The sequence below is a fragment of the Cavia porcellus genome, unplaced genomic scaffold, assembly GCF_034190915.1.
Source record: "Cavia porcellus strain 051 isolate PalLab524CR breed Dunkin Hartley unplaced genomic scaffold, mCavPor4.1 scaffold_6, whole genome shotgun sequence".
Taxonomy (NCBI): Eukaryota; Metazoa; Chordata; class Mammalia; order Rodentia; family Caviidae; genus Cavia; species Cavia porcellus.
Genome location: NW_026947489.1, coordinates 52575321 through 52647409, shown reverse-complemented (window position 1 = coordinate 52647409; position 72089 = coordinate 52575321). Strand labels below are relative to the sequence as shown.

The 72089-nt window shown below is 35.8% G+C and overlaps 2 long non-coding RNA genes across 2 annotated transcripts; both read right to left on the bottom strand.

Moving 5' to 3' along the window:
* Window positions 1–19968: 19968 nt before the first annotated feature.
* Window positions 19969–29095, bottom strand: LOC134476261 (uncharacterized). The gene is made up of 3 exons (XR_010047843.1): window positions 29007–29095; window positions 28495–28574; window positions 19969–20445 (listed from the first exon to the last, which is right to left on the bottom strand). It is a non-coding gene; the product is annotated as an uncharacterized LOC134476261 (long non-coding RNA).
* A 20970-nt stretch (window positions 29096–50065) lies between these two features.
* On the bottom strand, window positions 50066–63027 carry LOC134476260 (uncharacterized). The gene is made up of 4 exons (XR_010047842.1): window positions 62910–63027; window positions 56096–56189; window positions 50388–50478; window positions 50066–50137 (listed from the first exon to the last, which is right to left on the bottom strand). It is a non-coding gene; the product is annotated as an uncharacterized LOC134476260 (long non-coding RNA).
* Between the last annotated feature and the right edge of the window lie 9062 nt (window positions 63028–72089).

Sequence of the window (72089 nt, the reverse complement as noted above, 5' to 3'; positions counted from 1 at the left end):
TTTTAAGTTCTTCTATGAAGTCACAAAAGTATTTCTTTATGTCCACTGATACTGTGGTTGATATTGCATGATTGCTGCCCTGGATATCTTCTGTATATATCTCTCCTGGACTTGTTTCCCCAGGGTCAGTGGCTGGAGGCTTTTTCTTTCTCTTATCATGTTTCTGATTTCTTTTGGACAGGTATATGGAGGTCTCAGGCCCTCTCCATATTGCTTATGGTTTTTCTAAAGTGTGTTGGCCGGGGCTTGCTGCCTTCTCCAGTTTACTGTTAACTGAGGTGCATGCAGGGAGGATGCAAGCTGGCCCCTCTCCTCTGAGCCAGTCAAAAGGCGAGTGCCTTTAGCATGTTAGTCTCTGCTGTGCGAATGTCACAGGTTTGGGACAGTTTTGTCCCTAGCTATCCTTGCTTGGTGCTTTGAGCTTTAGTAGGGCCTTGTGTAACACATACACGCACACACACACACACACTCCCTAGAGAGCACATAAATATCTCTGTTTCTTAGAATCTAGTGGAAAGGACTGGAAGAAGGTAGCCCATAATCAAATATTTTATTGTGTGCTCTGGTCCTAGAGATATTATAATGCACCTCTCTTCCTATAGAGTCTGTGACTATACATGAATAGCACAAAGAATTTGAATATAGAAGTCCTACTGTTTCATAAGAACATTCTTGTAGAGCACACAATCATTTGAGCACAAGATTTGCTTCAGTAAAAGACAAAGATAAATTAACACATCAGCCCTCACTGTCCTTTTGCATGCTTGCAATGGAGCCTTGAAGAGAAAATTATCACTTCCCAGGACTGCGCCATGTCTTTTTTCTTGCTTCAATTATTAACCTAATTGTAGTTTTGGATGTATTCATAATTTAGCATGACATTTGCAACAATTACCAACCATGACCAGAAGCTTTTTGAAATGTTAAAAACTTCATAATATTCTTAAATGTATTTATGTGCAACAATTATATTTTACTAGATATAGCAGGCCTGCAGTGAGACATACATTGTTTATGTACATGACTACATGAACATTGTACACTGAAATATAAAATATTTGCCTTTTAAAAAATTTAAAATTTACTGATTTTTACTGAATTGTATACTGAAATTTAAAACATTTGCCATTTAAAATAAATTTTAACCTTAAGTTTGATCAAACTTGTCTACATTTATTAATGATAACATGCAGGATTCATAGCTATATATTTATAACAATATGCATTCTTGGATATTTTCAAATAAAATAACTTTAATAACAATTTAGGGTTTAATAAAACATTTTAAAATTCACTCTGTAGTACAACTATAATTTTTGATATTTTAAATGGCTGTAATAAAACAAAGTATGTGAAGATCTTAATTATGAATGCATAATTAGTGGTTTCGCTGAAATGAAATAAAAACAAATCTACTGGAATATCCATAATAGATTTTTAATTATGGGTATATTTGTTTTATTGTATTCTAAACATTAACCACACTATCAAAAGAATATCAGGCATATTTTGTAATAACTAAAATTTATCACTGATAGTCTTTCAACTTTCGTGTATATGGAAACCAATGATAACACAAATGTCTTTATTCTATAATTATAAAACACTCTGTCAATGAAAGAGTAAAATATATTTTATTCATTTTTGATAGCTTTTTATATAATTTTAAAACATTAACATCTTACACCTTCATTTATACAATTTGAATTACTGAACCTGGCCATAAAAATATTAAATTCACCTAAAATCTAAAATAATTATCTTTCCCATTGTTGTCATCCTGTGGGTAACTCTGCTGTCTCCCCACTGAACTGATACCTACCAAATAGAAACCATGCCATGTCTCACGGTACCCGTCATTATTGTGAGCAATCTGTTGTCCCCTAACTTTTATGAATTGGTTAGAAAAGAGATGAAAGAAACTGATTTTGAAATTGAATATGAAAGAAGTGCCTCTAAGAAGAACATTTGGCTTAGCCTTGTCATACTGACAAGGATATTCTGTTTAGTTTTGAAGACAACAGCATCCCATGAAGACATACAAACAACTCTAGGAGTTAAAGATGGCCGCTCAAGAGTGGCTATGTGTAGTTCCTGCCTGACAGGAAACTGGTAAGCAAGGTCCTCTATCACAGAGGCCTGGACCTTTCCAGCTGCACAGTGCTGCCCCATGGTGGTGGTTGATTTGAAAATGAGGAGAATGAGAAGTGGATTCCTAGAAAGTAAATCGGCAGTTTAATCTTTTTTGTTATTCTGCATTACAACTTGTTCAAACACTTCCATTTCCAGGCTCTCAGGAGTTTGCTGGGAATTAATTTTGGTGGGAGCAGAAGTAAAGAGCTTCCCCTCATCTCTACTCATTGAAAAGAAAAATCAGCGTACTTAAAATTAAGCTGGCATTAATGACTGCCATTTTGCTTTGAAGTAATACAATTCTTTTAAAAATTTAACAAACATCAATGTTACAAAGGTATTTAGATTGTACTGACTTTTAAAGCCATTGTTGAACAGCTGAAAAGTTAGAGATTTCTCATGTATAAAGATTCTACTGCTACAAAATATATATTGTAAAATATCTAAGTAAAAACTGGCTAATTGCTCCGGTGTTTTAGGAAAGAATTGAAAGCTAATGCTTAATATAATTTTTATTTGGAAAATAAAATTCACATTACTAGTCAATGATGATTCATGGGATTTTTCTAGAATTTATGGTGTCTCATTTTCCTTCTCAAAATATGTATTATGATAGGCAGACAGACCGATTTAGACAGTTATATAAGGATCATAACTTATACAGAAAATAAATCCTCATAGATTAATTATTGATAATATCTTTTATAGCACCTAATAACAGGAAAATATGATTAAACACTGAGTTGCCCTTCTTCGTCCACTTTCTCTTCACCACTTCTGTATCTAATACAGAAGCCATCTGATGGGACCAAGCAAGGTGGATGTTTGTTCAGAAGTATGCAGGGCAATGGTCATGAGTCATGGTAATCAGGGGCCAAAGAGGGTGTGGAAAGTGTGCACAGGGAGTGTATCCCAGGATAATAAGTTGGAGCACAGTTAGGATGAATGAGGGGCTAGCCAATGGTAGCCTGTCAAAACCCACGCCAGATAAGAAACATACCCATACTTGTGGGTCAGCCTAAGCACGACCAACATGTGTGTACAGGGTAGAGTGTGACCTTGCATGGGATGTCAGAGTCATTTAGTGTGATGAGAGCAATCCCCCTGGAGGAAGACACAGTGCCAGTGACAAAAGGTTAACCACAGGATCAAGGCACTAGAGGAGGAAAGAATTTTACCAACATCACTTTTTATTTCATATATAGTAAGTATAATGGAAGTCAGCTTTCTTATTTTCAGAGAGAAGACTACACATATAGAAAGAGCAAAAAGAACCTCAAGTACTGTTGAAATTGAAGGCATTGCAGTTAGCATATGATTTTCAACACATCCACAGAAACTTACAGAAATGCATATGAATATGCACCTACATATGCATGCACAGGCTTACGCATGTATTCCCTATGAGGGGAGACCTGGGAGCAACACATTCAACAGCAAGGAGCACATGGTCCCCAGGTCTAGGTCTCTGAACCGCATTCTCCAGCACCCCACCAAAAGGAAACTGATTCCCTTTGAGAAATAACTGATCCCAAGCCTTCAGTGGGCTGCCAGCAAGCAAAGAAACACTCAGAAATAGAGGAAGATGTCAGAAAGGACACAGAAGGGTCTTTGAAGAGGCTTCCAATTTCTGAATCAAAAAAAGTGGTAACAGTAAATTATGACTGATTAAATAAAGTAGGAAGCTATCCTACTAAAATGTATAATGCAAGTTTTCTGAAGAATAAAATATTTACAATCATAAAGTAATTTCTTATAAAATATTTGCTCGTTACAAGGAAAAGAAGGTATTTTTTATAGAGAAACTTGGCAGATACTGCTTCGAGCAAGTGATCAAAAGTTATCATCAAATTTGGGCCAATTGAAACTATTTGTAAATACCAGAAGAGCACACTATCCCTTCTGCAACAAACTTGCCAAGGATGCATCAACTAAATTTAATCATACAGAAGCATCGAACCAACAAGGAAGGCTGCACTTTAGAATTTTACAAAATTTCATTTATTTTATATTTTTCTGGTAATCTTGAAAAGTGTCAGGTTGTGAAACCTAGGACCATTCTACAAATGCTTCCATTCTGAAGACCAAAGAACCACTTGAGCAGCGGTTTTATATTCTTTTGTTGCAGAGGACTATCCTGGGGCAACAGGCGAAGGTTAAATGTGGTCTGAGGACGACCCCGGTCATGAAGTCATGCATTCTGTTATCTTACTAACATTCATCTTTGCACTGTGGTAGGCAGAAGAAGTTTCTGCTTTTTAAGAAAAAGACGCTAAAATTTTCAAGAAGTAATAGGTCACCAATCTAGCAACTTATTTTCAGATGACTTTAAACAAGACCATTAATTGCCTGTAGTATTCTTGCAACTTTTCTGTCAGTATATGATTGCCAAAAAAATAAATTCTAAGCCTAAATAAGAATTCTTCTCTTAAAAAATAATACAAAATAACCTGGTAGGAATCTTAAAGTAATTTATCAGAATTCTATTGCCTCAGATGGTTTTCTAGTACCGTTTTTCACTTAGGTAGCATTATCAGAACCTCTTTAGTAGGTTATTACTATTATAATATGGAAATTCCAGGAAGATTCTCATATCCACTTCTAAGATACCGAAATTTCCATAAATGGAGAATCTTTCCAGGGGATTAAAAACACTCTTTTAATAGGACTTTTTAGCATACAATTTCCTGAATGCCAGATTATAAAGAAATACTAATACAAAAGAGTACATTCAAAAGCATAAATGCTGGACAGGTTCACCTAACACTTTTCTTCTACAAACTTACTTTGAGAATAATGTACAAAGGGGAAATCATCAGAAAATGTGACATCCTGGAGCCATGGCGTGACTGAAACCCAACTATCCTGAGCAAACAGGAATAACTGTCCCTAACAAGACAGCGTGGTCAGGGACATAGGTCTTCCAGGTGGGTAAATGATTTAAGTTAGAGTAAAAGGACCCTTGGCCATAAATTGATTACATTTAAAAATGAGATGCAGATTTAAAATGAGAATGAATGATGAAAGTGAAGATCAATTAGCCAAATTGTTATTGATAAGCCACAGAAACAAAAAAGAAGAAGGAGGAGGAGGAGGAGAAGGAAGAAAGAAGAAAGAAAGAAAGAAAGAAAGAAAGAAAGAAAGAAAGAAAGAAAGAAAGAAAGAAAGAAAGAAAGAAAGAAAGAAAGAAAGAAAGAAAGAGAAGAGAGAAAGAAAGAAAGAGAAAGAAAGAGAAAAAGAATAGCAAACACACAAGGGGAGCAAAAAATAAAGGAACTTCCCATGAGAAAGGGTGTCTTTGCCAGGAGAAGGCCGTAGGTTGCTGTTGCATGGCCTCAGTTATCCTTTTGTTCCAAACATTTTTACTTTTAGTGTTAAAATCACCATTCACAGATTCTGAAAAAACAAATTTGAATGAGAACAAATACACGTTAATACTGACTGCCAACGTGATCTTGGGTTCTCTTGTATAAAATAGAATACATTTCAATATGCTATGCAGGAAATTCTCACTTGGAACTCCCTATATGGAAGGATCTCTGCCTCCCCGTGATGAATGCAGTCAACAATTCCCAGGCCTCAGCTCCTTCCAGTCCATCTAGGAGGCAGAGAGCTGATTCATAAGGAACTATACTCTTTCCCGTGACACGTGCATGAGGAAACTGAGCAAGATGCCCCAACACTTGGACCTGACCAAACTCAGCTCAAAGGACCAGTGTTCATTCTGGCCTCCCCCTGGGTTTTCTGGAGGTAGAGGAGCCCCCATCATGGCTTCTTCCCACACTGCACAGCTGTGTTCTTTCTGCTGTTGATTCCTAATACAACCTTTTCTCCACATCCTATATCAGCATGTCATCCAGAACACCCAACTTACGGCAGTCGGCACCAGAAATAATCTGAGAAATCTCACTGGAGTTTGAGAGATGGATCCTTACTGCTAGGCAGGAGTTCAGATAAATGGAAGCAGGCAGCCTCAAGTAGAAGGCAGTGGTCATATTTTAGCACTTTGACAGGTGGTAACTATGATAATGTACTAATGGACCGGAAGCCATTAGCAGTGTGATGCATCAAGTATTCCAGACACGTGGAAGACGCTGCCTGGCTGTCGATGTGCTACAGAGAAAGAATGAGAGGCTGAGAATAAATAAAAGCTCATTGAAACTGAAGTGGGAAACCCAGAGTGTTATTATGATTGTGTATAGAGGGCTGGAGACTGTAGTAAGGAGTACAACATCCCATGTAAAACATAAATGATACCAAAAACCCTGTTAATTAAGAGCAGTTCTCTCAGGCATGCAAATAACTCATCTTAAGCTGACCTCTGCCTTATAATCTCCCTGTGGAGTTGAAATTGTGAGCAGATAGAAGAACAGACAATTTCATATACAATTTAGGGATACTTTGTCTTGTCTTGGTGACTTTAAATGTTATAAAATACTTTAACTAAATGGTGTGCTGTGTGTGCATTTTAGTTGTTGCTTTTATCTGTAGGATAAGGAACCTTCAACAGTGTCTGGAGACACTGTTGTCATGACTAGTGGGAGAGCACACTAGAGGCATCTAGTGAATACTGGCTGGAGGTGTTTCTAAATACCCTAGAGCGCACAGAAAACTTAGCCCTCGACATGCATTCAAAGACACATCACAGAATTATCCAGTCCAAAAGGTTGAGACATCTTGGCCTATACCTTACCACAGTCACCGTATGAATTACATAAATTATATGTAAAGGAGGCATATTAAGAGTCCAGGCCCCAAAGGTAACCTCTAGGACTTGAGCTATCATTATCTGAGCAGCACTTGTGGCTTCCATAGCTCGCATTTGAAATGAGTATTGTATGAAAAGCCCATCGGTTACAAACATGAGCAGACACTTATATTTTGCCAATTATCGAGGTGAAGAAATTGGGTGATCCCAGAAGCCTATTTGTGTCAGAGTCTGTCAGTTTAACACATGTCTTAAATAAGGATTTTATCACATGACCACTCAAGAGTCTGTGACTCTTGTTTTACCAGTCCCATTCTAAATACCTCTGATCATTCTAGAGCTTTGAATCCAATGGATTCTGAAGCTATGTACTGAAAACAAGAGTTCTTTCAACCCTTCTGAGGGGGAAAAAACCTGCAATCAGTGGCAGTCTTAGTTTCCAAAAAGTAAGAGTTCAGGAGAGAGGCAGTTAGGTGCTATGGTCCCCCTCTCCATGGTATCACTAGCAGATGTATCTTGTGATAAAGTCAAGGGCATTGACAATGTCACAAATGAATGCCACATGCTTCCAGCTGTGTTTGACCTTCATAGCAAATAGATTATTATTTTATTATCTGTCAATGTCCATCTTATGATAGCCTCTCTCTTTGAGCACAGGAATCCCCCAAAGCTGATTTCTTAAAAGAATTTTCTCATTTCCTTCTCCTTTCTCTCCCATGCACTCTTCTTTCTCTACCAAATAGTCACTTCTTCCCCTTCTGGAAACTTCAGGGAGTTGCAGTTTTTGAATAAAGCCTTTTTATAACTCTTTCATAATGAAATTAAATTTTTGTTTCCCAGTAATATTCCATTTCAGCTGCAAATCCTGCCCAACTCAGAGACAGAAAGGGCTCTCAATTATTACCTCACAAGGTAAGGCCGTGACTGAGACTGCCAGATACACCTTTCTACTAAATCATGTTTAAAGTTTGACTTTCCTTTTTCTCAAGAGAATTATTTTCTTTATCCAGTCATGCCAATATATTAATGTGAAGAAATTATTTAAAAGAAATACATTTTTTATTTGTGTTAAGCCCAGTGAGATTTAGATTTACACAAATACAATGAAAGTCTCTGATGCTGAGTTTGCCTTTCGACAGACACTTTATCAATGTACTCTTCTCTACATTTTCCAAGGTCTCTGTTTCAACATATCCTTAATAACAAGCTATACATCTACCATCCCTTTAATGTCTATCACAAATACTTCTTTTTTTGTGTCTGGGGAAAATGATAAGAAAAATTAGAACTGTTAACTACTATTATTCCCAAATAAGTTACATTAAAATCTGTATGCACTCTTCTTAGAAAGTTGAATTATGTTCTATTGTATTTTTACCCAATAAAAAATACATGTTAATATTAAAATTTTTTGCATGTTAAGGCAACAACATTTGATGCTCACAAACTTGCTAAAATGTTGTTCAATGTTGCTAACAGAGGACAGGCAAGACCTCCTCAACATTCCTCTAGTGACATGATCAAGTAGCACCTGGCCATCATTATGTTAATGGTTGCTGTGGTAAAACCGGTCACAACCTCTCTTTGGGGAAGATGCCTGGAAGTAGGCATAACTCATAAGTGTCATAAGACACTGAGGATCTGGTTCTACAGTTACACTGAAAAGATGCCCATCAACACACTGGAGAGCTGAAATAGCAGGCCAATATCCAAATGTTGTGTATTACTTTCCATTTTGTGAAAATTAAGCAGTTTTCAGGCTGCTCGATTTCTTAATTTTATGAATTTTCTGCCTCTTACTTGCAGGAATCTAAGAATTAGGCTTGTCTAAGAGAGCATGGAAGATTCCTTGATATTGGAAAATATCTAATAAAGCACCATACTCACCCTAATTACTAACTACTGTAATCATCATTTGAGAACTGATAAAACCACTTGCCCATGCAACGAAAAAAAAATAATAAACCAATAAAGACAAGGAAGTTTGTTTACTCAGCTATGACGCTGTATAACTGTCCATTCTATTTCTGCATACAAACCTAATTTTACCAATCACAGATCTAAGCCAGCTATCTCCAAAATGCCTTGTCTCCTGTATTTATTTCTCTTTAAAAATTATTGGGGCCCTGACTAGGACCTTCAATTTTCTGCTCATGGGTATGATGACAGAACAAAACACGTACAAGAGACATATTTTTTAGTTACAAGGGGCACCAGGATGATCAAAGCTGAATAAGGAGTAAGATCACAAAGCATAGTCCTTGGCCCTTACTGGATACACATTTCAATTGGGGGTGTGCTGGTGGACTGAAGAAAGCAGTAGGGATGAACTGGCGATGCAATCAAGGATCAATAATTAAGAAACAGTGCATTTTTGAAAAATAATACAGAACAGATCACGGTTATCTGGTAACCTGATTGTCTGCTGACTACAACTATAGAGCTAGAAGGAGTTTGCATGAAGCATGTCCTGAGCTGCTCTGTCATCTTGCTTTGAGGCACTAGAACTTCACAGACTGTTTGTTAGTCTCAGATTTGGCCATTGGCTTAAAGATTAATCTTTCTATAAACCAGCTACAGATCTTACCACAAGTCATATAGGTCTAGGACAGAAGCTCAATTTGTTTTCGTACCAATTTATTAATATTAATTATTGCTTGCTCTGTACAGTCAAATGGGCCTTTGGAAAAAAAATTAAACACAACAAAATGAGAAACATATTGTTTGGCTGTGATTAAAATGGACCTAGTTGCCCTATAGTGGATCAGTTGAAATAAAGGAGGTCATATGTCACACTTGATGCATCAAAATAATTATATAATTCTTAATGTAAACATTTGGATTTCTGATGAACAAATGTGAGTTACTAATTTACAATAGTTTCATCATATGTAGCTAAAGTAAGTATGTATCATAAAACTCATTTTAAACAACTCCAACTTGTTGATGGTAGACTTCTAGAGGCAGCTGTTAGAATCAGCCAACAGAAGCTGGCTGTAAGAGAAGATGATTGAGGTGATATGTAAAATTCTCCTAACGTCTGCAGTCAGGCAAGACCTGAACCAGGTTGCACGTGTGATTCAAGGACAGTTTACAGCCACAAGGAAGTTGCTGGACGGACTTCAACAGTCAATGGATGAACAGCACAGAATTTTTAAAAACACCCATTGAAGATTCTTTACAAAGTTAAAAACAATTAATTGATCTTTCTGTGACTTTATTCTCCCATGTTTGGCTGTTATAAGCAATTGATTTTGTCTTGCTGGTGTTATGCATAAACACTATGGTTTCTGAACTATTTCTAAACAAATAACTCTAGATAGATTGTCTTCTTTTCATGTAATTGTGTGTGTTTTCTTTTATAGATCTGAGTATAAAAAGAAGCACTATAGAATGGGTTAATTTCTTCTGGTACACTAAATTTGAAATTAAAGGCTATATTCCTTAAACATAGGCTATTAGGAGCCACATAAGAAACTACAGTTGAGGAGAAAATAATTTTTCATAGATTTCCACTAAATTTTCTCCATTAAAATATGCATGTAGTGCATTTTGAGATGTGCCTCCCCGATCCTCTTTCAGGAATGGAGAACTCAGTGTCACCACTGCTTGATTAGCTGACAGAACAAGACAGCCCATGCATGTTGGCCCCTGTTGGGACTGCTCCAGCTGAACAAAACTGCTTCATCCAAGGGCGTGGTCTATTCCTGAGGGTGGCTTCACTCACTCACTGATCAAGAACAGGTGCAGTGACTTCCTGAAAAGGTCCACTTCCCTAGACTCAACTTTGGACAACTCTCTAAAGGGTCAGCCCAACTATACAACTCTCATGACATCAACTAAATGTTGGATTTTAACACTATTCAAGTTTTCTCTCTAATTTTTTATTTTCTGTCTCATAAGCATGCTCTAATAAATGTCTTGCATACTAATTTCAGTTTCCAGAGAACATCAATTGTAACAATTTGTGCTGAGTGGTCCATTAAAGCTGTCTCTAAAATGAGATTTTGGAGATGGATTGCCCAATCTTATGGAAGGCAATAAAGGTTCATTGGTGGCAGCTAGAACTCAGGTGTCTCCAGGCACAAGATAGCAGTGTAATTATTAAGCTTTCACTAGTATTCAACTAGAATGGTTTAAACTGAGATGTTGCAAGGAAATGTATTAGCCAATGCAGACTGTAGCAGCATTTAAGACATATGAGGAGGATAGAAACTCAAAGGACAATGGATTTCATCAGTCATTGTTAAGCACTGGTGCTTTTGAAAAGGATATCAGAAAGGATATCAGAAAGCTCAATATATTTTGAGTAGCAAAATATAAGTGTGAAGGCCAGGGCACCTCCTGGATAGCATGAGGAAGTCCCATCTCTCCCAGCAAAAAAACACAGAACAGCTGAGTACCAGGCAAAGTACTTAATTATCAGAGTAATCAAGCCCCAGGAACAGTTAAGTTCCAACAAAATTAGGTCTTTTATGCAAGCTCTGAGGCCAGGCTGGGAAAGATTAGGACTCCAAATAGGCACATTAGTGCTGATGACCTCAAGTCTCGAATCTTAAGATTCCCCTAAACTTGTGGTGGTGAACTGATGGAAAATATGCTCTAATATTCCCTTTTAAAGGGGAAGCAAGTACTATATTTTGTTCAAGGTGTTGCCAAAGTCTGTCTTCTCGAAGTGACTTGTGTCCTCGCCAAGATTTGTCCCTATCATCCTTCCTGGGCCAAAAGTCAGTAACTAAGACTAAATCATAACATAAACTGGGCAGAGAAGGTTATCTCACCAAAGAAAAGTCAGAAAAACCATCAGATTAATGATCCTGAGATTCCAGCTCTACCATTGCTCCTCGTGGACATGTGACCTTGCCATGCTATGAATATGGTTCACAACTGAGCATGGTTCACAAATGCGTCACCTACATATGTGAATTCACTTCTGTTCAGGGTGGCTTTGAAAGATAATGCATGTGAAATCTTCAAATAGGATTCATTATGTAGGAACACAAGCAGAGGAGTATTTGTACATGTGCTTGTGTGTGTGTGTGTGTGTGTGTGTGTATACACACACACCACACAACATATGAACACATAAATGGTAAAGGGGAGGAAAATATTGAAAACAATATTGAAAGAGTTAGGGTAAATAAATCTGACTTAGGATATATAAGTAGACAAATGATAATGAAGAGGAAATAGGGAGACACGCAGTTCTCTATTAGTCAAGTTACCTGTTGTTGAACAAAACACTTCATGCCTGCAATTTAAAGGAAGAGAGGTTTATTTGACTGAAGATTCCAGAGAATTCAGTTCATGCTTATCTGGTTTCAAGGCAGGTAAGATGGCATGGTAGAGAAAAGTTGCTTACTTCATGGCAGCTAGGAAGGAAGGGGCAAGTGACCATATATAACGCCCATAGTCATGCCTGCCCAGCTTGCACACACACACACACACACACACACACACACACACACACACACACAGAGAGAGAGAGAGAGAGAGAGAGAGAGAGAGAGAGAGAGAGAGATGCTTCTCCAGTCCACTCAGCAGTTCCTAAACAAATCAAGTCCATGCAATTAGCTTAACCATGTTTCAACCCTGTCAATTTGACAGCCAGGAACATTTTCTTAACCCACACTAAGTCTCCAAATAAATACAAGAAAAGAAATTAAGAATTCACCTAACAAGTTACAGCTATATTGAGTATTGCTGAGAACACAGTATCCCTTCCCCCAATTATCAAACATTTCAGCATTTTCAAAAGTCCAAACCAAAGTCTTTTCTGAGCCTCAAGGCAAACTTTTAGCTGTGAATCTCTTTAAAAATCAAAAACAGCAATGGATTTAGTTCAGTGGCAAAGCATTTGCCTGGCAAGCACAAGATCCTGAGTTAGATTCCCAGTACAAAAAAGAAAAAAATCAAAAACAAGCTACACAGTTCCAAAGTACAATGGCACAAGTAAATTACTATTGAAAAAAAGAGGAATAGGGAATAGAAAAGAATCAGAGCAAAGCAAGGCTGAAAACTAACAGGGAAAATAAATGATGTAGTTCCGTGTACAGTATCCAGGATGCAGAGTGGTAAAAATGTAAGTCTCAAAGGGCATGGGTGGCCCCACTCCTATGTCTTTACTGGTTGAAGCCTACAAACTCTCTTTTGGGTTGGGCCCACTCAAGGTCTGTAGCTTTCCTTGAAGACATTCCATTATCCTGATATCTCCAACTTCCTGGGCTCTCTACTGCACTCTTTGTTTCATTCCCAAAGTTTAATGCACTTCCTTCACAGAAGCTCCATGTCTGGCCCCCCAAGTTTTGTTCTGAAATCAGGGTGGAAAACTTCTCATTACCCCACAGTTCTTCCACTCTGCTTGCTGGAAAAACCTACATCTCATTTATAATGCCAAGGTCTACTTCTTGGTTAGATGTACTCAGGCCCTTTAGACCATGGTTGCAGCTGTCTCTGAGTGCCTGAATGGCTGGACATAGTGAAATAAATTCTGAGAATTAAATTCTCTAGGAGAATTCACCAGCAAAGTTCCCAGGTATTGTCTTCTCATACAAAAAACTGACAATTTTGCATCTTTGATCCAATGATGGGTGGAATCTTGCTGAGTTCTGGGTTGCCCTTCAGGCATCCTTTTTCTCCCTTTACAAAGGAATTTTTTTTTTAGTGACACTAAAATCTTCAGCAAGCATAATGTCTTTAGTCCAAAATTTACATTTGGCCACTTTTAACCAAATCTAAGTTTTCAAAAATTTCTCCTCTGCTTTTTTACTCCAATTATCACTATAAATATGGCCAAAAAGGCCTATGTGAATATTAGTCTGCTTTGAAATTCTCTTTCACAGTTCAGTTTACCTCCTAAATCTCAGTCTCCAACCAAGCATTGGTACGCAAGCAAAATATACACAAAATTTTGCCAAAGAAGAATTTACATGGCATCTAGTCCAATTTCCATTGGAATCCTTATTCCTACCTGAGATTTCTTGAGCCCAGTGTCCACATCCATATTTTCATTATGCTCTCCTGGGCTGAAACCAGAATTACCCATTAGACTCTACCTGTAGCATTCCAGGGCTTCTGTAGCCCACATTTCCAAACCTTTCTGAATTCTCTAAATCAGTTCCAAAGGCTCCTAAACACATAGTTTTCAACACAGCAATGGCCTACTCCAAGCACCAATTTTCTGTATTAGTCAGTGTTGCCTTTTAAAGACAAAATACCTCACTCTTGAAAATTAAAGGAGTGATTTATTTCACTCATGGAGTCAGAGGCCCATGATCAATTGGTTCCTGGCAGGAACATCATGACACAAGGCAGTGATAGCCCATAGTTTCTTACTTCATGGCAGCTGGAAGCCCAGCAGGGGAACATCACCAGAGAGGAAGGGTTGTGGGACTGACTATATTACTGAAGGCCCCAGTTACATAGCCTATTCAGAGACACACAGAAGTATAATTTACAAATCTTCTAGGCAGCTCCAAAGCTGAGGAAATCCACACATATCTTATGGATTAGCAAAGTTCATCAATCAAAGAAACATCATACAAAGGAGAGTGACCAAATGACACAACCAGTGGCCTTCTGTCATCCTCTATTATCACACAACAAGTCAGTCCTAATGAAATAGCCATCATTGCAGGAACAGAAGTTGTGCATGGACCACTAGCATGGATATCCACATGTGAAGGCTGATCTAGGCTGAGGTTCCTTTGTCCAGTAACCTACTTTATAGTGTGATGAGTGGGATACAGTACTATAAAGGGAACCCATGGTCATATCACCCAGAGATGGCTAGCATGAAAACAATGAAAAAGTCCTCTAAAGGCTTGACTAAAGAGCTGACTTAGATACCCTGTGTTACAAACATGAGATCCATTCTTAGAATGGAATATACATTTTCAAATCAACAAACTTTGTATTTATCTCCATTCTCAATAGAAAAAATGTATGGCTTTAAAGCCAGGGGATATATAATACAGTCTATAATTGGAAATCACAAGTTCGTACCTGCAACACCAAGGCACACACACCCTCTGTTTCCTAAAACAGTGACTATGATAGATTCCATGCCTATGTGTACGTTATGCATTACAAGTTACCATAAAATGGAGACAGTTTTTATTAGATAGCCTTAGATTTATCACATGAACAGTTTAAAAAGCAGGGAATATGTCTGTTGGTAGCACAAAATGACACCCAAAATTTCTAGCAAAAAAAAATTTCACATATAGTTGCCATCTTGTAGCTGGGGCAGAGGAGCGCCAAGCAATTCAGATGCCTCCAGCTGTTGAGATCTGTCTCCAGAGATAGCAAGGTAACCAGGACCTCAGTCTTATAGTTGCAAAGAATGATGCCAACAAAAAGGAAGAGCCTGGATAGATTTTCCTCCAGGACCTAGGCTAGGCAAAAACCTAGCCTCACTAATCCTCATGTTAGTCATAAGGGTACTCTGGCCATGCCAGACTTCTTTCCTAAAGAATGTAAGCCATGGGTGGTGTTTGAAACCACCAAGACTATGTGAATGTATTATGCGTCAGTAGAAGTCTATGAAAGCATAAAATTAAAAGTGATCACACTTAATCATCTTTCCTATAAACCCACTTAGAGATTTTATGCTTCTCACCTTTACAAACAAGTAGCCTATGGATTTAGGATCCTAATCACCAAATGAAAAGTGCTCAGCCACAGTAAGAATGTCACTGGATTCTGAGGTATCAAGAACCCATCCAAAAGTCCCAGTAGTCAATATCAGAAACCTGGCCAGGAACCCAGATTGTCTGTCTCTAGAATGCTGTGAGAAAAATGAAAAACAGAGACAAGTATTCCTTCAATGGCTGAAAGTCAGTATCCCTGGATCTGACTTCCTCCATACCTAAAGCAGCCACTGTTAGCTGTATACAGTGAAAGGTGGGACTGGCAAAGGATCACAATTCATTAAATACTCCAACTCTAGAGGGTGTAGATAATCTTGTTTACAATTATCTTGACACACATATAATCCTGTGAGGATTTAAGAAGATGTAGATGATCTTATGCTTAGAAGTAGCTTGTCCTTGAGTATAATCCTGAAATGATTTAAGAAGGTATAGATGACCCTTTGCTTAGAGGAGTCAATGGGAAATCTCAGGTGAGTTGTACCAATAATCCTAATCCTCACTTTTATTCCATAGGGAAATATGCAAATTTAGCCATTGTGAATTTGTGGTCCCCAACACTGAGGTACACATTTCATTGCACCACAAGCTTCATAGAGACCAGCACAGAGCAAGTATGCATGCTACCTTGATAGCAAAAGTTAACCTTCATCATCAGCAGATGTATTGCAATTCTGACCCTTTATGGTTGGGGGAGAAATGTGTTTGGAACCTGAATAATTTAATTAGCTATCAAATATGACTCCATTCTCTCAAATATAACTCTTTCTAAATGGCAAGTGAGGGTACCCCAGACAAATACCCTTGGAATTAGACTCCCTTTGGAGGCACATATGAGATGAACGAGGGGTCACAACCCTCAGGGATGAATGTTAGTGTTGAAAGCCAGGAAAATATAAGACTTTTCCTTATGGGTTATTCCACACTTTGGTAATCCTGTAGTGCCTAAATCTCAACACCAAGCAGCATTTTTAAGCTGTACGATTACTTGAAGCAGGAGAGTGCTTTAACATGGGTTATATTCATATGATTGAAGCAAAAATGCAAAGACACGTTTGGCTCTGTAACTTAAATTATTTTATTTTTTTTTATCGGTACTGGGGATCCAACTCACAACCGCCTGCTTGCAAGGCAGGTGCTTATACCACTGAGCTAAATACCCAGTCCCTTTAAATTAATTTTTAAACTAAATTTGAAGAATACAGCACAGTAAAGGGGTCTCATATGATATTGCAATTCTATGTGTATGTAATACATTTTTTTCTCGTTAAAGAGACCTACTTCCTCAAACGTTGAACATTTTATGGTAGAAATATTTGTAGTTCTAAAGCTTGGGAAAATAAAATTTCACTATCTGGAGTCACCATACTCTCCCGCGACACACTAGAATATTTACTCCTAGTCACATATAACTTAGCATCCACTGAACAAGGTCTTCTCGTTTTTCTGTAGAGTCTTGTGACCACCATTTTACTCTCAGTTTCTTTGAGGACAGCATTTCTGGTATTCACAGGTGAGCAAGATCATCTGTACTTGTCTCTCTGTGCCTAAATTATTTTGCTTAACGCTGTGTCTTCTGGTTTCATCCATGTTGTAACAAATGACAAGAATTTTTGTTTCACAGTTGAATGGTACTTCTTTGTATATATGCACTGTTTTCTTCATGCACTCATCAGGAGATGGATCCTAAGGTCATTTCAGTTTCTTAGCTATTGTAAAAAGTGCTGCGATAACATGGGGATGCCAATGTCTTTTCAACATCTTGATTTTGTTGTCTTGGAATACATATCTCCAATGGATTGCTGGGTCACATGTTATTTCTATTTTTGTGTTTTGGAGGAAGCTTATTAATTCTTTCTACAATGTCTGTAGTAATTGGCCTTGCTACCAAGAGTGCTCAAATGTTTCATTTTTTCATCTCCTCTCCAACAGTTATTGATTTTTTGATAACCGTTATTATTATTATAGTGAAGTAAGCTCTTAGGTACCGTGTCCATTTTGTAAAGCACAATAGCTAAGATTAATCGTAAATAATCTATATATATTTATCATATACCTTAATAAAAGAAATGGAAAATAACATTTGGTAGATGTGTTCCATATTAAGATAAAGCCTATTAGTTAGATTGTCTTTCTATTCATTCCTTTAAGAAACTCAAATATGAGGACATATTAAATGAGATATTTCAGTGTTTCTTACAACATTTGCAATTAGAAACAATGAAATGTTTGTAAAAAGAAATGATTGCATGCTGAAGATACAAGTCGGTGGCACAAGTGCTTGCCTGACAAGAGCGAGGTCCTGAGTTTGATTTCTAGTATGAAAGAAAGACAAAGAAAGAAAGAAAGAAGAAAAGAAAAGTGCCAACATATGTTCCTTTGCTCTAATCAAGGTGTCTACTAGATTCTTTCCAGAAATGGCTGCATAAGCCAAAATGGGTCACATCATGAGAATGGACTTCTCCTTGTACAGAAATAGAACTCTGACAAAATTTTTAAGCCTCAGATGCTGTCAGAGGAAAATCATTTGGGTTACTAGTTGCTCTTACTTTGAAAGTAAAAAAAAAAAAAAAAAAATTCTCTTGAGACTCAGAAATGCAAACTTAACATTACAGGGCTGAAATTTCTCACTAAGATGACCTCTGTGAGAAGCCAGTCCCTATGACTCAGAAAGGGGCTTGTGAAGAACAGTAATTATATACACTGCTGTATTTTCCCTGCAATAATGAAAGTCATTTTTTTTTCCTTTCCACACTTGTAGAATTTCTCATATGACCTTGTAGATTTAGAGGAATGGTGTGATTTCTAATTTTGCTTTTCTATAAGAATGCTTTTAAATATTTTCATTTAATTATTATGTAATTCCACAAATTTGAGATGCTGTCTGAGTATAAAACAGGCAGACCAGACTGAAACTAGACCCATGTGTGTCACCATACACTAAACTAGAGTCAAAATAGATGAAAGATCTAAATATTAAAACAGAAACAATAAATCTACTGAAAGACAAGGTAGGTAGAAATCTTGGAGACATAGGTCAGGCAAAGAATTCATAAACAAAATGCAAACTTCACAGGAAGTACTTCAAAGTATCAACAACTAAGATCTCATCTTATTAAAAAGTTTTTGCACTTTAAGATAAACCACCAATAAAGTGAAAATAAAACTCACAGAATGGGAAAGAATTTTGGCCATCAGTCCCTTAGACAAAGAACTTATATCCACAACATAAAAAGAATTGAAAAACATCAAGCTCCCTAAATCCAAAGACCCTCTCCAAAAATCAGCATCAGAGATTAGCACACATTTCTCAGATGAAGAAATAAAAATGGTGAATAAATGCATGAAGAAATGTTTACCATTGATGGTCATTTGAGAAATGCAATTTAAAACAGCATTTAGATTTCATCTCCCTCCAGAAAGAATGGTTGCCATCAAGAAATCAACTGATAACAAATGTTGGCAAGGTTGTGGGGAAAAAGACTTCCCCACTGTTGGTGGGAGTGTAGACTGCTGTGGCCACAGTGGAAAACAGTATGGAGATTCCTCAAAAAGCTAGGATTGGAAATCTCATTCAATCCACCTATTCCCCTCCTGGACATTTTCCCATAAAAATTGAAAAAGTCATGTCACAGCGATGTATGTGCATCCATGTGTGTAGCAGCACAATTTGTAATTGCTAAATTTTGGAAACAACCAAAATACCCATCAACCACAGGATGGATGAGAACAATGTGGTATTGTTATACAATGGAATATTACTCAGCTATAAAAAGTATTTTCTAGAGGCTTTTATAGGTAAATGGAGGCAACTTGAGACTATCCTCATAAGTGACATAAATCAGATTCACATTTGTAAATACTGTATTGTCTCTCTAGTATAAAAATAACTAATAATAATAAAAAACTGAAAGAGTAATAAGATCCAAAGTGTATAATAGATAGTGTAATAATGAAAGGGAAACAAAGGAAAGAACAATTTGTTATATATACACACATATATATATATATATAACTGTATGTATGTTTAAGTGTGCAAGATAGATAACCATACTACTAATTTGTTAGTCCATCAAACTCAGTAGTTTGTGCTGTCATTGTCTGATGGTCTGTTTATTTTTTATGCTGCAATTTTGTACCTGAAAAACTACTGCTAAGATAACAACATGTAATATATCAACTAGTGATGATTTCTTAATGGTATTTTTTTGAAATTCTGTATCATTTTTACCCTTTTATCTGCTTTGCTTTTTTAAAATTAAAATAAAAACAGGAAGGGCAACACTCAGTTTTGTAATAGTACTATTATAAAATGGAATATTCCGTTTGCCTTCCTTTAGCACCTCACTGCCACTACTACTGAATGAATCACACTCAGTTTGCACATTTAGGAGAAAAGTTTATGTCTGGTACAGTTCATGAGAAGAAGAACCTTATTTAATGAGAAGTTGACAGTTCTCAGAGAAAGACTGGCAAACAGCATGGGCCCATGTCAACAAGGCCAATAAAATGGAGGGAGAAGGTAGGAATTTCAGCAATTCCAGATCTACAAGGTGGCAGTATTTAACCCCTTGAGGACCTGGAGCCCAGCACAAAAGGAGCAATCCGGGTGCAGTGGCATTAGGTTATCCCTTTAAGAAAAATCACTTTCTCCCACTTTCCAAGACAGCAGCACATAACTGCAAGTATAACCGCAGGTGGGTTCCCTCCACAACAAATTGAGCAAGTGGCTCTGGGAGAAGCCCTGGCCAGGCTGCCTCTCAGAGCTGGGTCCCCGCAGTGGGCCGTCTACAGTCTACACCGGAAGGAGGGAGTATGGTCTTAAATTCAATGCAAAATGCCATGCAGAGCAGCGGAGTTCTCCTTGGACAGTCTTCTTGCGGCACCTTCCCGTTCTCCTTCTTCTCCATCTCCCATTCCCTTCTTAGCACTTTTGCTTTGTCTGTCCTCTCCCTGAAAGTTAAAGAAATATTATGTGGATTTGCCAAGAAGATAAATTGAAGTTTGTTAATGAAACAAAGTAAATGGATATTGAGAAATGAGGCTTGTGAGGAACAGAATGAAGAAGGAGGAACTGATAGGGCTTATTAATATGCAGACCTTGAGATCTGGAATCAGTGGGACAATTTTGAGCAAAATAATAATATAATGAAAGCAATGGTAGAGGACTATTTTTTTTTTAACCAGAGAGTGAACTAGACCAAACTGAGTCTTAAAAAGCTCATTTCAGTGTCCCACATATAGGTGAGTTGTATAAAGACTTTTCAGGAGAAGGAAGAATAACTGAATTACACTTGACAAAATGGTCTTGAACCAACCCAATCTAGATACAGTAGTTCTGAACCAGATGGGATGCTACTCAGAAAAGTGTGGGTCTGTAGAATGTGGCAAAGAATGAAAATTGAATGGAATCACTAAATTCTGGTAGTTGCCCTTTTCTAAATACTCTGTTGCTAGAATTTAGTTAATTTAAAGCAATCTATAAACATCTTGAACATACATAGAAAAAAGTCTGAATGTTTCTGAAGTCCAGAGGGATGTGTTTGTCAAGTACGGGAATAGAACATTTCAACTTGAGGACACTGTGTATGACCTGGAAGTGATTTACTTCCACTGATCACCAAAACTCTGAACAAGATTGACAGTTTAAAGGATAAAGGAGAAATTTACTACAGGTAGCCTCCACTTTCAATTATGATTTCTTCCCTCAATGCAAAATGAAATTACTAAAATGAACATTTTAGGTCTTGTAAGTATATATCAACACATATAAAACTTAAAAATTATAACACAATACAGTACTCAATTTTGGCAGTGTGCTTCCAGAATTTTGTACACATTCTTCAAATTTTTCCCTTATAATTGAGCACACAATTAAGTGAGTACTAACTGAAGTAAAAAATTCAGTATTTTTTACAAAGCCAATTATTTCAATCTTTGTCTCAATCGCTGAAATGTATGAGACCTGTGCACATTATTTTTTTACTTATCATCCCATTTTTTTTTCCTAAATGAATAAGGATAAGTGCCATAAAACCTTCAAGTAATAAGTGAAAAATTGACAGCTCTGACAAAACAAAACTATCAGCTGTCAGGCATTGCCAATGTAACTCAAGAGTCGTGTTTGTTAGACAAATGTATGAAGTTTAAACTGAGAACTTCTTAAAATAGGTTCCATGTATCAATGTGCAATAAAGTAAGACTTTATGAAAAGTGAACTGATAAAATGAAAATCCAGCTATAGTTTTTAAAGCCAACATTCCAATGAAGAATATAATGTCTCCATACAAGGTGATGGGATCAGCTTAGAGAGCAGTCTGAAAAATAACCAAGAAAACAAAGTGATTAGAAATACAATGTGTTCAACATAGAAATATAGTGATTATGGTCATTTTTGACTTATTGATCATTTATATATATTTATATATACACACACACATATATATATATGTGTGTGTGTGTATATATATATATATATATATATATATATATATGTATATTGTCTTAAAGTAACAGCAAAAGTATTGAAAAGATGTTCACTGGGTATTAACCATAGCCATAAACAAGAACTGGTTTATGATATGACAGAGGTGAGAATCCAACGTGACTGACAAGAATAGAGGAGGAGCCTCACTGGAGCTACTCAGAAAAAATCATTGAAAACACAAGTAATTGAAAGAAAGGGAGGGACATATATTCTGACATCAAAATCAATCTGAAATAGGAGACTTGTAGATCAAACAAAACCAAGACATAGGACTTTATAAAATGGTGAAGCACCCCACAGGGCTGCCTGTGTGACAGCCAGTGCAGGTTGAGCAGAACTGCTATTCTGGAAAGATCCCCAAAAAACTGATGCCAAGCTACTGATGGCAACAGTGTGGCAAATTAAAGATGCACAGGACAGATTTCTCATATGAAGCCCCTCCTCTCTTTTGCCTTCCTTCAAAAATACAGTGCTGCATCCTAGCAGCAAATGCTTCCAGCACACATGGGGCAAATGTCTCCCTCACAGATGACCAATTGGTTTTCCCTTCTTTTGTATGGTTATGTCCTAAAGCTCCTAACTGTAGCCTCTAGAAATAATGAGATTAGGGAGCTCAGCAGTGGTGGTGGTGGTGGTGGTGGTGATGATGATGATCAGGAAAAGAATCAATTGAAACCAGGCAATCAATACACAGGATTAATGAATCCAATAGTTGGTTCATCGAAAGATTAAATAAAATTGATGGGCCTCTTAGCTAACCTTATCAAAATAAGGAAAGAAAAATCTCAAATCCATACAATTAGGAATGAAAAGGGCAAAATCACAACAGATTCTACAGAAATCCAGGAAATCATCAATACCTACATCCAGAACCTTTATTCTAATAAGATACAAATAAAGAAGAAATGGACAGAGTCTTAGATATGAATGAATTACCCTGAGTCAAGAAGATAAAAATTCTAAATACCCCAATATCAGTCAGTAAAATTGAACATGTAATTAAAAATCTACCAACAAAGAAAAGTCCAGGTCTTGTTGGGCTTTTGTAGTTCTCTTTTGCTAACTGTAACCTCCAGAAACAACAAGGTTAGGGGCCTCAATAGTGGTCATGAAGATTAGCAAAGAAAGCAATTGAGAGTAAGATAAGAAAATATAAAGTAGCAAAAGCAATTCCATAAAACTACTGAATGCTACAAGAAATTTAGAGAAGATCTAATACCACTACTTCTCAAATTCTTCAGTGAAATGCAAGAGAAATAGTACTCCCAAAATCACTCCTGGAAGCAAATATTAACCTAATAATAAGATCAGAGACAGATTCAACAAAAAAATAAAAATACAGGCCAGTCTCCTAATGAACATAGATTCAAAAATTGTCAAGAATATACTAGCAAACAGAATACAGCAAATCATCAAGATTATACATTATGACCAAGTAGGAGTCATCCAAAGGATTGAAGGAGAGTTAAATACACACAAATAAATAAATATAATACATCATAGCAATAGAGACAAACACAAAAATCGCCTGATCATCTCAATTGATGCAGAAAAAGCACTGACGAAGTCCAGCACTCATTTATGATAAAACCATGCAGAAAATTGGCAAGGAACATCTTTATATGAATATGATTAAAGTCATCTATGACAACCCTACAGCCTACAGCATACTAAACAATCAAAAACTAAAAGCTTTCACTGTAAAATCAGTAGCAAGACAAGAGTATCTACTATCACTGCTCTTATTCAATATATTTTTGGAAACATTGGCCAGAGCAATTAGACAAGAGAAAGAAATAAAGGGAAAAAATAGAAAAAGAAGTTAAATTATGGTTCTTTGCAGATAACACAGCACTCCACATAGAAGATTCCAAAAACTCCAGTGAAAGAATTCTAGATTTAATATCTAAGTTTGCTATATTGCATATGGTCAACCTCCCAAGAGATGCTCAGATGTCTGGCTTCCATTTGCTAATGGGGTACAAAACCACCACCTAAAAATCAATAACATTCCTGTATACACAGGATAAGAGAAACCACACCTTTCTGCACCCCCCAAAAATGAAATACTTAGAATTCCCTCTAACAAAAGAAGGAAAAGATCTTTACATGGAAAAGTATAGTATTCTGAAAAAGGAGATTGCAGAGGACATCAGCAAACAGAGATATAACCCTTGTTCTTGGAAAAGCCAGCATAGTGAAAATGAGCATATTTTCAATATCGTTATACAGATAAAATGCAATTCCAATCAAAACACCAACAGCATACCTCAAATAATTAAAGAAATCAAACTTAAAATTTATTTGGAACCAGCAGAAGCCTATAGTAACAAAACAAATTCTGGGAAACAAAGACAACACAGGAGGTATCAACATCCCTAACTTTAAAATATATTAAAAAGCTACTCTGATAAAAACATTATGGTACTGGAAAATAAAACCAGAAAAAGCAAAAAAAAAAAAAAGACCTGAGGATAATGGAACAAATTAGAAGATGCAGAAACAACTCCAAATGCACTCAGACCTCTTATCTGTGTCACAGAGTCCAGGGTCTTTCAATGGAAGAAAGACCCTTTAATAAATGGTGCTAGACAGGTACTGGAAAACCAAGCAACCAGCTCGCCCCCTTGGTAGGTGGCCATGAGCCTACTGGCACGTGGGCTGAGACTCAAACACCACATCTCCCCTCTCCATTAGCAAATGGGAGCCAGAGATCTGAGCATCTCTTGGAAGGCTGCCCATATGCAATATAGCAAATAAGGGGGATTTCTTTCTACCATCTCTTTGAAGGCAAATAATTTTATCACTATTTTGCTTTGTTCTTATTGCTCTACTGCTCTATTCAATATTCTGTTTTGATAAGTTCTATAATGTTCTGTAGTCTGATTTTGCTATACCTGATTGAAAGAACAACTTGTATGAAGATAACAAGATTACTATGGCACCTGTTACTGTTATCCTGGTAACGTGCCATGAAGTTCTGTACCAGTTTCACTACACTGTGTCAATTGGCTTTGTTCCATCTTGTTCTGTTGTATTGCACTACCTTCAAAATAATAAAACATTTTTTAAATGGTGCTAGACAAACCCTACATTCCAAAGACTAAAATTAGACTCACATCTATCACCATATGCTGAACTGAAATAAAATGGATTAAAATCTAAATATTAAAACAGAAACACTAAGTCTGCTAGAAGAGGGAATAGGTGTAACTCTTGAACACATGTAGGCAAAAACTTTGTGGAACAAAACCCTGATCACACAGAAAATATTACAAAGAATCAACAACAAGGAACACATCTTATTAATAGCTCTTGCACAGCAAAAAAACTAATCATCAACAGATTGAAGAGACAGCCCTTAGAGTAGGAAAAGTTTTTGTCAGCTGTTCCTCGGACAAAGCTCTAACTTCTAGAATATATCAAACACTCAAAAAAGCATACCTCAAAATTTAAAGACCCAATTCAAAAATAGGTATCTGAAATGAATAGATACTAATCAGATGAAGAAGTAGAAATGACAAATATATATACGAAAAAATTTTCAACATCATTGGTCATTCAGGAAACACAAATTAAAGCAACACTGAGATTTCATCTTACCCCAGAAAAATGGCACTTATCAAGAAATCAACCAATAACAAATGTTGGTGAAGCTGTAGGGGAAAAGGAGCCATTCTCCACTATTGTTGGGAGTGTAGACTGGTGCAACCAATGTGGAAATCAGTATGGTGATGCCTCAAAAAACTGAAACTAGAGTTTACATTTGACCCAGCACTCGACATTTTCCTAAAAAATTAAAAACATCATACCAGAGTTATACGGACATACTCACTTTATAGTAACACAATTGCTAATAACTAAATCTTGGAAGCAGTTCACATACCCATCAATTAATGAATGGATAAGTTGGAAACAAAGCTTTTTATAAATAGGGAAAGTGCATTTGAAGGGAGATGAGGGAAATGGGAAACGAAAGAGTTAATATATATCATGTGCAAATTCCCTGTGATGAACGTGATCATTCAGTATCTAAAATGTACCAACCTAGGGAAGTAGTAGGATGTTTTACAATGTTGACTATACCATCTGGAAAAATCTTACAAAATTGCAAAGGCCTTGTCAGATATGTGTAATAGACATTAAAATGCAAAGTTTCATGATAAGCAGGTCAAATCGATGTTAGAAGTGCACTTCGTAGCCCACTTCTACACTTTTATTTTCCTTTTACATAATGAAATAATTCTATTTTAAATCACAAACCTTAAACTAATGAGTTCTTACCACATTAACATGACTCAAACACACATTTGTCATTCAGTCTTTAGTCTACTCTTTCCTATTAGTTAAATATATTGATAGCATATGAATATTAAATAAAGAATAACAAGATGGAATTCCATCTCTGCAACTTGTAAGCTATGTAGCCCTGGGCTAGAGAGTTAATTTTGCTCTATTTTTTTTTCTTTCCCTGGAAATGGGATCTCTATATGTCAAAATGTTTCATGAAGATTAATATAATTATATATATATATATATATATATATATATATATATATAACAATTAAGATGATATATTGTACAAGATATATATTCATTTATGGATTAATTATGTGTTTATTAAGAGCTGACCATAATTCAAATACAGTAGACTATCTTATCTGTGGTTTTACCTTTCATACTTAGTAAATTTAGACTGGGTACTGTTCTGATGAGACGCCATGCCATTCCACTTTATCCCAGCTAGGACATGAACCAGCCCTTTGCCTAGTGTAACTACGTCACATGTACTGCACACCTCTTCTCATTTAGCACCCAACTCAATCATCAGATCAATTGTCATAGAGTCACAGTGCTTATATTCAAATAACCTGTAGCTTAATGAGGACCTCAGAGTTAAAAAGCAGTGTTGCTGGAGATAGGATATGCCATAAGGAGTTAAGAAGCATTCCTTTGTGTGAAAATATGAACATTCTCAACTTAATAAGAAAATAAAAATATTCTGCTGACGTTATTAGGAAATATGGTAGGACTGAATCTTCTATTTATGAACTTGGGAAGGAAAAGAAGTTTGCATTTGTTTTGCTGTCACACTGCTTGATAAGATACAGAAATTGGAATTACTCATGGTTTCAAAGATTTGGGGAAGGTTGAAGTAGAGGGGCCAACGTGAAGACAAAACGGCCAATATCCATATTTGGTGGATTTTAAAAGAAGGATTCTTCAGTAAACGAGTGGAAAAAGTGACAGCAGCTAAAGACATAGCAGTCAATGAGAGCCATATTAGGTATATACTTTGAGGTGGAAATTATGAAAAGAAAACAGTGTCGTGTTTAGAGCAAGGGTACCATGATCTTATTTATTTTTTTAAATATTAGTAGAAACAGAGAGGACTGAATCTGCACTGCTTGGAATGAGACCAAAAAAGAAACCCCAGATTTTCACTGATAAAGAAAATGATGGCTTGATTCCCAGGATGAGAGACATGAGGAAAGAGGAACAGATCTATCTGATTCATAGGATTTTTAAATTACCTGGTAGAGCACCCTAAATGAAGCTCCCTCAGAAAGAATCACTATCAGGTTATAAAATCTATAAATTCTGGCCAGAGAACCACATGCTATAAGCCAGTTTTATATCACATAGCTACTTTAATTAAATTTATGAGCCCTCTTTATTTCTTAACGCTAAATATTATCTAATCACCAAATCCTCCTGAATCTACTGTGGGTGAATCTTATGAATGCATAATATGCTTGACTCTTTCACATCGACTTTTCCTGGTCTCCTCCATGAAGATGATAAAATTGGACTCTGGCATATAGCTCAATGGTAACATACTTGCTTACCATGAAGGAAGTTCTGAGATGAGAAAATCAAAAAATTATAAAATCACCTGAAAAACATGAAACTAATGACTTAAACCAGCTAAATATTCTATTTGCTCCTACAACCCTTTGGATGTGTGTACCTGACTTCCTTGCTGGTTATTACCCTCTGTAGGTCTGTAGCAGTAATCTGTAGAGCTAAACACAAAGTGTATGGAGAGAATGAATGCAATGAATTTAATATCCAAGACAGATAATTAGATCAAGAATTAGGTCATTGTGGGAAGAGAGCATAGCATAAATAGAAAAGCATATACCCTGAAGCAATACTGTTTTTAAGGGCATAATAAATACTTTTTCTCATAGACATTCAGTTATAGAATTGGATATTTCATGTCCTATCACAGTCAATAAGGCCAGATGAGTCAGTGATTTCTCTGATTAGTTCACATCAGAATCCACTTCACTAATCCATTTCTATTTGTGATTCTCAATAATCAACCATTTCAGAAAAGAAGCCCTCTCTGATCTCCCACTTCATGACCTAGATAATCATTAGATATTCCTCAGATCGTCATTACCTCACATTTAGCTTAATAATATAATTTTCAAATTGGTCTTTCTGCCTAGGTTGAAATGAAATTAAACCTAAATATATATATATGGAGTAGTGACCTTCTCACTTACATTCACACAGATGCACGTAGCTCTTACAGTTTCTTTTCTGGAAGTCAAGAAAAGTTCAGTGATGACCTGGCCTCGCACAGCTACAAATGTTAAAGCAGAAATTATAACCAAGGAAATCTCTTTGACAACATAATACTTTCTACATCACATCCAACCAATATATTATTCCGTTTTCAGATTTATCTTCTCCAAATGCTAATTTCAACCCATATAATGTCAGTGGCTCCCCTTTGTCTGAAAATAAAGTCCACATTTCCTATCATTTGAGGGTATCAGTTTTCTGTCCTTAACCTACCTCCCATAATTGCCCCTGTATCTCAACACAAATCTCCATATCTGTCCCCACAGTGTCCTTTTCATTTGCACACATTCCACATGGTGTCTTCCATAAACATTTGCTTATAATGCTTAAATTTCCATCTCTCCTCTGTGGGAAGCCCGGTAATTGGCTACCACCTTAACTCCCTTCTAGGAGTTAAGTTTGGTAGTTAAGCAGCACCTTGCCTACCTACCTTGTTTGGCCTATTCAGAAATTATGTTAACCAGCATGCCTTATGAGCCTGCGCGCGGGAAATTTGAACTGACTGATAAAACCTCGGTGTTGCCACTGTTGCTAAGTTACCTGCTGACGTCTCAGAACCCAAATCCCTCCTCCTCAGTACCCTATAGATTTGTTACTCCTTCTGTGAATAAATGAGACTTGATTGGAATTCCTCAACTTGTCTCTGCTCTTTGTGTCTCTTGTTTCCTTTTCATCCCCACTCCCCCTCTAGGGTCTCCATGGATTTACCTGCAGGCCAGGTCACTCCTCAAATATATCCATTTCACAAGGATATATTTGGATATGAGGATCCCTTCCTTTCCTGCAAGACAACTTTTACTTCCCCAATCACAAGTTAGCTGTAAGTGAACTCTTGTTTGTATCATGCATTTGTAAAAAGCTGTGTTGTACCTTGCTAAATAAATTATTTGGAGTGACTAAGTTGTCACTTCCAAATTATTTCCAAAATGCTTACGGGGGGGAAAACTAACAACCATATCTTGAGTTTCTCTGCTTTCTTTTAGCACATGGCACAGTGCTAATCATGTACTAATCATTCATTAAATCCCTATTAAATGCGTTAAATATACTTTCGAGGATCTTATGAAACAGGAATATATTTTCATATATTTCATAGCAAGAATATATCTTCAACTTTGTAGCTTTCATTTGTGACACTGATTCTCCACTATAATATATGACAACATATTGCCTTTGCTAAGAAAAACAGCTATAACTATTTAATAAACAATTTTAAAGCAAAACCATTGCTACTGTGTTTCTTTTGTTTTGTTTTGGTTTGGGTTTTTTTTGTTTTGTTTTGTTTTGTTTTGTTTTACAATTCAAAGCAAACTAATATCTCAAACTGCCTTGCACTCCTAGAAATATCTGGACACTAAAATTCCCATTGAGAAGTCATTTTCTAACACAGTAATACTTTTAAAGAAGCATATATGAAATTTAAATTACTCTTTGGAAGCTGTGAACAACCTTGCCTCATTTAATTTAATATTAGAATTTATAGATATTAATAATATACAGGTTCATCATATGTGGTTAAATAAAATGTCTCCAGTTTTCTATTAAACATGGGTACCACGAGCTTATTTAACACTGGATCACAACTGCCTGAATTTCAAAAGGATATTAAACTTGTATAATTTCACCTTGTTTGCCTTTCCTGCAAACATAATCTGTCACAATTCTGTAAGTAATTATTGAGAATGTCATAAATCTTAAGGTCTTTTAGGAAATAATAGTGATTATTTATTCCCAGTCAAGATTTAAGAAATAAGCTAATTCAATATGAATCAACCTCCTCCAAACATTCAGTTAGAGACCAGTAACATAGGCTAGCACAGCCCTAATGATGTCCTATTATCATTATCCTTACAATTTTCTGATTGGCTAAGCAGAACTAAAGTCATTACAACCCTTATGAAATATTTGCTACCTTTTTAACCCCTTCAGGAGCTTACTTCAAGAAGTCCTATGAGTCCATAGTGTCACTAGGAATCCTGCAATACTGTTGAAAATTTAGGAAAAAAAAAAAAAAAACAGAAATACATTACAGAAAATATCTTGAAAGCAGAGAAAAATCACTGAGTGAAATTCTTTGAGAATTTGAATAATACAGCCAATAGGATCAGAGAAACAAATATGAAATCATTTTCTTTTTTCACGTTTGTTCATTATTTTCTTCTTATATAGCCACTATCCTCATTAACTAATAAAGCTCATTTGCTATCAGCTATGCTTTTACTCATTTGTCCTCCTCTCCTGCTAATTTTCAATTGCTTTTTCTTTTTCTACCCAATGAAAATTCTAGTAATCCTGTTGGGTTGACGTAAGAGTCAAATGTACTGATAAGTAACAGATTCAAGGCACTTAAGAAAACTTTAGAATTCATCAGAGCTGTAAGATGCTCTTATTACTCCTCTTTCAAATAGTAACCTTTTTCTAATCTAGAAGAACAATTTGTGTGTTACAAGTATGAGATTTCCTGGGAATCCAGAGAATTACAGGAAAAAATGACTACATTAGAGTAGCTGCTGACGTGCAGCAATAGTGGCAGATGATGGATTGAACACACCCACAGATCAGGAGAATGTTCAAACTGTCATTAAACTGCAGTGACTCAGCAGGCTGGCTACCATGGCTGGAACCTTCCGAGACCTTGTTACACTTTCCTAAGTCCCACTCCATCTGACCTACTTCTCTTGGATATTCTGCAAGGGCCTCTTTCGGACTCCGGTTTCTTCGAATTGCATACCTTTGTCTTCTCTGAGTGAACTCTTTCCTCCAAGCCACATTTCTGAGCTTATCTTGGATAAATAGATGCCTCCACCCAAGACATCTGATTTCTCTTGGGGAAGAAAGAAGCTCTTATTTACTCACCACTAAGTTTTTCTAAAAAGACCTCAGTGTGGTTGTGTGAAAGAGGTCGCTGATTGACATAACAAGGGTAAGACTCACTGTGGAAGTACAAATGCATGTATCCTGGAAAATGCAGTGCACAAATACTAAGATATATAGCATAAACTGAAATCACCCATCATCTGCTCCGAAATGTTTACCAGGTTAATGTCACAGATGGATAATTACAGAAGCAGAAAAAATAATCTGCTTGGTAACTCCTAGTGTCTGAGGCCAACTCTTAACATTTGCCCTACAGTACCATTTTTGATGGATGCTATTCATTCAACCTACATGCTTCTGTTATAATGCCAGTGTTCAAAGATGACTATCTGTGGTTATTCTTGTCAGTTCTGGAAAGGAGCATAAAATGAGCACTCTGATGTGCAGATAACAAATGCAAATTTATAAGTTTCCAAAGACTTAAACTGACCAAGTTGTAAGAGGTGGTGAATGTCACAAAACTGTAAAAATGTTCTTTTCTTTTCATAGGTAGAATTTATGGATACTAAGCCAAGAGGTAAAGGGAATAGATTTAACTGTTTTAAGGCAACTATAGGTATTTCTAAACCATATTATTTAAGAACAGAGTTTTACTCAGGTGAAAATTAAATTTGATGAAAATTGAATACTAGAATCAAAGATTGTCACAGTGCATGCTTAACAAGCATGAGGTTAAGGAGTTCGATTCCCTGTTCCCCACCCCCCAAAAAAAAGATTTAAAAAAAGATCGAATATTTGTAATGGCTCATTTCTTCTATAGTTTTAATAACGGGACACATTGTAATGATGCCCTGAGTTTTCCTACATATAAATGACTTGAATATCATGCTGATTTTGTAAAAGAAAAATAATTCATTAAAACTCAAATTTTCTTTTCATTGAAAATAGATTTACCACACTCATGCAGATCTCATTTTGCAAATTTTGTGTCATTTACTCTGATTTCATAAATTTGCTCTTCTAGATAAGACCTTGACATGTTAATTATTTTTTCCTACCTCTGTGTTTGCAATTTCAACAAATATCAGCAGGTGTTAGTGAACCCCAAAAGCTCGGGCAGGTCAGAACAAGAGTAAGTATCTTTAAATACACAGAGAACCAAGATTTTTTTTTTGAGAATCAAAATTTTAAAAGTAATGTATGATCCTAATGTATGATGCTAAAAAAGAAAGCCCTTTAAATAACAGCAACACATTTCCTTGTTCCCTGTACTTGCCCATATAAATAGAAACTATATGAAATAAGATAGAAGACATATGTTATTTCTTGAATTTCCTTCAAATTCACTTGTTTTGACATTAAGTAAAATTTAGTTTCCTCCAATTTTCTCTTAAGGATAAACATTTACTTATATCACTCATGCTTTATAATCAAAAGCTGCCTTTATCTCATAGCTGTTATAAATGCCATTTTGTAACTCTAGAAGTCTAACAATAACTTTGCTACTCTACACCAAAATGTACCAATATTGTCATGTGGTTTCTCTTTGATCTTTCCTATTCTTGTAAAATTGAAAATAAAAATTTCTATGTAATTTTCAAAAAACTAGACAAAATTATCAAATTCATTTACCACCACAAGCATAACAAAATGCATTCTCTTTTAAAGGATTAAATTCCTAGTAAATAAACGTGCTCTCAATAGCTTATATAAATCACTCAACAATGATTGATGAACAGCAAATTCATTCTATACTACTAACTCAGAAACAGAGAACCTGAGGACATCCAAAAGGCACCTGCAGTGTTAAGGAATATCCAAATTTGAGTTGAGAAATACTGCTTTGCAGTTTAAACCATGACATTAGATAATTCCTGGGGGACAAAGTGATCCCAGACCCCATCGCCAAAGACACTAAAGAGCTACAGTGTAGACTGGCTCTCCATGATCAGGATTATCAAGAGCCTACTTTTCACTTTTTTAAATGAAGTAAGTACAGTGCATACTGGAACAACCCAGACACAAAGAAATACAATGGAAACAGTTTCTCAGGAAGAGTCTCGTGACCTTACCTGGAAAGTCTCTGTTACAGATTAAGACCTTGATTTCTCCTCTATTAACATGGTAGCTTCTACCTGATTTGGCCTCTGGTTCCTGTAGATAAATACGCTCTCTGGGTTTAACCTCCAACTTCCTGATCTCTATTCATCTGAATATTATTTGCTCAACAACTCACTACATATTCAATCTATTTAACTTCCTCTCTGTTTTTAAACATTTGAACGTATAAAATGTACTTACAATAGTTGTTTTAATGTCTTGTCTCTGTTAATTGAAGCATTTACTTCTTTTCTAACATTTGAGTCAGCTCCGGTTGGTTCTTCCCTTCCTCATAGACCATGTTTCCATGCTTCTGGCTTGGGTACTCAAATCTGATTTATTTTCAGAGTCTGTGCATTTCCCCTTGTTAGGTGCTAGATTTTTTTTTTATTCTAGTACATATTCTTTAACATCTGGAACATGCTGACATTATTTGGAAATAGTTTGATCATTTTAGATCTTGTTTTTAAAGGAAAAAGTGGCATGCAATCAAGGACAAAAATGCCTAATTATCAAGGTGAGAAAATTCTGAGGACTCTATATAGCACCTTGTGATTCAAACTTTTCTGTTTTTGGTCAGTGGTGACAACCACTGTACTTTAGTGAGTGGCCGCGTCTTTATTTTCCTGGCTACTTTCTCTGACCTTGGGTAGTTCCCTCTCAGATACGCATACATCAGCTCTTTATCAAAACATGCAAGGAGCAACCTTTGGAAATCTCAACCAATCCTCTCCTCTCTTTTCAAATCAGAGACCCCACTATGCACTTTCTGGGTTTCCTTTCTTCACCAAGTCCTGGGATTTCTCTCAAATAGTAATTTAGGGTTATCCTAAGGTTAATCTCATTATTTTCCTCTTAAGTTTCACTCTTCTCTACTGTTCGATGCCCATTTTCTCAAAACCATGGTTTTCTGTAATGTATTTGTTTTATTGGTTGTTTTATGATACAGAGCAAAAGTAGTCCCTGTTATTCTATCTTGCCTGGATGTGGAAGCCTGTTTTCAGGTCACTAAATAGTGAAATGAATTAAGTAGATAGAAAGATAGATAGGTAGATAGATAGATAGATAGACAGACATAGATATCAAAGATAGCACAAAATGAAAACCTCATAAACAGTGCTCTAATACCTCAAACTAAGATATTGCAACAAAATAGAATTTAGAAAAAAAATAGTGTTCAGGAAGTTATTTGGAGTCTCTGAGGGACTAGGTTTTTCTCATTTTGTTTGCTTTAACTTTCTCAGTTTTCTCATATTAGCCATGCTTCCAGCTAAAACTTTAGGAGTCTTTTATTAAACAGAGGATAAAAATTTGATACTAGTAACAATAAAAATTTTATACCATGATGAGTTAGGTCACCTTATATTCTCTACTTATGTGATCTTTTGAAAATAGAAAAATGCTTTTAGAATTGTAGAAGAAAACTTTTAAAAATCCTTGAAGAAACTGGGCCTGGCAGCTCACCTGTAACCCACTCAGGAATTCCAGGCTGGCCTGGACAACTCAGCAAGACCCTATTTCAACACAAAACAGTCCTTCAAGATTGTAAGAATAATCATGCTCAAAGATTTCTCATAATCTATGTTTATTCTTTTTCTTAGTCTAACATTAAGTTGCTTTGTGATTCTCATAAAATTTTGTAAAAACTCATTTTGAAAGAAGGTAAATGTTTCAGGATGAACTTTCTATCTTCGATATGCCATGGTTGTTTTCTAAAGTGAGTGTCTAAGAATGGTCAAGCTTCTGTTTTCTGTAAGTGCACTACGGTATGAAAATCACTTGCTGAAATCTGCAGAGCTGGTAACCCAATAATTAGTTTCTCCTAGTTTCACCAGTTCCTGGACAGAGCGACTCAGACAGCTAAATTTATGCAAGACTACCCTTTCCCAATCAGCTTGATGAACTACATGAATATTTCAAATGCTAGCAAGATCTATGTATATAGGCTTGTCAGTATGCATAAAAGAATAATTTTAAAGATGTCATCAGTAGCTGGAAGGAGAAATCATGTGAATGGTTCCAAAGCTGGACAGAATCTGGTTCTCCAGTAAGGTGTTTAAAAAGAACCCTTTCATAATTGCTACAAAAAAGATTTTGTTCGCATTTCTCTGCCGAGCGTGTATTTTTAATACTGAACATTCCCCTTTATTTAGTAACATCAGCTCCTGCATCCAACAAAGAATCAGTCCCTTGCACCTTGAAATTTGCAGCTGAACAAAATATTTTCATTGAAAGCTTCAGAGGCTTGGAATCTCTTTCAGCATCTGAAAGGTCTACTTAATTTGTAGCAGCTTAAGTCCACATTTTAACCATATAACGACAAATAAATGAGTTTAAAAGACAAATAGAGTTTAAAAGAAACAGGTGTTTGTATATTTTTGTTCTCCCTCAGATAAGTGAATCATATTTTAGGGTATAGTCATGGCAAGATTCCCAATGTACATCTTTTAAGGGTCTCATATTGATTCTGAATCCTATCTGGAGCACCATGTTTTAGAATCGGAGTTGAGAATCAATCTAGGTCTCAATCAAAAAGCACAAGTTTTCAAAAATTATTTTCTCAGAGTGTTCTTTATTCCTTAACCAGGAAAAGGCAAAAGACTTGAAAAAAAGTTACCATCTCTCTGTAGTGTAGACTGACAATGCACCAGGGATTATGGGAGATACTTCTGGTGGTATTAGAAACTCGACTTCTCTTCCTGCAAGAAGCTATCAGTCTAAACAAATCTTATATTTATTTGGTGCACTTCTTGGAATAAATCTCATATTTAGTTAATGCATGTTAGGTATCAGGGGGAGAGAGAGAGAGAGAGAGAGAGAGAGAGAGAGAGAGAGAGAGAGAGAGGTAAAAGTACTTTGAAATTTGCAGCTGAAAATATATTTTTGTTCTGTAGTTTTAAAGTACAGTCTTGAATGACTCATAAAGTATAGCTACCTCTTTGATTTAGAGAATTTCAGCAACAGTATAGACAGACTGCTTGACTCAAACAGAATAAGTCTACTTGCCACTGAATTCAGTACATTGTTATTAGTTTAATACTATCAAGACGTGACATTTTATGTCATTTTAGACCAGTGAATATGAGGAAACTGTGTGTCAGTTGAAGGCGTAAAATCAAATTTTGGTGTCTGTGCATTGTAAATGCCCAGCACATTCCTCATGTTCAATTTTATGTATTTCTGATGTAAAACCAGAATTGCTTTTATCTGTCAGTGCAGGAAGGCAGAAGAATATGATTGAAGCCCAGGCTTTTAGGTCAGTTTTCTGGCCCAGAACATATATACTACATGTTCCTGGCTGAACATGTAACCTGTCAGCGACTGAGTCTACACATCTGCAAAATGGGGTGACAAGAGTTGTTGCATAATTAAACACATAAATATTAATGGAGTTTGGTTCTGCGTCAGATACTGGAGGGATGGCCACTTAGAAAACACACATGCCTCAAGTTCATCAAAATTTTAATTCAATTATACTCATCAATTATATCTTCAAAAGATTTCATAACACTCAAATATAGAATATCCTTAAAGGATGCTCGGTACACAGTGATTATTGAAGTATTGACTGAGTTCTTCTGCTCTGTTCTGTTCTGTTCTGTTCTGTTCTGTTCTGTTCTGTTTTGTCCTGTGAGACAGGATCTCACTGTGGAGTTCAGACTGACCTTGAACTATTTAACCCACACTGGCCTTGAATTACCTTCCTGCCTTAACCTCTCTGAATTGTTTTAATATCACAGTTTTAAGTTTTATTTTTATTTGGTGTTGATGTGAGCATGATAATGATTATATTTTCTTTATTTACAAAAAGCTTCTTATGCAATATGATTTCCAGAAGTTTTAAGGAGGTTCATATACAATAAAATGACCACTTTTAATCTCATGATCATATCAGATTTTAACAGTACCCAAACCAAAGTTTACCTGTGGGTTAGGACAACATCTCGTCCTCAGAAAATAGTAAGCTACATACATGAAAAAATGTGTGTTGATTTTGAAGGAGCCTGAAATTAATGCATTTAATATTTACAGAGTCAAACACTGTAGGAGCCAGGATTTGGATAAGGTTATACTTCACATGATTGTTATTTTATGAGTAACCCAAAATATGAATAAAAAGCAAAATAAAATATAGACAACTGGAAGTGAGAAGATCTTTTTCAAATGGGAAATGGAACAAGAAATGGAGAGAGGGAATTAGGAGGGAAAGGGGAAAGTGATCAAAAAGAAAATTATGGAAATAGAACATTTACAAATGGGAAGAAGAACAGTTGAAGAGATCAGAGAAGGATGGGAGGAAGAAAGACTAAAACAGAACTAAGATACAAAGTCCCCACAATGAACGTAATTGTTAAGTACTGCAAACATATACTAATAAAAAAATTTATAATGTTATGATTTGAATCTGAACTGTGAAGACATTCCAAGCATTTTTAAACTGCTATAGTCAGGAGACTGGGGTGGAGACTGCTTCCAAATATTTGAAATCTCACCAAGGCTTTCACATGTACTAAAAAAGAGACTTTGACTTTGGAGTTATATAAAGATTAAAATACAGTAAATTTATTTAGGTTGATTTTTTCTGTGTCTTTGAGTCAGTGCAAACAACTTAATTATTGCTGTTTCTGTTGTCATGATCTAAGACTTCTCTCAGTTATTTGAAACTCTGTTCATAAACTTGTGACACTAATACCAAAACTTACATTTCAGATGTTACATTTCTGAGGAGTAAAATGACCATAAGGGAGCTCTTTTCTCTTCCTACAGAGCACAACAGAGAAATCATCTCTGTCCCAAGAGCCAAACATCGTCAAGTTCAAGTTTATTTGCGAAATTCCTTTAAAATAATTTTAGTTATCTATCAAAAGCTTTTTTGCCTAGTTTACTGGCTGAAAATTTCACTTTCTTCTAAGCACACAGAAGGGATTTATAAGACAGAAACTGAATAGATACATATTTTTCCTCCAAGAAATTGCCTACCTTCCCTTTAATTAAAGCTGATTCTCTTTTAAAGAAAGAATCATATTTCTGATTTTATATTTTCCTGTATCAAGGAAGAAGCTTATAATGTTTGTCTTCCACAGGGGAAGTATAAACAGAAATAAACACAAGAAAAGCTTTAAATCTCAACCTATGGGAAGAATTTAGTAAAGTTTCTGAATGAGAAGGTCAATCAGTTCAAGGCTGAACCTGCTCGGGAATTATACTACATGTAGGCAAGCTCCCTTGTTAAAATTGTAGAAGGCTATATGTCATTTTCTGTTGATTAGTTTTCTAAAGGCAGTTAACATTTCCCCAATATTTTAAGTGGGGAAAGTGTTTCTAAATTTTTCTTTTTAAGCTCTTCAACTTTACTAGCTTTGAGAGATGTACACTTCTCTAGCATTGATGACTTAGTCATGATTCTACAAGATGAAAGGATTCCTCTGTTTAGTAGTGAAGAGTTGCATCAGAAACTTAAGAGACAGGAAGTGAGAAAAGAAGATAAAGCCTTGGAAAAAACCCACAAACCTTAAGAATTAGTGACATGGGAGCAATATACCACAGTCCATTAATGGTTCCGGGACAGAAACTTCAGCTATGAACGTGCATATGAGTCAGCAATACCACCTCTGGGTGTGTAGCCAAGAAAACAAAATCACTACTTTAGGTGTTGACACCCCCATGTTTACCGCAACATTACTCACAGTAACCAAGATATAAAAATAACCTAAGTCTGTCAGTGGATAAATAAAAGGTCTCCAAGCAGAACCAAATTCTGTTAACAACTTCCTAGGGTTTTCCTAGCCTGCATAGCCAAATCTTTCTAAACTCTTCCTGCCAACCAGTCCCAAGGACTACTAAACCATATGGTCAGTGATAGTTCAAGCAATAACCCCACTTTTGGTCCCATTTGTCTGCATTAACCATCTTTCCAACTACTGAACACAATTCCTGACACTTAACAACTCAAAGGAAAGGAAATATAATTTAGCTCTAGTTTGGGAAGATAAATTCAGTTTATACTTGGCTAGATTTAAAACAGTCATATCATGGCAGAAGAGTGTAACAAACAAATTTCTTAGTTCATGCAGTCAGGAAGTAGAGCAGGAAACAGTATCAGAGAACAGTGGGCTAGATATCATATACTGTACCCAAGGCCATGCCTCTGTGACCCATGCCAACACACCAGGAACATGTTCTACTAATCCACTAGGCATTTCTCAATTAAATGTTTTTTGCATATCGCAATTAACACTCTCACATCCCCCGAAAATCAGACTGTAACACAGATAGAAAACTCCTCGAAGACATTAGAGACTTTGAAGAAGTATAAAAAAAAAAAGAAAGGGACAGGGGCATGCTTCCCAATTGAAAGGTGGCATATAGAAAGATGAGCATGGGTTTGTCGAGAAGAGAGCTGCCAGGGTGAATGACAGCACAAGCTAAGTGGGTAAATACAGAACCTCATATTCTAATTCCTCTGCTACATTTTGGCAAATCTCATAAACCTGTTTCCTTATCTCTGCAAGGTAGACACTAAACATGCTTCAGATAGATTGAAAGATGTGACCTCTTACAAAACAGCACAGCAAATGCTTCACCACTGGCTATCAGGTCATATGAATTGCTTTGATTACTGTTATTTTTGTTAGGGGAGAGAGAATCACCCACCAGAGCTTCATGATCCAGCACTGGCAAAAAGGCAAATTCCTCTTCAGTCTCCCTGAGGCCAGTCTGTTACTCTCTCTACCCTTTAAATAAGTTGCCACAGCTTAAGCTTTATCTCAGAGAGGGACATGTGGCTGACTCAGACTATAAATGCACTGGTTCTCTCTTCTTTATCTACGAGGGAAGCTCATCAAGGTGTGTTATGCACAGGAACACTCTGGATGTCACCCAAGTATACACAGCTTTGGATTCTTTTATTCAATTCATGAAATGCACTTAATGATCATTGATTGAATGCAGTAACTGAGTGCCACTTCAAATTGGCCCAGATTGTGAAAACTAAGAGTGTACTATGTAATTTTCTTGCAGATTTAAATGTTGCTTTCCTCTTTTATTTGGAAAAAAAAAAATAAGGTCAGAGAATTATTGAAATGGGCAAAACTTAAACATCTAAAATTCAAAAATTTACATTACTGGGGTAGTACATTTATGATATACATTCTAATCATGTTAAATGTAATTTCAAAATAAAGATAAGGTTTTTTATAGCCTAGAAAATTGGAACTTTAAATTTTCTAAGCATTGTGCATTAAAATGTTAGCTTTTAAAATAAATTTGAAACAACAGCAGATTCACATGCTGTTTGACCTCTTGCATTCAAAATGGAAGTCAAAGCAATAGACTGTAATCAATGCTTTATTCTAACATTTACTTTTTTCTTGTCTGTGCATTTAATGCTATTTTTCTCCTAATTAGTACAATTAATATGTAACAAAAGTATCAAAGAAATTATTGAAGCATCTCCCGTAAGGACTTGAAGTCTCTGTTATGCTATTTAAGTTATAAATCTACACAACAGTTAATAAAATTATTTTGGGGAAAGAAGTCCACACAGAGCAGACTAGAATTTAAGTTTGAAGAAGAAAATAAGCTTATTCGCGTATAAAAAACAAGCTAAGTCTGTGTACATTGAAAAGGAAAACACACAAAGGTTTTTCTCTCTCAAAGTGCAGAGTTGTCAGTTACCATCTGTTAAAATCACATTTTAATATGTGCAAATAATGAAATTGATATTGAATGTGCAATGATATGCTGCGGGTAGCAAAATGTGATTGTTTTAAATGATTGATAAATTTAAAGGGAAATATTTCTTTAATTAATATTGAGATTCAGTGAATACTCAGAATAAAATATTATCCAATTATTTGATAGTATCATTGATAAGTGAGATACTGAATAAACATGTTAGCTCCTGGATTTCTCTGATGCAGTAAGTATGCCATCCACCTATAATAATAAAATCCAAGATATGGATATGTGAAAATTGGTTATGGGAAAAGAAAGGTCAGAGTGTAATTCGTTGTATGATAAAATTTTTGTTTGCTGTCTTTACTTATCTAACAGGACAGAGACATATACAATAGAATTTTAATCAATATTTGTTATAATAAATTTATGAGTCTTAAATCTAATGATTAAGAGGAGGTACAGAATACACGAAATATTGTAAGTCAGAGTTAAACAATATCTTAACTTCTATGTTACATCTGGAAAAAATAGATGACTGGATAACCAAAGAGGTTTTAAATTCATTATCCACATAGCTATTTTTTTAAATTGCTAAATTCATCTATTCTTCCAGAAAATATCTTATTTCCATATTTAACTATATTTAACACTTTTGTCCTTTACCTTAAAGATATTTAAAGGTCAAAATTTCACCCATGTTCTAACCCTCCATGCTGACAAGTATCTTGAGAGAGCAGGGGCACTGAAACCTCTCAGTCTACCTAATGTGACCCTTTCAAAGGTCGAATTTCAAACTTTTGGCGTTTGCTACAAAGCTTTTCTGGAATAGCGCTTTGCATGAATTTCGAGCCCAGTACTCTGCCCTATTTAAAGGAACTACATAAATTCATAATTGCTTAGATGCTTCTGTCGATGCTGAACCCTTCTTTCAGAATCCCTTTCCCTAATTATCCACCAAATTAAATTAAATGAACCCAATTATATTTCAATTCTCATTTCAAAGTCTCTTCCTGAATCAAGAGTACCTATGTGGGTACACACACATGCACACACACGCATCCCACACTATCCATTTACATATACAAGCCCTACCAAGGCTAAGCCAATTGCCTCTTTAAGTTCTCTTCCTCTGCTCTCTTGCCCTATAATCTTCTGAGTAGCTCCACAGTGCTTTATAGTGATAAATCACTGATTACCTCAGCCCCTCAAGGGAGTCAAAAGAAGGCTTTCGTACGGGATGTTGTATCAAATGTGCCTACACTTTTCTCTGGTCATCAGTAGCTTCTCAGTAAAAACAGATGACAAAGTGAATGAGATCACTCTGGAAATGAAGACATTCCAACGCTTCACATTAAGAATGTTATCTTCTGGGTCCTAGATATTGCCTCTAAAACTTTTTTTTCTGTTTGTGTGTGGTTTTCATTATTAAGTTAAATATTGCCCACAAATTGCTACATAATTTTATTCAAATGTAGAAGGATATTAATTTATTACATCGAGGTCCCTAATCCTAACCTTCACTCTAAAGGCAATTTCCCCGTTCTCAGCGTGCAAGTAAAGCTCTCAAAGACCTAGCTAACAGCTGGTCAGTCTTACAAAGGAGAACACAAACATGTCCTACTACCTGATTAAATTATTTCCTTGAATAGGCCAGGGCGGAAAAATAGCAATTTAGAGAGCCTACCAACGCCTGCTGGTGCAAGATAGGAGTCGTTAAACAATAGAGATTGATTTACTCTGGATGAGCTGTTCTTACCATTTCTTTGTGTTGCATAAATTTACAGAAATTTTAATAATTGAATGGAGTTGATAGTTTCTAAAATAAATTTTTTTTAGCATAACAAATGTGGCCCAGAGCTACATTAAGACATCTTTCGCTACATTGGGCATAGCTTTTTTTTCCAAACAGCTGGTTTCGGTTAATAGGCGCATCCCTTCCTGCCGAGCCAGCAAATTTATAATCCCAATCATGCTTGCTGCGCGGCCGCCCCAGAGCACAGAATCACAGAGCGCACTTCCCTTGCTTTACACCGATTTTTTCTTCAAAGTTGTATGTTAGGGAGAAGCACCGTCTATTTCGTACTCCAGCTTGATGCTTTTAATTATAGAGTCTGATATTTATGGCAAGAAGAAGATAAAGTGAAAGGCGTACCGTTGCCTATTTAAAACATGGGCACTCACAGCTCCTCAACACATAAAAAGTCCTCTGAGCCTCTGCGTATTTCGAATTGCGCAAGCATCTCCTAGGGCAGGATTAGGAAATATTTAAACGCAGGCGATGGTCATGAAATGCTTGGGATCTGATAGTGCCAGAAATCCATTAGGGAGAGGATTACTGTGGGTGATTCCTTCACAACTCTGTTGAAGGCTTACCGGGGTGATTAGTACTTTATTAGAAAATTAGGGGGCTGAGTTTTATTTTATTCTTCGTTTCAGATAACTATTGGATTTATAATTTGATTGCTGTAAAGCAACCACTGCTGATATTTAATTTACTAAGTAAATGTGGTCTCTCACAGTTACAGTGTCTGGGTTGGGTCAGAGTCTGCATTAATTGCTCCAAGAAAGTCTGCCTAATTGGAAATACATCCTTTCATCCTTTGGCTGTTAGAGAAGAGGATGGGAAGATTTGAGAAGAAGCTATTCCCTTTCCATATAGGAAGAGAAAACTCATTTAAATGCAAGTTAAAAGTGAATATTTTAGATAGCAAAATAAAAAAATGTTTTCAATCATTTAAAGAAAAACAAATATATAATGTGATTTTTTTTTTTTTTAGGCCTACTAGAAAAGTTTCTTTTTAAACATTCTTTGAGAAACCAGATAGAATGCTGGGAGGAGCTTTATCAGCCAGTGGTGGTACTATGGGAAAGGAATAAAAGGGGAAAACACACAAGAGAGGTCAGTTCCAGGAGAGGGTATCCCAAGGGCAGAAAAGGGTCAAGAAGAAGAGCGAAGGTGGAGGGAACAGACAAAGGCTGATATGACACAGCAGTAAATTCAGAAGTAAACTACCTGGAGGAATCTCTGAACTCACAATTCCTATCGTAAACTACACAGAGAAAATTCTCTGTTTGTTGGTTTGTTAATATGCTTATTTTGGAATCAAATAAGTAGCATGTTTTTGACATATTAGTCCCATGCAATTTGCCTGTCTTCAACTCCCTACACTAGGTAAAATCTTCAGAATCTCAAATTATTTTGTGTTAAGGCTAATCTATGGAGGCAGAAATACATTCATTATTTTATTTGTACTGAATCAATTTATGAGCATAAAACCATGTTGATAATAGCCTATATTTCCTCACATGTTTAATCTACTCTAAATGTTTTCATCCTAAGATTTTTAAGCATTTTACACATTATATTTGCTGGGTTCAGAAAATCTACCTGAGCCTCATAGTTTATCTCCATGGAATCTGCTTTGTGTTAGTGAGTAAGGAAGTAGGAGAATAAAACTATTTATTTAATGAATATTTTATGATTCTCAGGTATCAGAACTGCTGAGCAATAGGAAAAGATAAGAGCAAAATTCTATGATAAGTATGGATTAGTAACATGCAGTGTAATTACTATTATCTGTATTACAAATTCTGGCTTTTAAATCAAATTCTTCTCTTTATGACTTTAAATAAAATTAAGACCCATTATGGTCTTGATCATTAGCTTTGATTGTCTTAGAAAACATTTTTTCTCTCTAGGACCAAAACAATAAGTTCACAAGAAAATAGTTTTTATGCAGGATTGGATACAAGGATACAGGTTTCAAAGCAAGCATCATAAGAAAAGTTGTAATAAAATAATTAATATACTTAATCTTAATTTATTATATCATAATCTTAGAGAAAACATTAACATACACAAAGCAAAAGGCACAAGATAGAAGGATGTCAACATTTAAGAGAAGCACAAAATAGTGATCTAAACATTCAAAATTTGCAAGTCATTGTAAGAAAGTAACTTAATTGTCAAGAACATTCAACAAGTGGAAACTGTAAAGGAAACTGTACATATTTCACATCTCATTTCAGTTTAGAGAATAATTTCTTCAGTAAAATTCTAGGCCTAAATGTCTTCACTGGAAAATTTGATTAATTAATTTAAAAAGAAACAGTTGCCACTTTGACAAAATTTTCAGATTTATAAATTGTTGGGAAAACTTTTAAAAATTGACAAACTTTGGCCTCTAGCACTGCAGGTACAGCTGAGTGGTACAGTGGTTGACCAGTGTGTATGAGACCCCAGGTTCCCTTCTCAACACCACAGGAAAGAAAAAATTAGATATTTTTTAAACCGTTATATAACATCATTACATTTCTCAGCATTAAGAACAAGATACTATGTAACATATGTACAAGTAAATTCAAAAATTTAAATAAAATGGCTAAACTGTTTTTAAAATATAGTTTACAAAGACTAGCACAAAGAATGAATAAATAACTGAACAAGAGAGTGTCTATTAAACGTCCTGGATCTATAATTATAAAACTTCCATAAAGAAAACTCTAGGCCAAAGTGAATTCTACCTGTGTGTAGGAAGAAGAAATTCAATTCCCTCACAAATGCTTCCTACAAGAACAAAGGAGAGAACACTTTCCAACTTCTTTAAAGATGCAACATAATGTGCCAATGACATAAATGGAAATATTAAGCAAAATACTGGCAAAACAAGTCCAACCATATAAAAATAAAAGATAAGATTATAATTGCATTTATTTCAGGAGTACAGGGTGCTTTTAGTTCTAAAAACTCTTTATGAGCATAAAGAACAAAAATATAGCCATGAAAGTGCTGCACAAAAAAGTATTTCATAAATTATAGCATCCATTTCTGTTAAGGAGAGAAACAAAGTAAAATCTTAGCAAACTTCAAAAGGGTTTATTTCCATCTATAGTAATGAATTTCAGGTCAATTATAAAAATACAGACAAATAAGCAGATAGATGGGTACATACATACATGAAAATAGACATATAAATATATGCAATTAGTTTGTATAGAATTCATATTTGTGTACTTTTTATATATTTATATTTTATATATAATTCACATTTGTATATTTTGTATATTACTGACATGTGTTTATTGTAAAATGATAAAACTATAATCTAGATGATAACATATTATCATTAAAAACAAACAGGCAAGTTCTTAGAATCACAAGCACTAAATATAATAAAATAGTTTCTTTCATAAACCAAATTATGTTAATAATTAACGTTATGCCCACTGAAAGCTATAAAAATAAATGTAGAGGAGGAGACAATATTTACAACACCTAACCAGCAGAAGTTTATATCCAAGTGCAAATGCCACTAAATCAAAGAAAAATGATTATAAAGGAAAAGTAATGCTAGAAGTTCACAGAAGACTATATCAGTTTTTTGTAAATCTGTAGACACTACTCAAAAATGCCAATACTTGTTATTCTTATTTGCCATAGACATACATCTCTACCTTGCACTTTAATTCTTTTTCTGCCAAGGTTGTCAGAGTCCCCTGTGCAGTTCACCATCTACTTCTGATCCTCTGGAAGAGCACTTTTGGAGGAAACCCAAAGCACTGAAGCCCTAAGCCATGAATAATTCATGCTGTACAATTTCAGTCTGACCCTCGCTGGCTCCCGGTGCTCCTCTCCTCAACTTCATTGATTGGAGGAAGAAAACTGAGGACACATACACTCTTCTCTTCTCATCCAGGAATCAATGTCCCTACATTTATATAACATCCAGACTCACAGAAGAAATAGGGCTGTTATTATAAACACAGACCTGCAGAACTAAATGGAACCACGGAGGTCATTCTGTCCAAGCCCTTTCATTCTACAGCGATGAAGCTGAAGCAGAGAAATCCAAAGAGCCTGGCATGTCTGTTCCTCATCCTTTGAATCCATTTTTTCTGCAAATAAAAAAAATAATTCCTATTGTTTAATTTAATCTCTTCCTGTCTTTACAAGACATTGATCTGTCAAATATCCTTCCCTCTTTAATTCATGTTCAGTGCAGTCCTTTGAACTGGCAGCTTTTGCCTAGATGTCACTGTAACCATCCAAAATGCACAGAGCAATAAGCAAGCCAAAATCTGACTACCAGTTGCTTTAAATATAAGATTCGTTTCTCTTATATCATATCTTTCATAATGTTGAAGCCTCTCACATGGTTCAGCAGCTAAAGATTCCTCTGCAATTGTTTATTCCATTTCCCCTCATCAAAAGAGGGTGGATGGCTTTAGTTTGTAGCATCACAAGTTCTCAGGGTAGGACAGAATAGTCATAGTTGCACCTTTTACCTGAAAACAAAAGTTCTCTGAGCACCACTAAAACATTTTCCACTTGTGTGTCATTAGATAGACACCACAGGGCTCTCCTGCATCTAGAAAGCCTGAGGATTACAATGAATCTTGCCTATTGGTTCATTTTTTTTAGTAACACCTCTGCCCTCAACAAAACCAGGATTTTGTCAGTAAGCAAAAATGAACATGTAACAGGTTGACAACCAGCAATAGTGAATGGCATCCTACCACCTCAGACAGCATCCTCTCCTTTACCCTAGGCTACAAGGTGAGGTCCTTGAATAACTGGCCCTGTAAGGTGCCTCTGTGTCCTTTATTCTCTCTCGCCAACCCATGCCCGTCAAGTCCATGAGCAGGTCAGGCTCTCTCCTCGGGCTTCCTGTGTGTTGGGTCAGGCTATAGCAGTCTCCCCTCTCCTCTTTCTGTGGATCATTCCTGCCTCCTTTTTCTTGAGATCTTCGGTTTTCAAGAAAGGAAGAATCATCCCTTTGGAGACTCCTCTGATCGTGTTATCTGAAGAATCTCTTGTCTCCATTCTCTTGGTCACTTAAGAGTTATTTTTTTAATAGTAAGAATCACAATTTGAAAATTATCTCATCTATTTCATTAACATTTAGTTTTGATCATTTCCTCTAATACATCCCTATTATTACTGGCTTATATTACTCACCCAGTCAACAGATATTTATTAAACAACTATATCCCAAGAATTATCCTAGTAGCAAGAGATAGCAATAAACAACACAAAAGACCAGGTCTTATAAGGCTTGAATTCTAGTGGGGTTTACAAATAATAATTCAAATATGTACCATGCAAAAAGGTGGATCATGTCTCCTATTGTATCTCTACTACCATGCTGCTTGATGTTCGATAATTATCAGACAAAATAATAAATGAATATTACTTATAAGATACAATATGTGAACTGAAGGTACAGCACTTATCTATTCCCGTCTGCACTTGTAAATAGTTAGAATCACTTTTGGCCTAAGATAAAAAAAACATTAAGTCTCCCATAAGCTCTTTTACGGATTTCAAAGAACAGTCAGTGTACAAGTTTCTTATTAAGGCAAAAGTTGAGCCATGTGATTAGAAACAACTTCTAAACAGTTGGCTCAAGTTTTAAATTATTTATTTAAAGATCTTAGACAAGAGCTCTAATGAAGAGAAATTAATGACCTCTAAGTTTCTATTCTTTCCATTGAGCTGAAGAGACCTTGAGAAATGAAGACACTAAGAAAAACCAAGTAAAAACTGTGATGGTACAGAGAAAATGCCAGAATAGGTTTAGCATTTAACTGCCATTATTTTAACCAATGTGTGGGAAGAAACTGGATTATATGTATTTTTGACAACTTTGTCCAGCAGAGAAACATTTTTCCCAACATATTCATTAGGAAAACTTAACTAAGGAAATGTTAGGAACATGAAATTATAAACATGCTTCCTAGTGACCTTTGTGAGCCCTAGAATAAAAAGGATACAGAAACTGGTTGTGATGACAGATGAGGATAACAAGACAATGCCTGAATAAACGAGGGTGACCCAAAGGAAAAATCACTGGTTGCAAATTGTGCACAGTTTTGTTTTCCAATGCCATTTCTCAATGTTCCACAGGTGTGTGCTTTGAGAAAAAGACTGAACCTCAGAGCCATTTTGAGGTTCAAGTCTTAGTTTCTTCATCTGTAAATTTAGTGCAATAATTCTTACACTATCAGGGTGCTGTAACTGACAGTGCGAAAGTGCTTATGAAAACTTACTAAGAAATTACTTAGATATATGTAAGTACATATATGAATTCTAATCTATTGAAATTGGTCAAATTCATGATCAACTGTCACCAGAATTTTGCAACAAATTGATCCCTTGTCTCTATTGTTATTTAATTCCTCCTCCTATTAGGCAAACTAAGTTGGCCCTCCAAATTAGAATACAATTTTGTTGGTTTTTAACACATGAGACATGTTTAGATTTACCCCAATAATTTTGTATATAAAAACAGTATGTGAAAAGTTAATTGGTGAAAATGCAAATTGGTGCAACCACTATAGAAATCTGTATAGATGTTCCTCAAAAAATTAAAACTAGAAATTCCATGTGGCCCAGTTAGTCTCCTTTTGGATATCTCCTGAAAACAGTCAAAGTTAACAAAAAGGGATGCCCACTTAACCATATTTATAACAGCACAATATATAGCAGTGAAATCTTGGAAATAGCCCACTTGCTCATTAATGGATTAATGCATAAAGAAAATGTGGTATTTATATACAATGGAATACTACTCTGCTGTAAAGAAAGAGAAATGTAAGATATTTTCATGTAAATAAATTTACTTCAAGACCATAGTCTTAAGTGAAATAAATCAAACAGGCAAGTTTAAATGTCACATTGTTTCTCTTGTTTGAGAAACTCAAAGTATGAATGATGAGCAAAATAGAAGCTAGACATAGGAAAGTTTATTCAAATGGGAAGGGGAACAACGAGTGGGAGGGGAGAGAAGGGGAAAGGGGATTTAAAGAATGAAAAAAAAAAACTAGAAATAGGGATTTTGCAAACTTGCAGGGAAAAGAAGGTTGGAGAGAGAGGAAAGGAAAGGAAATTACCAAAAGAATTCAGATGTGTTATGTACACGTACAAACATCCCGGGATGACTGTGTTGATTAGATACTGGAAACCTGTAGTAATAAAAAAATACAAATGTATTTGTACTGGAATTATTGAAAGACCCTCTGGGACAACATTTTTACTTATAAGGCAATAAAAATTACACCTTTCCTAAATTCACAGAAAATATTTTCTGTCAGTCTATACAATAATGCACAAAAAAGTATGTGGTTAATGTACATTTATTTCTCTTTACCTGTTCTTGAGGAAATGGATTTTCTTATAAAAAAATCTCCTGTTTGACTTTATATAAACACTTACTGTGTGCTTAGTCCTGTGCTGACATAGCCAAAGTAATACTGTTTCTTCATCACTGTGTCCATTGCCAAAATTGTCGGTAATCACACATGAACTGTCAGTAAAAGTAGAAATAGTTTTACACAATAGGCACTTATCACAGAAATTCTTTTTCTGAAGCTTTAGACTGTACCAGGGAATTTGACATTATAAGGCCTTATAAGACCTTATAACAATAAATACGTAACAGAGAAATTGTCCAAATGGTAAGGTTAGATGAAAAATGATTTAGTCATTTATGACTGAAGAGTCTGTTTTCTTTTAAAAACTAAAAGAGAGAGAAAGAGAGAGAGGTGTTTAAAATGACCCAAAATATGCCAAATTCATTGAGATTTATAATTTGTAGGAAATTTTGTTGCCAATCAAATCTGTAATCCCTACCACATACACTGAATTTTAAGTGGAAATTTGACTCATTTTCTCTGATACAAATATATACCTGATAAAACACTTCTTTTTGAGGGAAAGAAGATATGCTTTTTCCCAAAAATATATTAAGATCTTCCACTCATATTAAAGATGAATATGTATACCTGGGCCAATTTCCTTGTCCATAAGAGAAAAGAAATCTTTCTTCTTTTTTGTCTGCTAAACATATATAGCTTTTCGGGGATATATAGATACTGATTATATCTATACACACACATAATTACATATCATAGAAATATAATGTATTGAGGGATAGATGTATAAACAGAAATGTAATTTACACGGTATCAGAAATTTCCCCTGTACTTGTTTAATTCTGTGGTTATCACTTGCTTCCATCTTCAGATGCTGCTTTTTTTCTTAGTAACATGCTTCACTGACTGCACATATGTTTGATGTTTTTCTGCACCCAGGTGGGGATGGTGCCCTGTTCATTTAATCTAAACTCACTCTGGCAGAGTGCCCAGGTGACTGAGGCACATCAACCATGTGGAGCCAGAGACGCTCTTCCCAGGGCATTTCTGAAGCTAAACATTACAAGCCATTGGTGTAAAGCCTAAAAATCCTGTTCTACCAAACATGGTTTCACACCTCTCTGGGAAGAAAAGTGAATACAAAAGAATTTGCACGGTAGCGTTACCTTCTGCTCAGTCCCTTCCATCCATATGTAGTCAAAGCAGAGTTGTGGTGCGTGGCACTCTGAACACTGCGAGTTTGACTTCATTAGGGACACAGGAAAGGGAATTTTTCTTTTAATGTAAAAAAGGATGGTAGGTATAAGCCCTACAAAATCTACTGTATTTCTATATAAGAAGTAAATCAACCTAAAAGCTTTGCAGGATGTTTTCTTCATTTCAAAAATATTTACCACTCCTTGGCTGCATCTATGGATGTATATAAAAGGAAGTATAAGGGACGAAGTATCAGAACTGCCGAATCTTTCTTCTTAAGACATTAAAAAAAACAGTATGATATAACAGGATAAGTTCTATCCACTGAATATAATCAACATCAAATGGTAGTTCTTTATCTACCAATAATATTTCTCTAAAATGAAAGTCATTTGTTGTATAATAAACTTCCATGCACACACTTTTTTATTTATTTGATTTTTTTTATTTTAAAGAGGATAAAACAAAACAAAGAAAAACAGAACAAGCAATTCAGAATAGAACAATGCAAGCAACACAGGACTTCAAAACAAGACTACAGGAAATCAAAATGTCTCTCTTTTTCTACAAAATAGCTCTTCATACCATCACAAACAATAAAATAAAGCAAAACAAACATAATAGAACAAAACCAATCAAAACAAAAGAATGAAAGCATTATGGAACTTCAGAGCAAGACAATAGGAAATCAACAATGGCTACCACAAGGCCTCTTGTTTTCTTCAAAATAGCTGTCCATACTGTCACACATTATGAAATCAAACAATAGAGAACAGACTAAAACCAATCAAAACAAAAGAATGAAAGCATTACAGGACTTCAAAACAAAATTAATAGGAAATCAACAATGGTTGCTATAATACATGTCGTTATGTTCAACATAGTTGCCCATGCCATCATACACAGTGAAATGTAATAAAACAAAATAGAACAAAACCAGACCTAAGAAAGTTATGCAAATGATACAAGAGGTCAATATACTACAATAAGGAATTAATAATGGTTAGCACCTTCCCCTCCTAAGCCTTTCCTCCCCTGTCACTTTCATAATATCTATTGTGCTTTTTTTGCATCCCACTTACTCCTTCAGTTTTTATGCTAGGGAGATAACTCAGTGTTCACCGGTATCAATCCAAATCATTTCACCAATAAGTATGATCTCCAGTTGCACCATTTACCTACAAGAGCCTCGAGATTATCCTATGTTATACCTAGGGAGCTTTCCACTGTATGAAAATAACATTTCTTATTCATTCTGTGGCTCATGGGCAAGTTACTCTTACTTTTTTCTGTTCTCCTATCACATAGAACAAGTGTTTTCTCTCCTTTGATTTTCAGTCTATGGATTTCTTTTCAAGTTAAATGTTTTTCTTGTATACAGCATATTGATGGATCTTGTTTCTTGACTCACTCTCCTTTTTACTAGTGAATTGAGGCCATCCACATTAATGGTTACAACCAGTATGCATTGATTTATCTACGCCATGCTATCCTCCTGCTGTTGTCCCTCCACTTTTCCCCTGCGTTATATTGCCTGTTCTGTTTGGTGATCCTCCTCTGTTGTTCTTCCTGGAACCAGAATCATCTTTATTTCTATCTAGAATATCCTTTAGCACCCTCTGTAGGGTTGGTTTCATAATCATGAATTCCTTCACTGTTCTTTATCATGGAAGTATTTTTTTGTACTTAAGGTTGAATCCACAACCTCATGCTTGCCAGAAAGGTGCTGATGCCACTGAGCTAAATCCATGACCCCCTCCATCAATTTTGAAAGACAGTTTTACAGGGTACATCAATCTGGATTAGAAGTTGTTTTGTTTCAGGATTTGAAACCCTTAACTCCAAATTCTTCTTGTTTTGATGATTGTGTTGACAAGTCTGCTATGATTCTAATGGGTTTTCCTTTATAGGTCGTCTGTCTCTTCTCTCTAACAGCTTTTAATATTCTGTTGTTGTGCTGAATTTCTGTAATTTTGATTATTATATGTCTTGGTGTCAATTTATTTTGGTTGTAACTAGCTGGAGTTTTATATGCCTCTCTTATCTATGCCAGGTCCTTTCCCCATATTTAGGAAGTTTTCTTGTATTACTTCTATAAACAGTCTTTTCATTTTACTTGTGTTGACACCTGTTTCTTCACCGATGCCTACAATTCTTCAATTATTATTGTATTGTTTTTCAGCCACCGAATCCTTATTTCCTGGTTCTTTGTTATTTTTAAAAGATCTTTCCTTTCATGATTGCTAGCTGTGATCATGCCTTATAGATCTCAAAATCTATCTTCAGTGTCTTTCAAGGAGTTTTAACAGGTTTTGATTGGCTTTTTAATTTCCTGGATATCTCTTTGAATCTGTTTCATGCATTGTAGTTCCTTCCTATATTGTTCATTCAAGGTTTTCTTCATTGTCCTATGCTCTTCTTTTTTATCTATGTCTTCTTTAGGTATGCTGAGAAATTCTTCCATTATGTTTGTGATTTCTCCCTTTACCTGAGACATTATTTTTACTTTGACTGCTTTTACAAACTTATGAAGCCATTTCTTTACTTCAGCTGCTATCCTTTCAGAGATCACATGTTTTTGAGTTCCATTTCTTACATGACTGTATCTCCCAGACTTGTTCAGTGTGGGCTGGAGGTCTGAGGTTGCCTTTTGCTCCTTCATTTGACATTCTTCTGGGTTCCTCCCAATAAACCAGTTGTGAGGTCCCAGGCACTTCCCACATTGGCTACCCCTCCACAGTATAGGGGATGTGCCAGATCCTTGGGGTCCCAGGGAGGTAGCAGGGTATAGGGTGATCTTCTCCAGATTCATACAACTACACTGGGGCTTCCTTGATGGCCAGAGGTGTGTGGTGCTGAGGCTATTTATTCTCTCAGCCTGTGTGTCTACTTCAGGACTCACCCAATAGAGGAAGGCACGCAAGGGTGTGTTTGTGTGATTCTCCCAGTGAGTGCTGGCTGCCCAAAGAAAACAAGGGTCTCCAGTGGTGACCTATGGGTTCACAGGGCTTAACTGGCTATGTCTCCCTGCCAGTGCTGGCTACATACATGAAGCAAGCCTTCTGATGGCAGTGGCTGGCAAGGAGAGGTAGATCTCATGCAAATAATTTTAATATTTAGTTCTACAGCTTTAAAATAGGAAAGTTTTTTATAACATTTAACTTCATTTTTCTTTTTCCCCCCTTTCTTTGACCTAAGGAAACCAAAGACAGTATTATCATAATTTATTCATTGGTTTTAATTTCTGCATTCAAATTCCATCCGAAAATTGGCCTATTGCAAATATATACAATCATTTTCTCTAATTTTAAGTAGATTTTTTCATAGTATGTATGTCTGTGAAAATTTCTACTTGCATTTTATTCAATTTTTTGAAACAGTATTTAATGCTGAAGTAGGTGAGAAAAGCTTTATTTTTAATCATTCAGAGAATTAAGAATAATTCTCTTTAAGAATAATTTAGCTCTTTAAGAATAATTCAAAAAGAAGAAATTTAAAGTGTCATAGAAAAAGAATTAATCAGAAGACCTCAGACTCACATCCGACTTCAAAATTTTATATTTTACTAGGAAAATATTTGACAAACTCTGAGAAGTCTATTATATCGAAGGAATAACTGATATATACCAAAAAGTATCTATAGTGCTGTTGGAGTCAGGGGTTGTGAGGAGAACACTTACAATCAGAACACAGAATTTATAATATTATTTTATGATGGTCACACAAAGTTACACATAAAAAAGGTAGGAAATCTGTCCACAGCACTAAAGACCCAAAATATTCAGCCAAGGGCCTGAATCCCACAGAAATGTCCTGCATGAGTCCAGATGAAGACCTATGACAGTGGCTCACACAAGCTCAACTGGAGGTTTAGAGCCCACAACAAGTATTCATGCCAGTCTGTTTTATGGATCTGTGCTGAGAGGGCTCAAAGTTCAGTGGTGGAAGCTAGAAAGTCTATGCCAGTGGGGTGAAGGAGCTGTGCTGGTAGGTCTAACTCACACTGGGGAAGCTAGTCATGATGAGCTCCTCCAGGAGAACCAACAGCTTAAAACAGTAACATTTAGGAGAACCCAGAATGCCTAGCTCTTCTTCTCCATGTCTCTGTTTATGCTGACAACTTTCCTCAGGTGGGCCACCTATGCTCAGCACCATGCTCATTTGATTCAGCTGGTGTTAAGTTGACCACCAGTTTTTAATCCGTACCAACTGCTATGAAAACCAAATCAAAATAAAAGTATGGTAAAGAAAACTGCTGTTGAGATCAACAGATGTTCTTCAGTGTGACTTGGTAAGATGTCATGGATAACCCAAATTCTGTTTAACATCAAGGCCCATACAGGTAAAACCACTGCAGGCTGAGAAGCAATTTATCAAATGTTCACAGGAGGGGTGATGTATGAGAAGGAAGATGACATGCAGTGATATGAACCTCCTGTGTCCCATTTCTCTTCCTGATTTCATCTTTATATCTTACAGAAAACCAAAAGAAAGTTTAAAAGGGAAACAGCATTAAAGGACTCAACCTATATGGGAATAAGTTCATTGAGCTTTTTCCTTAAATGAACTTACCCAAAACGGGACAGGATCTTGGAGAGGAGCTGCCCCTCAGCTCTTCTTCAAAAGAAACCACTATCATTCTTGCTAGTGGAGTCAGGGAAAGCTCCTGTGAGCACAGGACAGAAGGGGAGGTATTAAAAAGTGTAGATAAAAAGAGCACAGTTTAAAAAGAGAATGCCTTGTAAACTGCACACATGAATTCAAACAAATATCCACCCACTTCCTGAACTATTCATGAATGGGATACACTCAAACCAGAGATTTTCTTTCTTTCTTTCTTTCTTTCTTTATTTAGATACCAGGGATCAAACTCATGACCACATAGTTGCATGGTAGGCACTTATGCTGCTAAACTAAATCCCCAGCCCGGTCTACCCATGATTTTAACACCACACACAAGATGAGAGACAAGACTCACTGAACAAACTTGCGTCCCTTGCCCCCCCAGAGCAAAAATATGAACATTATCCAGAGGACTGGAGATAAACCCATAGCTTACACAAAGGAATATTAAAAATACTGTAAAATGCAAAATTACTCAACATCTATAAAAAGAGGCAAAGGTAGGCCATTCTCACAGAAATAATCCCAAAATGAGCACATTGTCAAATTATCTAACAAAAGCAATTAAAGCAGCTATTACAAATATGAACCCTGAAATGAGGTAAAATAGTTAACATGAAAGAAAAAAGGAATTATAGGGGCTCAGTGGCATGGTGCCTGCCTGGCAAGCATGAGGTCATGAGTTCAATTCCAGGTACAAAGAGAGAAAGAGAGAGAGAGGGAGAAAGAGAGAGAGACAGAGGGGGGGGGATTAAAACTATAAAAGTAGAACACATAAAAAGGAACTAAATGGAAAACTTACAACACAAGAATAAAATTTGAAATTAAGAACTCATTAAGTACATTCAATGCAATCCCTATCAAAATTCTAAAGGAATTTTAACAGCAATCAAAACATGTTCTTAAAGTTTATATGGAATCACAAATGATCCCAAATAGCAAAATAATCTTAAGAAGGACAAAAGTTGGAGGCAGGAAAATGGTACAAAGAAGAAAAGAAAAAAGAGAAAGCAGAAAAGATAAATGAAACAAAATTATATACCTACCATTATGACATTTTTATGAAATGTTATTGGTCTAAATACTTCTCTCTTTAATGGAAAAATGAGGAGGAAATATTAAAAAAAAACAACTACATACTACCTGTAAGGGACATATTTAAAATAATATGCAAATGAGTTCAAAGTACATAGTATCACATACAACATACTTATATACAACTGCAACTGTAAGAAAACTAAAGTAGCTGTTGTAACATTAAAAGCAATAGACTTCAATACAAAGTTCAATACCAATAATAAAGAAAAACAATAATTGTAAAAGGTGTAATTATTAGAAACTTGTGATAATTATAAATGTGTGTTCCTAAGAATTCCAAAACATAAGAAGGAAAAGATGAAAGAGTTCCGAAGAGAAATAGAAATTTTATAGATATAGTAAAATATTAATATCGCTCTCAGCAATTAACAAGAAAACTAGATGAAACAGTAGCAAAGATTAAATCTGAACAATGTCATTAACTACCTAGAACTGAGTTTATGGATTACTGCATCCAACACCTGAAGAATGTACATTTTCTCCAGTTCCTGTAATACATTTACCAAGATAGATGGACAAAATAATCTGAAAGAAAACTTCAGATCCACGTAGGTTTTAGTCATTAATCCTATCAAACATTGAAATAACAGAATGACACAAACATTTGTTGTGTTTAAGAAAGATTAAAGAAAAATATTTTAATACCAATGCCAAAGACATTATCAAAAATTGACACAAATATTGCTCATAAATATAGATGCAGAAAACCTTTTAAAGTATTATGAGGCAGACTCAGTATTCCACCTAGTAAATCGGAACATGACTACGTTGAATATACTAGAGAATGTAAAGTTGATGAAGTATTCAAAAAGCTACAAACACAGTTACCATACTGATAGAAGGAAGGAAAAATACACAAAGATTTTTCAATAGATGAATTCAAAAAGCATTCATGATGAAAGGAAAGGACCACTCAGCAAATTAGGAACAGCACAAATCTACCTCAAAATGACAGCTGATAGATAACATCACATGTAATCATAAACTAAAATGGGGAACAAGGAAAGATATTCATATTTGCAACCTCTATTTAACATAGTGCTGAAGGTTCTGGTTTATGTTGTAAGGCAATTTAAAAAACAAAAATAAGAAAAAAGAAATAAAACCATTGCTATTTGACATAATATAGTTGTAATGAAAATGGCAGAGAAACTGCAAAACTGCTACAAGTACTAAAATGTAAATTTAGCAAAAATTAGTTGTTTTCTTATACTTTAGTACTCAAAAAACTGGGAAATCAGATTTTTAAAATATATCACAGTGACATCACAAAATATAACTTAGGCATAAATCTAATGAAATATTTTCAAAAGTTTTACACTGAGAACTACAAAGAGAGCTGACAAAGACAGATTTAGATGAATAGAAAGCTGTCATGATGCCCAAGGGTTAGGAAACTCAGTATCATTAAGGCACCATTCTCCCAGTTTGGTTTGTAAGCATGAGGAAATGCCAGTCAAAATAGCAAGACTTTCCCCCCAAATTGATAAGTTAGTCTCCTGGAGACACACATCTTTGGGAAGCTAGGGCTAATATTTGTTACTTTGATTGTGGTAATGAGTATCACAGAAGTAAATATATGTCAAAATTTATGAGCTGTTTACTTGAAATATGTGGAGTCCGTTGTAAGTTAATTTTCTTTCAGTTCATGTCATAAAATAGAGAGGCAAGAAGAAATTTTGACCATCTCAATATCCATCTATCTAAAAAACTTAAATAAAATAAGCAAATTCCTAGAGAATTACAAAATGTAAATACTGGTCATAAAAATGTGTAGTTTAGAACTAAAAACTTATTGAGACTATTTTTTAAAATCTTATCCCAAAGAAAACATCAGAAGTTAGATGGATTTTGCAGATGAGTTTGATATAATCTTAGGGACAACGATATTTCACTATTTCTTAAATTATCAAAATACCCATAGAAGAAAATGCCATTAACCACATAAACAGTATTGTTTAAATCCTACAGCAAGTATTATTTTTAGTGAGAAACATTCGAAGAACTAGGCAGTGACCCAGTCAATATTTTGTATGAATTAGAAAAATGTATCTCTGTTGAAGATATATGTATTTCATAATATTGAATAAGAATATAATGTATTTAATAGTAGCTCCAGAAGAACTATAAAGTCACTGTACAAATGATCAAATTATTGAAAATGATAAATTAGAAATTTAATTACAAAGTTAGACTTTTAAAGTCATTTATAAATTTTAATGCATATACTTTTGCCTTGTATAAAATTCTTTTTGACAGTTTCAGCATTTATTTGCTCTAATATATTGTTTCACATAAAAACAGCCACTAGCTTGACAATTCTGTGTTGGTGTGTTATATGTGTATGTATCGGATTTATTTACTTTTTTCTCATTGTTGAGACAAAATACCTGACGCCCAAAGTTAGGGATAAAAAGATTTATTTTTTCAGTTCTTGGAGGTTTCAGTCCATACTCAAACCGCAAGACAGAAACCTGGAAAAGAGACAACTTCTTCCCATCATTACACTATATGCTGGCTCCACCCCTAGGTGGATGTAGCACTGAAACCACCAATCCAAGCTCTAGACAGCGAGCCAATCATAAACCCTAGATTTGGTCATCCATAATTGCATCAGATTTGGGGGCCACTGACATAAACAATGAGACTATTAAAAATGAGACTTTCCTGTGAGAATGTTCCCAACATAAGAAACTAGATGGCATAAAGCAAGACAAGTATCAATTAAAATGAGAAACAAGATATTTCCCAGTTTTTAGTAGGCTTATGAAGTATATTCTGTATGTCACACTGTTTATCATTTGTCCATTGTATATTATTTCAATGGTCATATTATTGTAAGTATATATATATTTTCTTTTACTCATCTATGCTGTTAATTTAGTCAATCTAAATGTAATTATTAGCACCTACTATGTACCAGGTACTATATGAACCATTAGGATATATGGTGGATAAAATAAACAAAGCTCTCCATCCTCATGGAGCTTATATTTCAGAGAATAATTCGGGGATTCTGTGCTGTTATTTAGAAATCTCACTGAGTTTGAATAATAGTGCCAAACCAGAAACAGAAATCAATGATGGTCAAATTTAAGCATAAAACATGTCAGGAACTGTCAATAGAGTGCTAAGAGAAGTATGAGTAATTACTGTGGCCCATCACCTAGGAGTTTGAGTGCGCAGAATTCCGCAGGAAAAGTGTGTCTAGTGAAGAGAAAACAATGAGTTTTCATCCTCCACAAGTAAGGATGAAAGCTGTTGTATTTACTGTGTTTTACCATGAATCTAACACAGTTACTTAAGCACAGTGTTAAATGCTGGATAAAGCAATCCCTAAATATGTCAATTGGCAGCATGCAATGGGCTCACTGAGCCCGTGAAAATCTTTCCTAAAAAAGGATGGCAGGTAAATATGAACCTCTACTGGGCTAGTACTTTATATTCATAAAGTCGATGCATCCTTAAATTATCATTTAATTAACAAATACGGAGTGTTCTAAGGAGAAATGATCCTTCCCTTATGGCAAATGTGTCACTCAATATCAGTGTCACTGCTGAGCTACCAGGAGTGTCAGATAAATTTTCTGATGCCTTATTCTCTGTGCAGTGGAAGTAATTTCACTTGGGGATAAAAACCACCATTTGACTCAATTACCTTAGCAAGCACTCTTAAGCTTCATCACAGAATGACTTCCCTGGACATGGGATATGTTTTACTTCAGCATTAATGTAGTTTAAAACCAAATCATCTTTGGGAAAGATTTTAGCAAACAGTTTAAATCTCTCTGTGAGCAATGGGTTTTTAAAAGCATGCATCACAATGAGAAAATGGAATCACTGTACCATATCATTATACAGGTTGTCCAAACAGACTACAGAGGAAGAGTGCTATTTTGTCAGTTAACGGGGGAAAGAGTAATTACTGTAAGGTCAATAGAGGTTTACAGGGAACTGAAGATGGACTTTCAGAACCTTTGGTCTTTCCTTCTGGTTTTGCTCACTTCTCCATAAATTCTGAATGTTTTTAACATCTACACATCAGGTTTTCCATTTACACAAAACACCTTATAACAAAGGGTTAATTAAAGATCACATTTCAATTCTTTTCAGCTAACTGGTGAAAGATGGCTTGTTTAAAGATATACAGCACTGTTATTACACAATATGTGAAATACAGTGTAATTTTCATTTTCTAAAGAGTATTTTTTGACAAAATACTTGAATTACTTTTAGTGCTACAGATGATAGCCTTGAACATTCTAGACAAGTACTATACCGCTTAGCTATATCCCTACTCCAAAATATTTGAATTGTGGTGAGATCCAGAATGTATTCTGATCTAAGGTACCCCCAAAACTGTTTGATCAATATCTACTAACTTTTTAAAGGCTTTACCTAAATATTCAAGCATAATTCAGAACAAAAAGCGCAAATATGACTGGAACTTTAGTTATATCTACTTGTTTTAACTTCTAATTTCTAACTGAATATTCAAAATATTCTATTTAATATGTCTCTCATAGTATACTAGTAATCATTTGTAGGACTATAAATACTTAATTTTCCAAAATATGCTCAATTTTGAATTGCATTTAACCTCTATTTCTACAACTAACTGTGCATTTTGTTCTTTAGACTTTCTCAAACTTACAGTAATTATACATTGTAGCATCCAATCATTTAGTCATAAGAAAGTTCTTAAATGCATAGACATATTTTAACTCATTTCTCTAGACTTCCATTTTGTACAAATAACCCTTTTTTGTCTTTTCTCCTTTTTGTATATTGTCATCCAAAATATTTTACAACAGTAAACCCAGAATAATAGTCTTATTGTTCTGTAAGCCAAAGGAACAGAAAAGGAGAAGGGGTACATAATTAACTAGAAGATAGTTTTCTCTATCTACTTAATATAAAGGTAAAAATAAGGGACAAAATTCACTCTGATGCGCTAACAAAGATATCATAGATGAATCAAATTTACATATTTTACCTCCTTGTTTAAACAAGTCAAAATCAATTATATTCCATTTAAATATTGTTTCTTTTATATACTGAAAGAGAGAGAAGGTATATATTTTTGCAAAGTTTAATCAGGTATACAATAATTTAAAAAAATTTGGAAACAGCATCATCTCTAACATCAAAAATTATTAACAATACCGCTATCATATTTACATTTTTTATTATTAATAAATCATAAGGCATCAGCAGCATCTCCTATTTGCATGCTTGAAAATTATATTTCACCATCCAATCCTGAGCTAAAAAGATATTTTTCCATGAAGACTATCTACATGGATTAGCTCTTTCATTACATCTCCTTTTTAATTTTTTATCATGTCTGTGGAAAAATAAAACTTCAATTTTTCAGTCGTATCATGAGAGTCCAGTCTGTAGCCACTGCTTAGCTAACTGTTCAGAAAGCTTTGGAGAAGAAAGAGAGTGTAAAGCCTTTTCTACACACTGGAGCAAGTCCCCAGTTCAAGCAACCAAGGTAGCCATAAAAGAAAGACTATTTCCATAATCATTTGCCCTTTAGGAGGTATGAAGCCCAACTCTACAGACCTCTTTGCGTCATAAAAGCTAGTGATGGCCAAGAAAGACAGTTAACATTCTAAAGTTTAGAGTGAAATTCTCAGTGATTCTTTCTACCTCTTACCAAAAGAGAAATTCTTCTTCCTTGAGCAGGAAGGAGATAGTCATGCAACACTCCATTGTTAATCCATGGAAGCACGTAATCTCTCATGTTTGAAGGCTTCCCATCAGCTCTAATGGCATGGAGCAGGGTGAGGGGACACATTTTTCCTGTGAGAAAATTAATAAGGAATCTTTCTGATTATAACACCTCAAATGCACACTCAGGATAAAATTAAGGGAGAAAGATGATTTTTAAAAAGCTGCTTCAGAAATAGAGAGAGAAGGAGAGAGGAAAAGACACACACACACATAGAGGGTTTGCAGCTATCTTCTGATCTAGTAATTATGCATAGACATATCTTTCTTGTAATATAATTTTTCTCCCTTCACAGTAAGTAGGGCATTGGACATAGGAGAAAGCAATGTCCTAGGTGGAATACTTTTAGTCAGTTAGGATTCATTCTGTAATTAAGGATGAACAAGCAATAAACCTGGGTGGTCCACGTTGAAATGTGATAGAGGCTCAGCAGAGCACTGAAACAGGACCTTGACCTTGCAAGTGAGCAAAACCCTTGTATGACCTTGGATAAGCTAATGCCATATGCAGTCATACATTATGCAGCATGTAATGTAATCTGTGTAAGTTGATCTATATAGGTAATGTAATGTACCTTGGGCTGCAATGTTGTATGTGATATAAGGTTACCTTATGCACTGATGTGTGTAACATAAACTTGTGGGACACTGTTCTTCCAGGTAGATTTACCAACGGGGCATTGCTGAGAAGGCATTCAAAGGAGAAATCACTTTATTTTGCCTAAGTGTGAATTGGGCCTTCTCCAGTGCCAATAGAAATAGCCTTAACATTCACCTAAAGTCAGTTCTCTCTTCTTATTATTAAAATAAACCTTTACAACATTCATCTTATATAGAAAAATGCTTACTTTAACTGGAAGAACATGTGCCTCCTACAGTTATTTATTTCTAGGTCAGGAATTTAATTGTTTTAAAATGCACTTAAAATTATATTTTGTCTTTTGATATATTATTAATTTTTGTCTTGTACAGAGCATTAATGGTTGAAACAGTTTTATTGGATTCTTTTCTGTTTCAACTTTCTGTGGTCTCATGACTGTCAAACAGAAAGGGCAAAGAGTGTACCAGGCAGGGTGATCAGCCTGGAGACTCTGAGCTGTGACACGATAGCTGGGCGCTGCAGGGACAGGAAGCAAGGAGGCAGATACTGCTGAAAAGGTCACCAGTCCAGCGTGCTGATACTGGTCATGTTGAGGCTCATGTGGGAAGAACAAGGAAGAAGTCACTGAGTACTTTTCAAGGAAATGTTTTATTCAGCAATGAAGTCAAACTAAAAAGTGGTATTCTGCATTCAGATATTAATGATTATTCACATTTTTTCATATTTATCATTTGTTTCCTGAACCATTTCAGTAAGAGTCGCATCAGTTATTCCGATTGTCCCAAAGGCTCTTTGTCCCGTAAGGTACAGTTGTCCCAAGTGCTGGGATCACACAGTAGGTTTACAATATAAGTCCTCTACAACTAAGCAACCCACTACCCAACCAGCTGTTGCATGGTTCCCATGCTGTTGTCACTATGTGAGATAACACACTTGCAGAGCTGCCACTGCGAGTAACTTGTCCATGCTGTGCCCACACTAAACTACCCGAATCCAGCTGGATTCATTGTCTTCTTGCACACCAAATCCAGGGAAATGAGGGAAGGCTACCTCCCAGCAGCAGCAGGGACATGTTAGGTGACAGTAGCCACTAAGCTGCTAAGGCTCTCGCTAGTCACCTGACATTCACCAGTGAGCACTGTAGACTTATTTTTATGTTTAAGACATTAACCCACTACATATAATATATTTAATTACCATGTCCTCTTCATCTTACTTAATGTAACATAATTCATTCAGTTTGGCCCACGTTGATATATTTAAAGGATTCCACTTGAATTTGAGTTTAATTTTTCCTCATGACCAGAGTGAGGTGGTCATTTGAAACTGAAACATTGAGTATGTAATGCATTCTTCTCATTGCTTCTTATCAGGCTACATATAACGTCAGTGTAACCATTACGGACAAGAACTTTGATTGCTGAGGAAAAGTGGTACCCACTACATTTCTCAATCACGATGTGTTTTTCTTTCTTTATGCAACAAGACCTTGATTTTGTGCAAATACGTTATTTAAAATACCACCTTTTCATTCTGGCACTTGTTGCAAAGTCTTGCCTGAGTTATGTAACCATGCTAGGCACAAAGCTGCAATTTTCTAAATGCATCATTCAATATGCATTCATCCAAAGAAAGAGTTGTTTCCTCCTACTGGTTATTTATTCTCTTTGTCATATTTAATGAAATGCTGGTTTGAGGCTATGTAAGTCATTTGAGAGCTCAGTTTACTGCTGCTGGGCAATTGATTTACTGTGGAAATTTTACAATAGCTAAAGTTAATTTTTATTTTCCCTTCTTATAATAACTATGGACATTGTCCCAATTCATTGTGTGGCCAGAAGAGCTTGGACAAATGTGTAGCTTTTGCTTGTGGGGGGAAGTGCAGCCTCTTTCTTAGGTCAGGGGTTGGGAGTGAGTTGTCGTTCCTAGACCTCTCTGCAGTCTCTGATTGTCTCCTGTGTTTCTCCCTTCCCTTCCACTACATATTGATAAGGATGCCTCCCCCTTCCCCTCTAGGAGTTTCACTTGCCTGAACAGCCACTTGGCCCACGCAGTTCTAATATCCATCCTTTTTCCCCAGGGCTGAGCTCGGTTGGTGGACATTTCCTGCTGGGCTTCCACTGGAGTCCCTTTGACTATGCTCCAATCTTCCCTTCTGTGTGAAGCCTTTCAGCTGGGCTCCTTCCACACTCGGAGGCTGCAGCAGCTTGAACAGCTCCTCAGCTCTGCTGCTATTCACGTGGCAGGTTTTGTCCCTGTTAGTCTGAATAGCTTTTAAAGAGAACATGCAAAGAAAGCTGGCTACAGATGAACAATTAACATGACGACTTTAATTGGAGTTCACATAATTCAACTTACCTCTTCAAAGATCCTTACTTCTCTGAAGATACTAGAACATAAAATCAAGAGTAGATTGAGAACATTACTTGAAAGCTGACTGAAGTAGTCAATCAAAAAGCCTGTTATATTTTCATCAAAGGTGTGGGCAGTGAATTGGTGACAAACAGAAATAAAAAGTTTCTCTTGACAAGATTTGTTAATTGGTTTGATATAAGATCTCAGGTTTGAGGCATGAGCCCAAATTCAAGCTCTTACTTTGAAGCTTTTCATTTATTTTCCCTCCTTGTGGTAGGCAAAAGAATTTCCACAGAGATTCCCACTCCTAATTCCCCATACCTGTGAATCTGCTACCTAACAGAACTAAGGGTATTTGGTGCTGTAATTAAGAATCTTGAGTTGGTTTATAATCTCTCAGATGATAAACACAAAAGCTCCGAGAAGAGACAAAGAAATCAGAGAAGATGGTGTGATAAGGAAGCAGAGGAGAAAGGTTTCAAGAACTATCTGCCGGCCTCCAAAACACAGAAAGAGATCCTGAGCCACGGAATGTGGGAAACTTCCAGAAACTGGAGAAAACAAAGAAACACCACCACAGCCCTCCCTTCTGCCCAGAGTCTCCAGAAGGAATACAACTCTCGCCACACCTTGAGCCCAACCTTGTCAGAGTCTCTTGAACTTCTTACTTCCAGAGCTGGGGTGAAAAAACCAAAACTTATGCTGTTTTACATCACAGCAGCAACGTGACAGCCATTTACCACATACCCTGCATGCTCACCTCTTTCTGAAGACCCAGAGCTCCACTCAAACTATAGCTCATGAGAGAGCATTCCCTTCCCCACTCTAGCTAAAACAATCTCAATTCCTCGCTGAATCTGCATGGTATTTCATATATATATAATCACTTATATTTTCCAAGCAAGAACAAAGGTTTGGCTTTGTTCTCTCCTACTTTCTAGCATCCTACAACAGTGACTGGCATTCACTGGTAAATATTTCCTGAATAGATCAATCACATGCAGAAACTGTTTACATAACAATACAATTTCCTAGCACAAAGAACAGAAGATGAGGACAGAATCTGAGATGGGATGAATTTAGTTTTCATTCTGGTGAGTCTGGAATATATGTGAGATGGCTTTGAACTCACTAGGACAATTGTCTCTGGACAGATAAATACATTTAATCATAGCACTGGTGACTGAAATCACAGACATGAGTAGGTACTTGAGATGCTGAGTATATTCCCTTACTGGACAATTTACAGTTGTTCCTCGTGCATTTCATCATGTCTCTAAATGAACTCATTTTTTCTTTATAGCCAAATATAGTTTTCCCTTGACATATTTCTCCTTAGTTAATGACATCATCTACAAATCATTAAAATGGCAATCCTGACACTTCCCTCTTCTCTATTTCAATATTGAATTAATTTAACAGATTTGTTGATTGTGCTTCATCTAGAACTCCACCATCTATCTATCATTTGCTATTTCTACTTCGTTTGCCTCAGCTCATAATGAGAGTTTCTCTTCTTGGGATATTTTTAATCTTCTAATCAACCTCACATTTGAGCCCTGTTCTTTATTTTATCTCCCATCACAAAGCTAAAATTCAGATATCTTCTTTTTGCAGGGAGAGAACTCTCTAATACTCTACACAAGATCTTGCATAGTCTATTTTAAACTTCTTCCTTTCTGTATTTTTATATCTCCTATTTTCACACTCATCGTCACTACCCAAAACCTCACCCCACGTTATAAAGGAGCTGTGAGCTTTTATGCTTTCATGCTTTGGTCAAGATAGCTGCTTCTCCATCTCCCCAGGTTCAATTCATTCTTCAGCTTCCACCTCAAAGGTTAACTCCCTTGAGAGCTGCTCTCTGATAACATTATGATTGGTAATAGGTGCTCCTTCCTCTCTAATCCTACAGTATTGAGAATATTTGTGCAATATTTATGCAACTGTTCTTACAGGGCTTTCACATTCCTCCATCCTTTACCATATTATCAACACTGCCAACTTTCTATTAGATTTATCTTTGTGCTCTCATGTGCCTGGCATAGTGCCTGGCCTACATTAGGCTAAAAATAAAAACGTGGCAAATGAATGAAATCAAGCCCGCTAAATAACAGCTTTGAAAATAATGACACAAGAAAACTCTAAAAATGTTCCCTAAAGGGCTTATGATGCCAACTTGTATATATTTAATGTTTATCAAAAGGCATATTATAAAAAATGAGTTGGAAACATTTTCAACCATGTAGGAAATCAGAGCTAAATATTTCAAAGTCATGCTGTCATCAATGAGTACAATCCCCAGAGGATGCCCACAATTACAGAAAAGTGGGGAACAGTTGGACACAAGTAAGGATACAGTGATGAAAGAAGTGTGCATCATAACACCTCAGTTTGTCTCTATCTCCAGCCCATAGTGCTCCCCAGTTCTATGACAGGTCACTGGACAGAGTCTCACAGAAGCACACAGCCCTCCACATTCTAGCTCAAATCTGCTCGGACAGCTGCCTGGATGCCCGGGAATTTCCCCAGCATACACTGTCTACCCTAATGCATGAGCGGAACTGGGCAAGCTCTATGCCATGGGGAAAGCTATGGATAATGAATTGGGTGTTGGTCCTCAAGTAGAAAGTCTTGAGGCTCTTAATACACAGCTCTTTAGGTTTGTTGCTAAGTGTGTGAGTACATGGTTACAGTCCATAGTGATTACATCATCATGGAGAGCCGGCACACACGTACGTAATGCATTTTAATTCTTCCTATTTCCCTTGCCTCTCCCTTCCCTTTCCTTCTTTTCACCTCTAGACCCCCTTCCTATTTGTAAAGGATCTCTCTCTGTTACCTATTTTTGTAAGACTTTGAAAATGTAAATTTATAGCATAAACTTTAAGTTTACAATACCCATTTGGACCCTATGTAAATCTCCTTTCTACAAATCCATTGGTGCTATTTATATACAGAATCTATTTTCTAATTATAATCCCAATGAACAGAATTACAAGGATATCTTACAGATGTATATGCTATATGTTTTATAGTTAGAAATTTAAAAGTTGTGAAGTTCCCTTTTCAACAATGCTGGAAAAAATGTGAGCTCTATATACTTGTCTCAGGCAACATATATTCAGGTTATATCTGAGAACTAACTCAATAATGAAATTTCAGATATTTAGTTTAAGTGTTACTGGAAAGTAGAGAGCTTGCCAAATTAATATATGCATGCATAAACATGAAAATATCTGTCTTATAATGGTTTTTATTTTACTAGTATATGTTTGGAGTACACAGTGTTCACATCATTTGAGGAAGTCGGTACATGTACTTAGTGTATCTTGAATCTTTTTATTCCCCTTCCTTTTTCCACGTATTTTCCTCTCTCTGTGTATCTCTTACATTTTGCTCTTTAAATTTTTGAAAAGATCATGTCACAGTGATACATGTGCACCCATGTTCATAGCAGCACAATTTGTAATAGTTAAATCTTGGAAATAACCAAAATGTCCATCAACTGCAGAGTGATTGAAAAAGACGTGGTATTTTTATACAATAGAATATTACTCAGATGTAAAAAGGATGATCTGGAAGCCTTTATAGGTAAATGCAGGCAACTTGAGACTATCCTCATAAGTGAAATAAATAAGACTCATACTTGTAAATATCACATTGTCTCTCTAGTGTAAAAAGTAATGAAAACTGAAGGAATAATAAGATCCAAAATGTATAATAAATATTGTAAAAATGAAAAGGAAGGAAAGTGCTCTAACAGATATAACTGATGTATGCTTAAATGTGTAAGATACATGACCATATTACTAAATTTCTATTGGATCACTGAACAGAATGATTTGCACTGTCAGTGTTTGAATGTGTATCCACTTTTTATACCTTGATTTTGTAACTTGAACAACTATTTCTAAGATGACAATATGTAATGTATCAACTAGCGATTTCTTAGTGTTAATATTTTTATTTTTTGAATTCTGTATTATTTCTATCTTTTTGTATTTTTTCTTGCTTGCGTTAAATAAAATTTTTTGATAACTTGTGTTTCTCATGTAAGAAAACCATGTGATACTTAACTTTACACTTATGATTTATTTACTTAATAATTAGGTCTCAAAGTGCAGCTGTTTTCCAACACAGGATTCAAATTTGTCCTTCTTTGCATATGAATAGAATTCCATTTTGAAGACCTTAGAAGATAGAAGATAGACAGCTCATGTGGAAACACAGATGAAGTTACACCTGGCATAGCTCTTCCCTGTTTCTGTCTCTTATTACACAGTCCTCTGTTTCTTGTTCCCTAAAAACACTCCCCCTCTCAAATATACTACCACATATTGATTTATGCTTTCTGGTGAAGCTATGACTTAAAAACTAATATAAAAATTAGACCTAAAAAGTGAATTCTTGAAGAAAATTCTAAAACTGGTCAGACAGAAATACACTGGGTGGGGAAAACCCTTAGCTTTCAGTAGTTAATACTGAGTACTTAGATTCTCACAAATGCTAAATGAAGGTACAGTTCTGGTAGAAGGTGGTACCATAAACAGTGTGGTGTGAAGTTTATGTATTGCGTAAAATTTTTGTTAACTTCTTTAGAAGGGTTGAAGAAAAAATGACCAACTTAAAGTTTGTCTGCCTTCATTTCAAAACAAGCTGCCCAAGTCATCAACTTCCAAATCATCAGTGTTAAAGGAAATCTTTATCTTCTGGGATCATGGCGAAAGCTAGGCTGAAACTCTTGCCTAGCACATGACCGTAAAGGTAACAGAGCTACAGAGAAGAGGCAGGAGCCCAACAGGGGACGGAAGTGTGGTGCTCCTCAGATGAATGTGCTGGTGACTGCCAAGAAACGAGATTCTTTAATCCCCAAAATGCCCCATGGCTTCAAATCAGTGGAAGTCACTGTCTTGTCGTGGACAAAAGAGGAAATACCTGGTGTCTGAACACTCTGAAAACACACTAGCAGCGCAGACTCCTTGCTACAAGATGTGTGTTATTTGCAGCTGCCAAGTGAAAGTTCCAGGCCTGCAGACCCGCTAACTGTGATTGTCACAGCACAACCTGGACATAGCAATATAGTGCTTGCTCCGAAAGAAAATAGCAGAGGCTTTATGATTAATACAAAGAGTGGTCAAAATATGACAAATGAGGAATGCTTGATTTTTTTAATTATACTAAAAGACACATGGATACTAATCTTCTGCCAAATATTCCCTTTCATTTAAATCACACTTTCCTCGTCCTTTTAGCCACTTTCTGAAGCAGTTCTGTGAGTTCTCCTTTATGAGTGTCTTTACAGGGCATGATTTTTAAATGCATGATTACCTCTGCTGCCAAGAACCATCTAACAGAAAGACAGACTCATAAAAACATTATGGTGTGACCTTTCTCTGTGTTATTCACTGGATTTGGTATCCTGTACAACTTCTGGCTCTTCCCCAAAATAAAAATGACCATGAAAGATAAATATTTTGAATCAGTTCAGAACACTAAAACAGCCAAGATAGGTCAACTAAAGATATGCCTGAAAGAAAGCCTCCAGAATTGCTTCAGAAAACTATAAGAACACTGTGATAAGTATGTTGAAAGCAAGGATCTATGGCAATGTGCCTTTTTATTGTAAAATTTTTCTTATTCAAACATACACCATATTTTTAAGTCACACTCAAGTGTACTCATAGAATACAGAAAAACAGTGGTTGTGAATCTTGATGATCTAGATTTATAAAACACTTAAATCTGGATAAGCAATAATCATATGTCACCACAGGAAGGCTCCTCTAGGCAAAGACACCTAGTTGAAGCTCTACTACTTTTCTGAAGTGATTCTTTGAAGTTCAAACACTTTACTAGCCTATAGCAAGCATTGTAGAAAAGTCATATTGCGTTTGCTGAGTACTAAGAAAAGTTCAGGGTCTGGGCAAGTTAGAGCGGATGTATTACACAAAATTAGAGAATCTGCCATCTAACCATGTTTTCCAAGAGGGCCCAGAGAAAAGCCCTTTATTAATCGCAAGAATGCATAGGAAAGAGGGCTGGTATACTGTGAAGGACTGATGATTATTACCTTCTGCAGGCCCCAATATCCATGTGAATCATGTCTTGAATGACAGTGCTTAGCCAGAGGTTGGTTGCATGTGATTA